At 39.2% G+C, this 63,721-nt stretch overlaps 2 protein-coding genes across 5 annotated transcripts in view; both read left to right on the plus strand.

The window, feature by feature from the left end:
* Positions 1-10,969, plus strand: part of TMF1 (TATA element modulatory factor 1) — a 34,816-nt gene extending 23,847 nt beyond the window's left edge. Inside the window, exons 11-17 of one of the 3 annotated variants that reach the window (XM_006071461.4) lie at positions 3,313-3,505; positions 4,342-4,411; positions 4,639-4,731; positions 5,595-5,696; positions 5,977-6,129; positions 7,476-7,601; positions 8,147-10,969. In XM_006071461.4, coding sequence (XP_006071523.3) covers positions 3,313-3,505; positions 4,342-4,411; positions 4,639-4,731; positions 5,595-5,696; positions 5,977-6,129; positions 7,476-7,601; positions 8,147-8,290 — 881 coding nt within the window. In that variant the 3' untranslated portion in view covers positions 8,291-10,969. Of the gene's footprint in view, positions 1-3,312; positions 3,506-4,341; positions 4,412-4,638; positions 4,732-5,026; positions 5,076-5,594; positions 5,697-5,976; positions 6,130-7,475; positions 7,602-8,146 lie in introns of those variants that run through there. The other 2 variants (XM_044933687.2, XR_003105665.3) reach the window with 2 other exon arrangements.
* A 6,423-nt stretch (positions 10,970-17,392) lies between these two features.
* On the plus strand, positions 17,393-60,423 carry EOGT (EGF domain specific O-linked N-acetylglucosamine transferase). 2 transcript variants are annotated; one of them, XM_006071458.4, is made up of 17 exons: positions 17,393-17,478; positions 19,058-19,113; positions 21,009-21,232; positions 22,661-22,761; positions 23,366-23,474; positions 27,567-27,661; positions 28,006-28,110; positions 33,468-33,574; positions 37,719-37,822; positions 43,749-43,841; positions 44,185-44,256; positions 45,712-45,798; positions 46,358-46,426; positions 49,652-49,713; positions 54,923-55,042; positions 57,216-57,318; positions 58,189-60,423. In XM_006071458.4, the coding sequence occupies exons 3-17, from the start codon at positions 21,023-21,025 to the stop codon at positions 58,333-58,335; spliced, it is 1,584 nt and encodes a 527-aa protein (XP_006071520.1). In that variant the 5' UTR covers positions 17,393-17,478; positions 19,058-19,113; positions 21,009-21,022; the 3' UTR covers positions 58,336-60,423. The 2 variants fall into 2 exon arrangements, with proteins under 2 accessions (XP_006071520.1, XP_025127711.1); XM_025271926.3 differs by lacking the exon at positions 17,393-17,478 and adding an exon at positions 17,567-18,667.
* The last annotated feature ends 3,298 nt before the right edge of the window (positions 60,424-63,721 follow it).

Genomic DNA, 63,721 nt, shown 5'->3' on the forward strand with positions numbered 1-63,721 from the left:
TTGACCTCTTCTCCTCTCTTACATTTATTTTCTAAAATCTTAATTGACTCTTTTCAAACCATACCTTACATAATGTGTCAGGTACTGTCTAAAATACTTTCTTGTCATTCTTTTGCTCATTTTTACAAACTTTTGCACTCTATTGTTTCCTCATCCATTGCTAAATCTGATGTTGTTTTAGCTTGTCGGTGGTAGTGTAGGAGGTAGAGATCGAATATGATTCTAGTCAGTGGTGGAATTCCAAGAGCAGAGATAGGTCAAGTTAAATCAAGTTCAGATTCTGGTAGACAGATGCTATGAAGTCTTAAGATTCCAAATTTTGCTTCTTTACAAAAATACCCTGTGCTGTTAATAAAAAGAATTTTTTTTTCCCCAAGATACTTACTCAAGCACAAACAGGTAGAATATGTATATATTAGATATCCCAGAAGCTAGCAAATGGTGAAAAATTCCTGTTTATTTTCTATGCCTAAAATTAACTGTAATTTGAGAGACATCATTGTGTAGTGATAAAAGCCGATGTGAATGGGTGTCAAAACATTTGGACTCATGGCTTTTATGGTTTGTTTTCAATCATCCAGCCAAACACTCTGGAGCAAGTCATGTCTGGACTATGCCCTATAAAATCATGAGGGGTGAGCTAGATTAATGGGTTTGAAACAGTGTTCAGTAGATCTCTTGTATGTCTTAGTGCTGGCTGTCATGGTGAGAGGGAAGCTCGATAAGTAATGTGCTGGGCTTCCTCCAGGCTGCTTTAATGAAAGTAGTGCCTCCTTTGACTACTCTTTTTTTTTTTTCCTTGTAGCTTCATATAAGATTTTGTCTGAAATAGATTCATCTGCTTAAAAAGAAAAATCCCTAAACAGATGAACCTTCATCTACTGTTTAATTTCTAGATACAAATTTTAGGTTGAAAATTGAAGCTAGAAGCAGTTATTTGTGTGGCTTTTAAACTGGAGCCTACACACTCTCAGGGATGTATGGTGTTGTGCTACAGTGTAGGCAAAGCCATGGGACAAACATACTTTATAATGCTATAAATAAGAGCATAGATACAGTATTGAAAAGAATATATAATGTAAAACAGATATGACTGGGTCTATTTTAGTGGGGAAAATTATGAAAATTCTTGCCTTGGTTAAATCTCAAAATTTTATCCACTATTTTTTTTTTAGTTGAAAATTTCAATTGAGATAACTAGATTCATATGCAGTTATAACATATGCAGAAGTGATATGGAATGGCCCCTTGCACACTTTCCCCAATACTCAAATGTTAATGTTTTGCAAGATTGTAGTAGAATATCACAACCAAGGTATTGACATTGAAACAACCTTCTGATTTTATTCTAATTTGCCCAGTTTTACTGGTACTCACTTGTCTCTATATGTGTGTTTATGTCTTTGTGTGTATTAAGTTTTATACAAGTTGACCACGTGTAGGTTCATGTATCTGTCACTACAGTCAAGATATTGAATAGTTCTAACACCACAAAGACCCCTCATTTTGCCCGTTAAAACTGTACTACCACCCTCTTGGCCTTCCTTTCCAGTCCCAAATCTCTGGCAATCACTAATCCTCTATTTCTGAACTTTTGGAATTTCAAAATGTTATATAAATAGAATTGTATAATATGTGACATTTTTGGGAATGGGCTTTTTTTGCTCAGTATAATTCCCTGAAGATTCATGCAAATTCTTGTGTATATTAGAGATTTAGTCTTTACTGCTGAGTATTTTTTCTGTGTTTATATATAGCGTATCTTATTTGACCATTTACCTAACAAAGGATGTCTGGGCTGTATCTAGATTTTGTCTGTGCAGATCAAGCTGTAATGAACATTTGTGTACAGCTTTTAGTGTGAACTTAAGATTTCATTTCTCTGGATATATGCCCATGTGTGTAATTGCTGGGTTGTATGTCTAGTTGTGTGCCTGGTTCTTTAAGCAAATGCCAACTATTTTCCAAAGTGGCTGTGTCTATGAGAGTAATCTAGTTTCTTTACATCCTTGCCAGCATTTTCTTTTGGTGTTTGGCCCTATTTTTTCTTTTAGTCATTCAGACAGGGGTATAGTAATGTCTTATTATGATTTTAATTTGCATTTTCCTTGTGAAAGATGGTGAATGACATTTTATGTCATTTTATATGCTTATTTTCCATTAGTACATCCTCTTCAGTAAACTGTGTCTGTTGCCCATTTTCTAATTGGACCATTTATACTTTAATTAGTGAGTTTTGAGACTTCTTTATGTAATCCAGATACTAGTCTTAGATAATATGGTTTGTATTTATTTCCTCCAAGTATGTAGCTTGTCTTTTCATTTTTTTCACATTAAGCAAAAGTTTAAAATTTTGAGGAAGTCTGATTTATCAGTTTTTCTCTTTATGGCTCATGGTTTTGTGTTAAACCAAAGTACTCTTTGCCTATCCTTGGATCCTGGAGATTTCTTTGATTTTTTCCTAAAAATTTTATGATTTTTAAAAAAGTTGAAGTATGGTTGACTTACAGTATTCTATTAGTTTCAGGTGTACAGTAGTAATTTGACATTTTTATTTAAAAATTTTTTATTTATTTAGTATTATTATTATTTACTTTACAATATTGTATTGGTTTTGCCATACATCAACATGCATCTGCCATGGGTGTACACGTGTTCCCCATCCTGAACCCCCCTCCCACCTCCCTCCCCATACCATCCCTCTGGGTCATCCCAGTGCACCAGCCCCAAGCTTCCTGTATCCTGCATTGAACCTGGACTGGCGATTCATTTCTTATATGACATTTTTATAGATCATACTTCATATTAAGTTTGATGAAATATTGGCTATATTCCCTGTGCTGTACATTACATCCTTGCAGCTGATCTATTTTATACTTGGTAGTTGGTACCTCTTAATCCCCTTCACCTGTTTTGCCCCTCCCCTCATTATATTTTCTTTTACTTTTAAGTATGTAATCCATTTGAGTTAATTTTCATATATGTTGTGAAGATTAGTTTGAGGTTATTTTTTTTTTGCCTTTGACTATCCAGTTGATCCCAGCACTGGTTGATTCACTACTCTGCTGATACATGACTCCACTTTCAAATTAAAATATATTGGTGAAAAAAATGGTAAAGCACCTATAAATTAAAATTTTTAAAATTTGTCTCTGTAGGCAGGTCTGCCTTACTCAGTGAGTACTTAAACAGTTTTAAGTGTGGCTATCTGCATCATTAGAAGTTTGAAGTCAGAATCTGTTTGGTATTATTATCTTGTCCTCTTGAATATTTGTATATATGATTGAAATTTCTTACTTATCCTACCATCAGGTGAATCCCAGACCTTGTTGGCAGCAGCAGTTGAGAGAGAACGTGCGGCCACAGAAGAACTTCTTGCTAACAAAATTCAAATGTCTTCCATGGAGTCACAGAATTCTCTCTTAAGACAAGAAAATAGTAGATTTCAGGCTCAGCTAGAATCAGAGAAAAATAGGCTAAGAAAACTAGAGGATGAAAATAATAGGTGAGCATGTTTCTTGAGTGTTATTCTTGATAGTTTCTTGACATTTTAAAGCACTTAAAAAATATGCTGTTGGTTTTTTAACTTCATCACACTGAGAACTGGAAATACATACTTGTAGTGTTTAAAGTCAGAGTCATTAGTAATAGGATGTGGAACCAAGTTAGGTGTAGGATTCACTGAACCTTGTATAGTCTCTTGAACATGTGTGGCATGTTCTGAATGTATTTGCATTTTCTAGGGAAAGGATTCATTGCTTTTATCAGATTTTTATGAAGGAGTCCGTGACCACAAAGTAGTTGAAGACCACACACTGGAGTTATTTGTGTATGACAAGGGTTTTAAGCATTGTTCCTCTTTCTAAATAAACGTCTGGGCTCTTTGGAAATCACAAGCTGTAATGTCCATCTGTGTGAAGTTAATTAAGGCTGTGAGGACGGGTTTTATCCTGTGAGTTCTTTGGAAGTTTTACTTTTTAAAAAAAGTAGTCAGGGAAAAATGATTTATAAAGTAAAGAATATGAACTTCTGCAGACATTTTTTTAGAACTCTGTAATGCTTTTGTAGAATCTGAACATACTAATGTTATGAAATGGTGGTATTCAAAATTCTATTTAGGAAGTCTCTTTTTAAATGAAATCTTAACCCAAAGAACCAAAAAATACACAGACATGGTAGTTTAGCTTCTGAATAAAACCCAGGTAATCTGGAAAATACAGTTGGAAAATCAAGCTGATAATAAAAATGACTACTAAGTATGTAACTGGAGGTAATATAGTAGTATGTTTTTAATAGTCTGTACTATCATCTTTTTTTGTTTAATTCCCTTTGGCTTAATAGGTACCAGGTTGAATTAGAAAACCTAAAGGATGAATATGTAAGAACACTTGAAGAGACAAGGAAAGAAAAGGTATTTCTATTAGTGTTCACTTACCTCTTAGAGCTTCCATTAGAGAATGGTTGGGAATGGTAGCAAGTTAATGAAATGACAACATGAAATGGGTGATGTTTCTGCTTTTGGTACTTGGGTCTTTAGTAGTAGAACAAATAAGACTGTATACATTATATTCCTAATTTGGAGATTGACTTATGATGACTTGGTTTCACAGAAATAACCTGACTGTCTCTCTCCATTAGACACTGTTGAATAGTCAGTTAGAAATGGAGAAAATGAAAGTTGAACAAGAGAGGAAGAAAGCAATTTTCACTCAAGAAGCAGTAAAAGAAAAGGTATTAAATTTTGTTATTTTCTTTTTTGATGTAACCAGTTAGTAGTTGTTGGGATTAGTCATTGTTTTGTAATTCAAGCTAAACTTTATAAATACCATTTCTTAACATCTAAAGTCAGTAGAGTGATGAATTCTAGTAGTATAATCAGTGTTCTCCTCAGAGTAGATCCAAAGTGACTTGAGTTTATACAAAGAGATCTGTGATTTCTAGGAGATGAATTATGGAACGTCTTATCCCTTTTTAAATGAATTTTGTGGTCTCTCACTGATACTGATGCACCTCATTTGGCCCATAGGCACCTGGGAGTGAAACTGGTTTGTTCACTTTGTTTCTGGTTAATGAAGGTAATTTTTCTAAAGTGAGTTTCCTGTATTTAAAGGATAGGAGTATACTCAGTAATTAGCATAATATGTTAAAACCACCTATATGTACATTGAGACTGCCTTCTGAATTTATTTGGTCTAAAATACAGTAAAAATAAAATGGATAAGCCAGAAACGTTACAGTTTGTAAATCTTGGTAATCTTATTCTAGAGAAATATGTTTAATTGGTGGTATGTTATATAATATGAAACAGTTCATATAATTTCTCTGTTAAAAACATTCACATTTCATAAAACATAAACCAAATTATACTGTAGAATATAAATGAGTCTTGTAATGATTTGATCAAGTTTTTCTATACTTTTAAATTACTAAATAATTGTGCTTTTGATAAGACTTCAGAAATCATATCTGTAACCATTTTATGAGGAAATTAGAATGAATCTTTGTTGTCATTGATCCTAGGAAAGTTTCTTGCTTTTTTATTTGCCATTTTACCCTTTAATCGGAATTTAATTTTTTTTTCTTTACACCCTAAGGAGCGGAAACCGTTTTCTGTTTCTAGCACTCCTACAATATCACGTTCAAGTTCAATAAGTGGAGTTGATATGGCAGGCCTACAGACATCTTTTCTGTCTCAGGTGATGTTTTATTTTTTGTATGCATTCTTAAGTTGAATAATAATAAAGAGAGTGTGCAGGATAGTAGTTTGGCTCTCACCATGACCTTGGCATTCTGTGAACAATTTATCTGCATTTTTGTAAGGGAGTGCTAATTGTACTGAGGAAATAGAGAAAATTTTCTGCCTTTAAGATAATCGTGGACGATTTAAAGCAAGAACTGTCCTAACTATTTTGTTTGCACCTTGTGCATAGTCTATAGTAGCTGAATACCTGTATGTATTTTCTTTAATTAACATAGGATGAGCCTCATGATCACTCATTTGGACCAATGTCTGTGTCAGCAAATGGAAGCAATCTTTATGATGCTGTAAGGATGGGAGCGGGATCAAGCATTATTGAAAATCTACAGTCTCAGCTGAAGCTAAGGGAAGGAGAAATTTCTCATTTACAGGTATTGTAAAAATGAAATGTGCTATACAAGGAAATGAAATTTTGAGGCCCAGTAAGTTGCATCCTTCATTTCTACCTGCTTTTTGAGCAAATTGAGAAATAAAGTGATAGTGGCCTATGAAGCCCCAAATAAATCATGTATATTAACAATAAAGGCTGGTGGGAGAAATTAGCCAAGGATGAAAGTCAAATGGGTCTGTTGAGTGCCAGAATTTGGGAGACTGTCACAGAAAATGGTAGGCTAGAGTAGGCCTCCCCACATGTGATAGGTAGCCTGCCTCAGTGAGACTTAGAGGCATCTAGAAGCAGAGAGCTCCTTGCAGGCAGCTTTTTCCAGACATGACAAAAGGTAAGTTGCTGCGCTGAGCATAGCCATTTAATTCTTCCCAGATTCACCTCGTATATAAGTTACTCCAGCTCCCCCTCTGAGGAAAGAACAAAGGTGATGAGAGAGATTAGAACTGTAACCTGCTATACAAAAAAGTAAAGAATTTGAGTGGGACATCCTCCTATCTCATCTTGCTTTTCATAAACTTAATGTGGTGAGAAATGTTAAAATGTTTTACTTATCTGTTTTCATTGTTAAACTTGATACACTCAAAAGTAGAACTTTCCTACTCTTATTTTATGATTTTAGTTAGGTGAAAATATAACTCTTATTAAAGAAGATGTCCTTGAATTGGAAGAAAATAGATCAGCATGATCTTAATACCTTTTATGTTTATGTAGCCTTATGTAATGCTTGAGGGTGCAAACAAACTTCTTTGGTAATTGATAAGTTCTTACCAATATGACCTACACAGTTGGCACTACATTAAAGTTAGTTTTTGCTTCCCTGGTGGCTCAGTCGGTAAAGAATATGCCTGCACTACAGGAGACCCGGGTTTGATCTCTGGGTCGGGAAGATCCCCTGGAGAAGGAAATGGCAACCCACTCCAGTAATCTTGCCTGGAGAATCTTATGGACAGAGAAGCCTGGCAGGCTGTGGTCCATAGGGTCACAAGAGTTGGACACATTCTAGGGACTAAACCACAGAATAACTGAAATATATTGCTATTTCCTTAGATTAGAGAAAAATACAGAGTTGCATGTTACAAACAGATTATTAAATTTTCTTTAGTTCTTTCTCTCTCATAGTAAATCTAAATCCTGTGAATGATATACCTCTGAGGAAAGTTGAAACCCTTTTTATGCCACTGTTTCCTTTTATTTAAGAAAGGGCTTGTTCTTGGTTATATATTCACATATCTATTTCTTAAAAATCAGCACATTATATATGTTTATATTAGTGGGATTATTAAACAAGATATATTTTGATTTAAATCACTCTCTGGTAATGTGCCTCAGCTAGAAATTGGCAATCTAGAAAAAACACGCTCCATAATGGCTGAAGAGCTAGTTAAATTAACAAATCAAAATGATGAACTTGAAGAGAAAGTGAAGGAGATACCCAAACTTCGAATGCAGCTAAGGGTAAGTATTCTTCACTCTTATTTTTAGTTTACATGCACAGTGGTTTTTCACAATCATGTTTAGTCCCAGCATAGGAAAATAACTAGATTTCATTTGGCCAAGGCTTTAATAATCCTGAACTTTTGCATGATCTGAGTAATATTTTATTGATTACTGTTAAATGTATCCTCACAATTAGCATATTTGGATTGCCAATTGCTTTTAACCTATATATGAGAATATCTTTTGGGGTAAATGCCAGATAATACTTAAACTACAGGGAACCAGACACTTAAATTGCATCATATGTGCTGAAATTAATGGGAGAAAAGACAGATTAAGCTACATATGGGGAGAATTGTAGATTTAGTGAAGAGATAGGTTAAGATTAATAGCCATCTAGTCTAGTATTTTTTTTTTTTTGTCTTTTATTCTAACAGACTAAAGTGCAAGTTTAATTTTTATGAGAGATGACTATATACTTTTATTTAGATTGTAATGTCTTTACTGGTGGCTTATTTATGATAATATACATATAATATTTAAAGATTCTCTGTATTTTATAGGATTTGGATCAAAGATACAACACTATTCTGCAGATGTATGGAGAAAAAGCAGAAGAGGCAGAAGAACTTCGATTAGATCTTGAAGATGTAAAAAATATGTATAAGACTCAAATAGATGAACTTCTAAGACAAAGGCTCAGTTAACTTCTGCAAATTACATTCCCATCAAACTGAATGTAAACATTTGATATCTACGTGCAGATATCCAATAAATTCTTTGATAGAATTAGAAGGTGGAAATTACTGTAGTGTTAAAAAATTGAAAAAATTCTTTTATAGTGTATAGTAATATTTCCAGTTAAATTATTTTGTGCAATATTTGAACTTTATTTTTAAAACTATTCTTTAAAAGATTTATTTTTTAAAAGGTCTTTTTTTTTTTTGCCTTGAATAGCACAGAGATTTATTACTTTATCCTCATATCAGTATGGTTAGAGAAGGAGAATGGTTCATATGCTGTATTGTAGATATATAACTAATTGTATCTATAATTTGTATGTTTTTGTATATATTGAGAACATTTAAAGAGTTATAGTAATGTTGACACTGAAATCTTTCGCACTTAAATCTTCAATATATCTTAATTGCAATTCATGAAAATGGACATTGTTTTCAAGTAAAAAAATTACTAAATCTGCAGTTATTAAAGTTTTGAAATAATTTTTTTTCTTTAAAAAAAGTCTCTGAAGTTTAAAAGGTAAATAATTAAAACTTACAAATTTTTGTGATCTCAAGTTTTATTTCAGTCAGATTTCACAATTAAGTCTGTACAAACTTTGGTACCTATTTGGAGAAAGTTGTAGCTATTCAAAGTTATCTAGGCATAATTGAATAGTGGAAAAATCTACTTTAAAAGATTTTGTGATAACTTCATTAACATTTTAGTGGTTTTTGAAGAGGTATTGTTTTACTACCCTATAAAACGAATCAAAAGAAATAAAATTACTAATGTAATTTTCTTTTTAATTGTTCACATTTTGTAAAGTCTTATTTTTGGCACATTAAAAGTAAATGTTGACATTCATAATAGTATTCATAACAAAATAGAGAATTATAGGAGTTAAATTTGACATTTTGCAGTTTTCTGTAGTTTATCATTTAATTTTTTTCTTGGACCTTTAAAATCAAAAACTAATAGCTGAAAAAATAGCTATTCCTTCTCAGCTGTGTTTTAGACTTGTGAAATATTTTGATAGATTTTATTACTTAAAGTCATTTAGATGCCTTTACTTGAAAATAAGAACTCTGACTTAGTTTTTAGTTACATTTTAAACACTAGAACTTTAGAGTATAGCTAGAAGTAAGCCATGCTGAAGATTGTGGAATGCTTTTCAGGGCAATTCAAGTGACCTCATTTTTGTTCTTTTTGGATTCAAGACAGTATTTCTGTTATTGGATCTCTGATTTGTAGCATTAATAAATATTCTTTCAGTGTGAGCCAAATTCATGAAATTAATTTTCTATATTTTAGCAGTAAAAAGCAGTAAAATAGCTTTTCTTTTTTTTAAATTATTATCAATATTCAGGGGTTGACAGAATGACAAAATTGATAGCAATAGGAAATTTACAAAATTAGAAAATACGGGAAATACAAGTTGCAAAATTCTATCAAGTTTTTGAAATCAGAAGTTTAGGGATTATGAAATTGTTCTTTTATGGTATCCATTAATGAAGAGGGAAAAAAACCTTCAGTGGAGAAAAGACTGAGATAAAATTGCTTTACTTTTTAATTTATAATATTAAACATTCTCTTTTCTTAATCCTTATTAATAAAATCAATTCAACTTAAAATTTTATGGTGTTTTTAGTTTAATTTAAAAATGAGAGCAGCTATTTAAGTCTTTGACTGTATATTACCATATATTGTTCTTTATCCACCAATTAATAGCTGATTTTCATACTGAGTTTGTTTCATATATGTTTAGATTTTTAAATACATCTATAAATTGAGAATGCGTACCAATTGCTTTCTTGAAAAACTCCACTAAGTGGCAGAATACCTATTGGATATTGGTTGCTGTATTTTGCTGTTTGTCATTAAAAATTATCTATCCATATTCTAGAAAATATTTGTATTTTAATAGATAAGAAAATAGTTTGCAGTCAGATGTTTCCATTCTTGAAAGAAAATAGATAATACAAATCATAACAATGTTAAGAATATTAAAAAAAAGAGTAAAAGGTATGAACATTGTCATTTCCATAAGACAAGTAAGCACAGATTATGGGCATCCTTCTAACTCTTGGGAAGCTAAATTGAGAGTGCCATTTCTTTCTTTTTCTTTCCCTCTTTTTAGAGAACTTCCAATTGTATAGTGTGTAGCATGTGGGGATGCATCAAATCTTTGATTTTTAAGATATTCTAAATATGGGAAATTTCTGACCTAGGGAAACATGTAGTTTAAGTAAGTAAAAAGAAAAGTTCAGGAAAATTTTTCTCTTATAATCCTTCATTTGGCACTTATTAATTGAAAATTTTATTTAAATAATTTAAAAGTATGTGATTTATAATATATAGAAAATAGACACAAGAAAAATAGAAAATGACTATGGATACTTTATCTTGTTTTACTATTCTTTGTCTAGTATGTGTACATGTATGTTCTAATGTATCTTAATTTTTCATTTTCATTTGAGTCTAATTTCCCTAATTTTGTTCAGTTTTAAAATATAACAACTTTAACTTCATATTTTGTAAAGGGCTAAAAGTATGATTTAAAACTACTTGATATTATATTTTAATTGATACTATATTTTAATTCTAAATGAAAGATGTAAATAATAAGCATGATTCTGATTTGAATAAAGATTTTAAAGTAGTAATAATGTATTTCATTTTTAACATGATTTAGAGTGGTCAGTATCAATGAGTGAAGACAGTTCTGTTTTATGAAGACAGATGACTATATAACTTTGAAATTTTTATTTTAAGAAAATGAGGGTAAGTCCAGATTTTTTGTGAGTTATTTTACTCAGAGTTTTATAAGAATTCAGCATAGTTTTCCTAATGAAGATATGTTTTTGGAAAATATAATTGTAAGAATTTACCTTCTTGTATAATTACTGTAAGGATGATTTGTGTCCGTTTAAGGTCTTAAACTGTATCAAGATATTTTTCTAAAAGTCTTAAAATATTTTTGTATTCAAATAACAGATATAACCAGTATCAGTTCAGTCAGTCATGTCCGACTCTTTGCGACCCCCTGAACGCCAGGCCTCCCTGTCCACCACCAACTCCCGGAGTTTACCCAAACTCATGTCCATTGAGTTAGTGATGCCATCCAACCATCTCATCCTCTGTCGTCCCCTTCTCCTCCTGCCCTCAATCTTTCCCAGCCATTAGGGTCTTTTCAAATGAGTCAGCTCTTCACATCAGGTGGCCAAAGTATTGGCGTTTCAGCTTCAACATCGGTCTTTCCAATGAATATTCAGGACTGATCTCCTTTAGGATGAACTGGTTTGATCTCCTTGCAGTCTAAGGGACTCTCAAGAGTTTTCTCCAACACCACAGTTCAAAAGCATCAATTCCTCGGCACTCAGCTTTCTTTATAGTCCAAATCTCACATCCATACATGACTACTGGAAAAACCATAGCCTTGTCTAGACGGATCTTTGTTGGCAAAGTAATGTCTCTGCTTTTGAATATGCTGTCTAGGTTGGTCATAACTTTCCTCCCAAGGAGTGTGTCTTTTAATTTCATGGCTGCAATCACTATCTGCAGTGATTTTGGAGCCCTGAAAAATAAAGTCAGCCACTGTTTCCACATCTTTTTGCCATGAAGTGATGGGACCAGATGCCATGTTCTTAGCTTTCTGAATGTTGAGCTTTAAGCCAACTTTTTCACTCTCCTCTCACTTTCATCAAGAGGCTCTTTAATTCTTCTTCACTTTCTTCCATAAGGGTGGTGTCATCTGCATATCTGAGGTTATTGATATTTCTCCCGGCAATCTTGATTCCAGCTTATGCTTCTTCCAGCCCAGCGTTTCTCATGATGTACTCTGCATAGAAGTTAAATAAACAGGGTGACAATATACAGTCTTGACGTACTCCTTTTCCTATCTGGAACCAGTCTGTTGTTCCATGTCCAGTTCTAACTGTTGCTTCCTGACCTGCATACAAATTTCTCAAGAGGCAGGTCAGGTGGTCTGGTATTCCCATCTCTTTCAGAATTTTCCACAGTTTATTGTGATCCACACAGTCAAAGGCTTTGGCATAGTCAATAAAGCAGAAATAGATGTTTTTCTGGAACTCTCTTGCTTTTTCCATGATCCAGCGGATGTTGGCAATTTGGTCTCTGGTTCCTCTGCCTTTTCTAAAACCAGCTTGAACATCTGGAAGATCACGGTTCATGTATTGCTGAAGCCTGGCTTGGAGAATTTTGAGCATTACTTTACTAGCGTGAGATGAGTGCAATTGTGCGGTAGTTTGAGCATTCTTTGGCATTGCCTTTCTTTGGGATTGGAATGAAAACTGACCTTTTCCAGTCCTGTGGCCACTGCTGAGTTTTCCAAATTTGCTGGCTTATTGAGTGCAGCACTTTCACAGCATCATAATTTAGGATTTGAAATAGCTCAACTGGAATTCCATCACCTCCACTAGCTTGGTTCGTGGTGATGCTTTCTAAGGCTCACTTGACTTCACATTCCAGGATGTCTGGCTTTAGGTGAGTGATCACACCATCGTGATTATCTGGGTCATGAAGATCGTTTTTGTAGTTCTTCTGTGTAAGTATCCTCCATTCACAAGTTATTGTGACTTCATATTGCTGGTACTATTGAACTCTGCAACTTTGATTCTTTAAAGTACTTTTAAGCTATTGCCATTCCCTTCTCCAGGGGATCTTCCTGACCCAGGGATTAAACCTGGGTCTCCCGCATTGCAGGCAGATTCTTTACTGTCTGAGCCACCAGGGAAGCCCTATTGCCTTTACATATACTCAGCTAACTTGTAGCAAATCAAGATCCTTTAACAAGATAGAATGGAAATTAAATGTATATTAATACTTTAAAAAATAAATTTTCCCAAATAAAACCTTACAATGCTGCAGTAATCCACAATTGTGATATAGAGAATTTACTCATAGTGCTGTCCTGAATTTATTCCCCACACTGACCTACTCCCAAGTAAGCTAAATTTCATTTCAGTCCTCAAATAATACTAAGCAAGGGCTAATGGGAGGTTTTTCTGTTAAACTCGCTTCTTTTACAGGTAGTGATTTTCAGAGTATGGTAGGTAGAGGTGTTCCATGCCTATATGTCTTTTTTAAAATGACAATCTTAATTTTTACCAATACACATTATCAAACAAAAATCTGTGGTCATGGGTGATAATAGGGAACACAGTGCTTGCTTTGCTTTTGTTTAAGGAATTCACTTATATGGGATCATAATCACTTATCCACTGTCGCGAAATCTAGAAAGCTCTGAAAACCAATTGCTTTTTAAAAATAAGCTTGTCAAATCTTTTTTGGTAGTAAAGCTTGACCTTCACTAACACAAGGCTTTTACAGGCTTTATCTCAGTGTGAGCATTCATGCATTTTGCAGATCATGGTGTTATAGTGTTTGGATGGTGTGCATACCCTATTTTATTAAAAAAAAATTCAGGAACATATATGGTACCAAAGATTTTGGAAAAGAGATTGTATACCTGCACTATATCTTCAGATCCTTTTAAAGCTGATACCATTACCATCTTCATTTTTAAAATGAAAAAAGGTTAAGCAATTGCTCAAGGTCATATGGCAAATAATTTATGCCATTGGGCTGCAGAGTCCAAGCTCTGAACCATTAACTATCCAATGCTGCTTCTCTTCCTGCTCTTCTGTAAAACTGTAAGTATATAGATGAACTGTAGCATAAGATCAAATTTAGTCAAAATTTGCTTGCTTAAAATTTCAATAGCCTTGATTTATGGTTTAAGTAATTGGATATTTCAGAGAACCAATAAGCTGTATTCTGCGGATAGTTCATATTAACACTCTGTGAGCTATCCAAAATATCAATATATGAGTGGCAAACTTAGAACACATTTAGCAAACTTGTGATGTAATGATTATACAAAATTTCAAAGTTACATAAAATAAATAGCAGATAAATGAGTCCAATAAACTTATTAACATTTGCTTTTTAATAGCATTCAATTTATGATCCATTCTGTTTTTTGTATTTCGCTTGTGCTTCCTATCAATTCATACTATTTTGAAGCAAGTTTCAGAAGTATAACTTACTTAAATCTGAAATGTTTCTGTAAAAAGTAACTTTACCTCATCAACTATTTGGATACTTGCATCATAATTCATATAGGAAAGAAAGGATAAATATGCTCCATTCTTTTCCTTTACCAGATTTCACAATTAAAATTGGTTCCTTTCTGTCATCAAAGATGAAAAATGAGGTTTTTGGCTTGTGTATTTAATCGATTAGTTGAATTAAAAAAAATATTTATTTATTTAGGCTGCATTGGATCTTCATTGATGTGTGGGCTTTCTCTAGTTGCATTGAGCCAGGGCTATTCTTTGTTGCTGCTTGTGGGGTCTGGGCTTCAGTAGTTGTGACACATGTATAGTTGCTCCTAGGCATGTGGAATCTTCCTGAGCCAGGGATTGAACCCATGTACCCTGCATTGGCGGGGTGGATTCTTAACATCTGGACCACCAGGAAAATCTCTAGTTGGATCTTTTTGAATTTAATATTTGAGTACATTTGTGCTTCAATCCATTATAGTTACCCAGTGGATGCTTTTAAATTATTCTAATTTTGACTGGAGGGAGTCTTCTCAAATTGGTTCCTGAGTTCTTATGATATGACCCTCATAGCCTTTGATTGCTTCCTTGCATCCTCCTGTAAGATCTTTCAGATTTTTCTAGTACATTTCCTGCCCCACATCTAAGATGATTTTTCTTTGGGTATACCAATTTATCCATTTTTCTTTGGATACCATGTTCCTTAAATGGGAAAGTGTTTGCCAAGATCACAGTCTGGGCACAAGGAGTGTTTCTTGCTATAATACCAGGTTGGTTGTTTCTAGGCCTTTTCAACAGATGATGGAGAGATTTGTTCTTAAGGATAAAATATATTGTTAGTTCACACTTACTCCATTTCAAATTTGGAACTACAGCTTCCATCAGGCTTATAGCTATACTGCATGTCAAAAATTTTAGCTTCAAAGATACCATCTAGATTACTCCTATATAGTTTATCCCAACCAGCCAACCAACACTGCCACCAGTAATTTGGCTTCTGCAAGCAGTTTGTGATTTATTGTAATTCTCTTAGTCCTGAAGGTACATTTCACCAAAATGTACAGATTCTATTTCAGCGTCACTTGGTTTAGTACCCCTGTTGTGGTAAATGCCACAACTGCATGGCAGTTGGATTTGTTTCATTTTACTGTCAGTTTTCAAGGATTACTTCTTAAAATTTACTTTTGTTTTATAATGTAAAATGTTTACTGATTCTAAAGTCATATCTATACAATGTATATTTGGAGAACTTACCTTCTTTGTTTGCTATACCTATATTCCTTCTTCTTATAGGTAATCATTTTAATGTTGTTATTCTATTTGTTAATAACAATTTATATACATACATATATGTTGCCTTTCCTCAGTGATAGCATATTGCACATTGTTTTTCTACTGTGCTTTTCCCACTTAATATATCCTGCAGTGTACAGTGGTATTTTTCAGTTCTTTTTTACACCTGCCTAGCTCTGCACTGTATGGGTGTATTATAGTTTATTCATCAGTCTACTATTAATAGACATTTGAGTTTATCATTTAAAACTAAACTTTAACATTGATATTTTGGGAGGGAAATTTCTATGTTAAGAATGGTTGTTACTGTATGATAGAACTCAACCTCTTGTTCTTAAAGCCCCCTTACATTTTGTCTTCTCTGAGTCTGAATGACCACAACTTAATTTTTAGCCATTTAAAATAGCACTATGTGCACCTGGCAACAGTTGGATTGGCCTGTCTGCTCTTGTAATAAGACTATTTTTAGAAGCCTTTCTCATATATTGTTCTCATGTGTTCTTATGTATCTATATATCTCTCTATATCGTTATTGCATATCACTTAGAAGCAAACTAGCTTGTGTGTTCTTTTTGAATCAACTAACAGAAAAGTTGTATTTCCTGTATGTGACAAAATAGGTTGGTGGCAAGTAACCTGAGAAAGCACTTTTTATGGCTACTGTCCTTATTAGTAAGGGGTGGGCAAAGTATGAAATTATAATAGAACAGTAGTTCCTTTAGAGGCAAAATCTTACATGAAGAGTAAATGAGTTAGTACTGTAAATTGCTTTAGAATAACACCATGTTTCTGCATTGCGATTATTTGAAAAAAAGAAATCCAGATAATGTGGCTCATTTAGCAGGTTATAATGGAACTTGTAACAGTTCTCCGAGCAGTATCTAAAAAGATTATTTGAAAAGTATGTAAAGATTTAGAAACAATCCGTTGTGTTTTCTGATGATCATAGTACTTAAAACCGGTGACTTTGTGTCTGAGCATAAATACATTCTGATGACATCAGCTTTGATCAGTTCAAGATGAAGCAGTAATCAATGCTCAACTTTACTGTGCTCTACACTACACAGTATACTATATGGACCGAGAATGCCAAGAGTAAAAGTGTGGGGAGATGGGCGTTCAAATAAGTATGGTAAGATAAACCATTGCAATTTAAATAACTACAATAAAAGGATAAAAGTCAAACTCCACAAAGTGACATTTGAGCTGATGAGTTTTCTGATAGTCACTAAGAAAGATAAGAGGACTACTATTTAATGTACAAGGCTTCGAAGAATTCTTACCACCACAAAGTGCGGCCAACTACGAGCAGGTTCGGAGAATGAACGTGAGGGCGACAACGTGTACCCTAAATAAGGATACAGTAACCCTCCACCTCAGTGCAACGGGAAGGAAGAAGGGAAGGAGTCCGGTTTTCTATGCAACCGGTCGCAGTGTCCCTTAAGCGCCTTTTCGCTACCTCTCAAGGAGGACAGTCCAGTATCTTAAAGTCCTGCTCCTCAGCACAGAGGTTCTCGACCTGGCGGGAAACGCAGGAAACCGCGGACCACGCCCCTTGACTCCGCGTGAGGTCGTGCGCGCGTGGTCCCGGCTCTGGCCCCAAGGACCCCATGCGGGGCGGGGACCCGCTCCCGGCGCAGGCCGGCCTAGGTGTCCCGGCAGCTCCCGGGCGCCCCCTGGCCCGGCTCCGGCGCCGGAGGTTTCCGGTGAGCTACAGTCGCCGGTTATGACGACTCCCTCAGTCCGAGCCGCCGCCGCCGCCGCCTCCTCCGCAGCCCCGACTTCCCAGGCTCCAGGTGGGACTCGCCCCGCGGTCCGCGGAATCTTCACCCGCCCCCCGCCCTCTGCCTCGCCCGGGCGCGCGGTGGGCGCTTTTGCCTGCTCCCGGCGCGGGTTCCCGGCGGGCTGGCGCTTCTCCACGGGTCCGCCTGCGCCTTCCATCGCCCGAGGGCCGAGAAGGAGGACGTGGGGAAGCAGACCTGATCCTCCCTTTACCGAGGGCTCGGCCCCCTTCACCGTGCCTGACGCGGCGCGCGGGTCCCCGAGACCGCCGGGCGCGGGGAAGCATGCCGGGTTTCCCAGGCCGGGACGGAGCCTCCTTGATCCAGGCCCCTCCCAGGCGTGTTGAGGTCTGGGGTGGGAGGGTGCAGTGTGCGGCGTTGGGGGGCGGGCGGTCCCCGGGAATCTCTGCGCCCCGAACCCCAGCGCGGCATCATGGCTGCGGAAGGGCGCTCGCCACCGACCCCGCCGCCTTGGCTCAGACGTTGTAGCGGACCGCTGATGGACCTCACCTGGCCATCTCAGGCCCTTTCCAACCTCCTCCCTCGTAAAACTAGTGCTAGTTGGGGCGAGCCGTTTTAGGAGTCCTTGTGGGTCTCACATGCGTTTAACTTTTCACCTGTCCACTGGCTTCTGTAAACTTTCCAACCCCTGTCAGAATGTTGACCCATCTCACCCACTGTGTTCCTTGTCACTGTCGGAGTTTCACCTCTCATTCTCTTTCAAGCTTTCTCCCTTTCCCTTCCCCTTTCTTAGGCCAGTGGAAATCCAGTCATGGTATCCCCATAGAGAGGTGGGGGGAACCAGCAGCTTTGCGCAGAAGGAAAAAGTAGCTCAGCTGCTAAAGCGTCCATCTCCTGAAGTGTGCCCGCCTGTCCTTCAGGGGCTCTCCCTGCAAGAGGACTCAACCCCGAAAGGCTCTGTCAGGCCCTGGGGTTGTGCTTTCATGCAAAACAGCCACTCCTGCTAGTTTGTGCAAGTGGTTACGTGCCCTCAGCAAAAGCCAGGTTTCTGATGTGAACCTTTCGATTTTTCCTTTGGCGGAAAAGTCGTTTACGGATCCCTGCGTTTAGTTATGGCTATAGCTCAGTAGAGGACAATGGACTTGGCTAACCAAAGGTCGACTTGGTCATAAGAATGACCTATTTCTGGGAGAGACTGGCCATTCTGCCTGTTGAATCTGAAAGCAGGGAGCAATTTCATTCGGTGAGTCGGATTACTGTGGTGAGAACCAGTTGGATTGTTTGCTCTTGGGAATGTTTTATCTGCTGAGTGTCCTGTTGGCCTGTACCAGTTGGTGCCTGTATGAAGTGGGTCATCTCCTTCCTGCTCACTCTTAGAATCTCTTCTGTTAAGTTACTGTGTTGAGGATTGTACCTGCTACCTCACTTTTAGTAGCTTTTATTTGTTAAGGCAGAGAAAGGTTTTATAAGCCAGGCCTTCTGGTTATGGCTTATCTCACTAAATGCCAGACAGTCTGCTTACAGGTTATCTTATTATCTTCTCTCTTAATATTTCTTTTAATTCACAATATCACCGGGGATGCAGAAGTCTTCTTTGATATCTTTTTAAGGTAATGTGTTTCATTTCTGACAGATTTTAGATACCTGAAACATCACAGCAACTTCTGGGTGGTTCTGAGGATTAAAGAGGTAAATGCTTCATTATAATTAGAGTCACTGTTAATATTAATGTGTATTTTAAATTTTGTGAAATTGTTACGAACTCACAGTTGGGTAAAAGTCTCAATTAAAAATATTGATTCAGGTGACCTTTATTACAAATAACAAGATACTCTTTAGGGATACCTAAAGCAATTCATACCCACTCCAGTGTTCTTGCCTGGAGAATCCCAGGGACGGGGGAGCCTGGTGGGCTGCCGTCTATGGGGTCGCACAGAGTCGGACATGACTGAAGCGACTTAGCAGCAGCAGCAGCAAAGCAATTCATGGAGTCGCAGAGAGTCGGACACGACTGAGTGACTGAACTAAACTGAACTGAAAAAAACAATTATATTTACTGCAGAGGGGAAAAGGATTTCTTCTTGGCATTCCAACTGTTCAGTTATGATTGCTTACTCTTGGAACTTGAAATGTGATTGAACATAGCAGTCTGTTTCTAAAGGCCCCGTCTCCATCAGCCGTATTCATTGAAAACTGATTTTGAACTTTGGATTTTTCCAGTATGCTTCAGTGACAGCAGACCCTGCTTGGAAGCAACTAATATGTACTAGGGCTTTATCATCTGGTGGGGAGACCACTTTGAAAAACTAGAGCAAATAAATCACTAAAATGAACCCCAAATGGCATGTTTATTATCTGGAAATATACACAAAAAAATCTGATATAAGAGATTTAATCTTTCTGGGATGAGTTAGAAATGCAGGAAGGTTCATGACCATTATCTCTTTTCTCAATGCTAAAGCCAGATGGAGAGAATTTAAGGGTACAGTTCTGAGGCAGACTGTCTGGATTTCACTCCTAGAGTTTTCTTAGTCTTAGTTCTTAATATCATTGTTCTTACACCCAGTGAAAGAAAAGCTTCACAAGGGCTTAGGAGTTTACTATTCAGCTGCCCATTCCCTGCTGCCTCCTTGTACTTAGCAGAGTACCTGGCACGCAGCATATTCTCACATACTTCAGTGATTGTTAGTTTTAATCCAGCAGGTACACACTTGCTTGGACCCATTGTACTTCCTTTCTTCTTTCTTCCTGGTATGTTTTTCTGGATCTGCATCATGTAGATCTCAGCTTAAATGTTACTTAGCAACTCCGCCCCATACCGTGTAATTTTAAACTTTTATTTAAGAAACACTTAACATAGCATTTAACATACCAGGTATATCTAGACATGTTGCCAATATTTACCTCTCGGGAGTCCTATGAGAAAGGGTTATTCTGATTTCCATTTAACAGATGGAAAAACCTAGGCACAGCAAGGTTAAATAACTTGCTGAAGGTCATTCTTCTTAGAAAGCTGCAGCCACATTCAAACCTAGGTGGCCTAGCTTCAAAGTCTGCATGCTTAACTAGCAAACTGTGTTGTCTATCATATTACCTGACTTACTCAGGCATCAGCAAACAGGGTCCTGTCAAGGTCCTCCTCCCATCTTTGTAAATAAAATTTTATTAGAACACAGCCCGCCATTCCTAGCATAACTATGGCTGCTTTCCTGATGGGTACAGACACTATCTGACCTATAAAGCCAAAAATATTTGCTGCCTGGCTTTTTCCAGAAAAAATGTGCTGGCCCTTGGTTTATTTGATTCACAGCCCTTGTCATTATCTGAAGTTGTTTATTTGGTTGTTTATTTTATATCTACTGCACTAGCTTCCAAGTTCCATGAAAGCAGGGGTCTTTGCTGTTTTATTGACCACCCTATACCTAGCTCCTGACCCAGTGCCTGGCCTATAACAATCAGTATTTGTCGAGTAAAAGAACATTATTCAGTAAAGTAGTGAAGTTAGTTATAATTGTACTTAACCCTTAACCCCTTTGACTTTGAAGGCTCTGTCTTAATGAGGGTGTTATCAATTTGACCTTTAGGTTTGGAGGTTGCTATGTTCATGCTGCTTGTCTTTGGAGCATTGCTTCCTGAGGTCCCCCTGAGTGGCCAAGACAAGGCTCCTCCCCAGGCCGATGGCATTTCAGCCACCCCTCTGTTCAACTATGCCAGCCTCCGCCTGCCGGAAGAGCATATTCCCTTCTTTTTGCACAATAACAGGCATATTGCCACAGTCTGCAGGAAAGACTCACATTGTCCTTATAAGGTAAATCTTATTTCTCCTCTTGCATATTTTTAAAAGGTTGCAATTGAGGCTGGTTTACTAGTTCCCCCATCATAACTTGAATCTGCAGGTAGACTCCTGGTTGTAACTGTGGGTCAGTTGATGTTTGTATTTCATCTCATGCTTCTTAATGACTCAGCTTTGCTTAGAAGTATGTCCTACTCACAAAGGTGAGATTACAAATCTAAATCACTAGTAAAAGAAATAGGCAGTCTGTATGGTTTGTCTAGTCTGTAAATGAAATAAATTAGATTTGATACAGAAAAGAATATGTAGTTAAAAGTAACTGAATAATCTCAAACTTCTCCTTTCTTAAATTGCACTTAAGAGGATCCCTCAGCACTTCATTTTGGTAATAACACCTACATCTCTGTCTCTCCATAATTAAGACTGTTACTGTGGCCTTCCTTCTGTTTTCGAGTTGTTGGAAAGGTTTCAAATTGGAGCCCATTCAGACATCTCACGAGGCCTCAGAGATCAAAGCGGGGCATTGTGAGCCATTTCCTTTCCCATGGTGCTGGCACAGGAAGCACGTGGACAGGCCGGGCTGGGAAGCCAGCTGGCACTGCCCCCAGGGGCCTCACAGAACAACCTCCTGAGCTTCCTGGCCCACAGCAGTTGTGTGTCCCCCAAGGGCTACAGAGCTATTCCCAGATATTCCCAGAGTATTCCCAGATCTCTGCTGGTCTTGATCAATCAATAAAGCTGCTGATCCATTCAGTTTAGTTGTGATCCTTTTGGTGATAGAAATTCCATTTTTTATGACTCTCTTGGGATTGATTTTAGAATCAGTTTACTCACTTGACTTCATTAAGCTACTTCAGAAAGTTTCAGTTCAGCCAAGGGGGTCGGGGGAGGGATGAAGTGGGAGCTTGGGGTTAGCAGATATAAACTTTTCTATACAGAATGGATACACAACGAGGTCCTACTGTATAGCACAGGGAACTGTATTTGGTAGCCTATGATAAACCATAATGCAAAAGAAGATTTAAGAAAAGAATGTGTATGTGTGTGTGTGTGTGTGTGTATATATATATATATATAAAACTGAATCAGTTTGCTACAGAACAGTAATTAACACATTGTAAATTTCACCTATACTTCAATAAAAAATGTTAATTAAAAAAATCCCAATTCAAATGATCTGTGGTAGTCTAGCTAAAACCCAGACTTTTGTTTGGAAAACAGACCTGGTAGGGGAGGGATTGGTGACTAAAGATAATTGCTGTTAAGAATCTCAAGACTGTTTTTCTCAGAATTTACTGATTTCTCTTTCATGAGTATGTATTATAAAATGTAAAAGTGAAAGTTCTAGGAAGATATTTTTTTTTCATGGAAAAAAAAAATCTACGAGTCCTCTCTGAATGTCAGAAGGTAGACCAGTCTCAACACACACCTCTTATGTTCCAGAAATACTTAGAAAATTTGAAATACTGCTGGGGTTATGAGAAATCCTGCAGACCAGAGTTCAGATTTGGTTACCCTGTTTGCACCTATGTGGATATGGGATGGTAAGTTACTGGATGGACTCCCTCCTGCCCTATACTTATCTCCTTTCTCTGTAGTGTATGCTGAAACATCAATTCCCAGCTAGACTCTTTTGGTATTAGATAATAATTCCTTTAGATATTAATTTGCTTACACATGCATGAGTAATTTCACTTGTCTTGACTGTCTCCCCCTGGGACAGGAATATCTCTCATTTCCTCTGCCAGAGGGATAAAACAGTATGGTTCACAGAAAATACTTTTCCTCACTATATGCAAAGAAAAGAGATGGATGGCTGACTTTGGTTTTGGAGAAGAGAGTTAAGTATAATCAGTATTTGCAATACAGGCAGGGTTAATGGGGCAAAGAAAATGCAGTAATTAACAGTTCATTGTCTTCAGTTCCAAATGATCCTGACTACATCCATTTCCATTGTGTATGTTTATTATCAGGGAGTAAGTCTATAAATAACTTATTTTGGTAACCTCATGTAGTTAGAGGTAGATTTTTAAAATTATTATAGTTAAGAAAATAATGACTGACTTCTAGCAATGTAACATTTAGAAAATTTAAGGTCCAAAAAAAGTAAAAAGTTGAATATCACAGAATTGTTTTGTTTGCAAACAGGACAGACACTCTTGAATCAGCCCAGGAAATATTCTGGAAGCAAGCCGACTTTGGATACGCCGCAGAGCGTCTGGAGGAGCTCCATGTGCTCTGCCAGCCGAAGGAAAAGGTGGATGTTCAACCCCTTCATAAGTGAAGATGTTTATTTAAAAATACCTGTGGTATCTATTTATTCATTTATTTATTGAGGTATAGTTGATGTATAATATTGTGTAAGTTACAGACATACAATACAGTGATTCAGATTCACACTTTTAAAGGTTATACTCCATTTATGGTTATTGCAAAATATTGGTTATATTCTTGGTGGTATACAATATATCCTTTTAGCTTGTTTTATACATAATACTTTGTACCTTTTAATTCCCTGCAATCGTAATGGTTAGATTGTAATATAAATACCAGATAGAGGGCACTATGAGAGGAAACCCTCACTCTCACTATTATTGGCTTAAAGTTTTATTTGACTTCCAAAACCTAGTTGGAAGCCATGTCCTTGTTTTCACACACATATTATCAGATGGTCATATTTTGAGGTAGGTCAAATATTTAAATAGTTTTAGAATTAATTATTCCCCCCAACATACACTAAAGAAGGTAAGTTGATGAATTACATCTTTATAAATTTCCTTGCTGGTAGTTTGGGACAGGTGATACACTCCCACCATGCTGTTCTATATTTTTTGGCACTTTACATTTTGCAAAAAGCTTTTCAGTATGTTATATGGTTTGATTCTCACAAACAGTATAACAGATAGACAGGGCAGGTATTATTGGTACTATTGGACTAGAGAGGAAAACTGAGTCCTCAGATATGTTAAGCAACCTGTCGAAGACCGCACAGCTACTAAGTGTGGTCTTTTACAATTCTGCTGTTGTTGTTCAGTCGTTAAGTTGCATGCAACTCTTTGTGACCCCAAGGACTGCACCAGGCCACATCAGGCTTCCCTATCTTTCACTATCTCCTAGAGTTGATGTCATCAGTTCATCTCCATTGAGTCAGTGATGTTATTTAATCATTTTCTGTTGCTCCCTTCTCCTTTTGCCTTCAATCTTTCTAGAATTAAAATGCAGATGTTTTTCTTGTGCTTTCACTCATACCCCATTGCACTCAGTGATAAACACATTGTCAGGAGGCAGTTTGGGGTAATAAGGAGAAGAATGGACTACGGGGTTCAAATCTTGATCTGTGCAAAGGGCACCCAAACTTTTCCGTGTTCAGCTTCTTCTGCTTTAAAGCCATGCCTGTGTTACAGCTTGTGGTAAAACTGAAATGAGATTCTGCATTGAAAAATGCTCCATGCAGGGCCAGGCTCACAGCAAAGGGCTCAGTGATAGTTTTTTAAAGCCCCAGAGAATCATAAGCACTTAGGATTAAGGTCCACCCCTCACCTAGAGCCAGACATCCTGGGATGTGAAGTCAAGTGGGCCTTAGAAAGCATCACTACGAACAAAGCTAGTGGAGGTGATGGAATTCCAGTTGAGCTATTTCAAATCCTGAAAGATGATGCTGTGAAAGTGCTACACTCAATATGCCAGCAAATGTGGAAAACTCAGCAGTGGCCACAGGACTGGAAAAGGTCAGTTTTCATTCCAGTCCCAAAGAAAGGCAATGCCAAAGAATGCTCAAACTACTGCACAATTGCACTCTTGACACACGCTAGTAAAGTAATGCTCAAAATTCTCCAAGCCAGGCTTCAGCAATATGTGAACTGTGAACCTCCAGATGTTCAAGCTGGTTTTAGGGAAGGCAGAGGAACCAGAGATCAAATTGCCAACATCCACTGGATCATGGAAAAAGCAAGAGAGTTCCAGAAAAACATCTGGAACTGCTTTATTTCTGCTTTATTGACTATGCCAAAGCCTTTGACGGTGTGGATCACAATAAACTGGAAAATTCTTCACGAGATGGGAATACCAGACCACCTGACCTGCCTCTTGAGAAACCTATATGCAGGTCAGGAAGCAACAGTTAGAACTGGACATGGAACAACAGACTTGTTCCAAATAGGAAAAGGAGTACGTCAAGGCTGTATATTGTCACCCTGCTTATTTAACTTCTATGCAGAGTACATCATGAGAAACGCTGGGCTGGAAGAAGCACAAGCTGGAATCAAGATTGATGGGAGAAATATCAATAACCTCAGATATGCAGATGACACCACCCTTATGGCAGAAAGTGAAGAGGAACTAAAAAGCCTCTCGATGAAAGTGAAAGAGGAGAGTGGAAAAGTTGGCTTAAAGCTCAACATTCAGAAAACGAAGATCATGGCATCTGGTTCCATCGCTTCATGGGAAATAGATGGGGAAACAGTGGAAACAGTGTCAGACTTTATTTTTCTGGGCTCCAAAATCACTGCAGATGGTGATTGCAGCCATGTAATTAAAAGATGCACTCCTTGGAAGGAAAGTTATGACCAACCTAGATAGCATATTCAAAGCAGAGACATTACTTTGCCAACAAAGGTCCATCTAGTCAAGGCTATGGTTTTTCCTGTGGTCACGTATGGATGTGAGAGTTGGACTGTGAAGAAAGCTGAGCACCGAAGAACTGATGCTTTTGAACTGTGGTGCTGGAGAAGACTTGTGAGTCCCTTGGACTATAAGGAGATCCAACCAGTCCATCCTAAAGGAGACCAGTCCTAGGTGTTCTTTGGAAGGACTGATGCTGAAGCTGAAACTCCAATACTCTGGCCACCTCATGCGAAGAGTTGTCCCATTGGAAAAGACCCTGATTGGGATTGGGGGCAGGAGGAGAAGGGGACGACAGAGGATGAGATGGCTGGATGGCATCACCGACTCGATGCACTTGAGTTTGGGTGAACTCCGGGAGTTGATGATGGACAGGGAGGCCTGGCTTGGTGCGATTCATGGGGTCGCAAAGAGTCGGACGTGACTGAGCAACTAAACTGAACTGAATGTTCCTGAACTCTGCCCAAGCCTCTGACATCTCAGGAGTCTCTGTTATCTCCAGGCAATCTAAGAAACCAAAAAATATTTAAATCACTTGCATTCCAAAAGTGAATATATGCTCTGTAGTGCTTTGGAATGGTGTCACATGATAGAACTTCAAGTGATTCTAGCAAGGTGCCTGAACCAGAAGATTCAGGCAAGGCATTAACCTGCACTACTACAAGGTGTCTTTAACAGTCAGTACTTTATACTTTTGCTCAGGTCTAGCTGTTCATGCACAAAAGGGCAGGAGATGGCCTCAACCCCATGTTGCACACATTTTCCAAGGTGATTTGCAAAATGCTTTCCTCACGAAGATCTGCTTTGATGGGTTTTTTGCTATCAGGGTGTGACCCCTTACCAACTCTAGATTCTAAAACACCATGACGGTCAAGGTTAATTGCCATTAAGGGTCAATTGGGAGTTATGGGAAAAGCAACAAAGTGGTGTTTAAATCTCGCACTACAACCCAGAGCAGATAAAAATTTTTGAAGCTATCCCTCTGTCAACACAGTTGGTAGAAGTAGAAACAGGCTCTATGGTTGACTTTTAAACTCCTTTGCCTGCATGCATACTCAGGCACTTCATTTGTGTCTGACTCTTTGCAACCCCATGGACTGTAGACTGCCAGGCTCCTCTGTCCATGGGATCTTCCTGGGAAGAATACTGGAGTAGGTTGCCATGCCTTCCTCCAAAGGACCTTCCCGACCCAGGGATCGAACTCACATCTCCTGCATCTCTTACATTGCAGGCAGATTCTTTACTGCTAAACTACTGGGGAAAGGCTTGCTGAAAGTAACTCATATTTGACAAACTACCCTTCCTGCCTTGCATTTTAAGGTCTGTGGCATGTGCCTTCTTCCTTGTTTCCTTTGGCTCGTCTTTGAAAATGCTTTTTCACACAGCTGTGAGGGTTGTGAGTGCCCTATTTTTTTTTTTTTTTTTTTTCTCATGAAGATAAACTGAACCATAAATACAACTCTGGGCTCTTTAAAATTTGAAGATTATAGAAATAGTGGAGTTCTTTGTAGTAACCTAAAAGTGTGCAAGTTGGCAAAAGTATGCTTGGGCAATGCCTCCCAGGGAGGAAAATTCTTAAACAGAAGCGTCATTGGGAAGTGTTCATCACAGTGTGTGGCTGGAGCCTGAAGGCTACATGCTGTTAGACTGATGTCTAGCAAGTTTGGGTGTGTCCTTGAAGTGTTAATGCTCACAGTTATCTTTCTCTTGTTTCTCCACCTTATTTCAGAATGACTCAAGTCTGGTGTGTTCCCGTTACCTTCAGTACTGCAGAGCCACCAATATCTACCTTGATTTAAGAAACATCAAGAGAAACCATGACAGGTACTTCAGTGGTGGATGTTAATATCTAAGGAAAATCTTGAAATATTTGCAGGTCCAGGAATATGCCTTGGATTTGCTTCCTAATAATATGGTGATGAGGTTCAAGAATGAGAGAGGGAAATGAATGACCCACACCTGTCATAATGAGTTGATCATTATGCACCTATGTGATGGCTACATTAGATACGATTTTGCTACTTTTTGTAGAAACTTGAAATGTTCTATTACAAGAGTTAACTTCTAATGAAAAACTGATTTTAGAAATTGGTAGACCACTTTAGTTATAACCTGCGTGCCTGAGTCATGAAAAAAAATTCCAAATTCAATTTTTTGTTATCCACTAGATTCAAGGAAGATTTTGTCCAGAGTGGGGAAATTGGAGGACACTGTAAACTTGACATTCGTTCGTTGATGTCTCAAGGTCAGCGCAAAAGCCCTCTGCAGTCTTGGTAAGATTTTGGTTGGGGGGGGGGGGCGGGGGGCGGGGAATATGTTTCTGAAGTATTTGTCTTTATTTTTGATGCTTACAAATTTTGGTAGGGACTATAAATGGAAAATGTTATTCCATTTGTGGATAATTTGGTCTGAGCTGCTGGGGAGTGGTGGCTCCAGAGTGAATCATCAGTTGTATTTGACTTAAGTTCATAAAATATTAGGAAGTGATACAGTATTTACTGTTAGCTAACGTAAAAGTTCAAAAATGAATTTTTTTAGCTCCTCATAATTGCTACATGTGTTTAGAGAAATACATTTTTAAAAATACACACTTATTAAAGCAGATACCAAGCATATAGAGAAATGTACAGTTTGGATTTTGAAAAAGTAAGCCCACTTGAGTAACTCTTACCTGGGTCAGAATTAGACCATCATCTACCCAGGCTCTCTCCCAAAAGCAAACCCCATCCTCCTTTCCAAAGATAAACACTACCCTGATTTTAAGCACCTTTCATAAGCTTTTTGAACTTTAGATAGATTGAAGAACACATTTTGATTTCAAATTTTTTGAATATTAAACTAGGTCTATCAAGACACTTACTATCTCTGGAAATTAGAGAGGTGGGGCACTTTAAAAGCTTTTTAGTTTAAGATAACTTTAGAGTCATTGACATTTAAGAATAATTCAAAAGTAGCATAAAAAGTTTAAAAATAGTACAAGGCATTTCCATTGTACCCTTACCTCAGCTTCCTCTAATGATAACATCTTAAATAAGCATAGCACAGTAATCCAAAGCAGGAAATTGACATTGGTACAATGTTATTTTTTTATTTTTCTAAATTTTAAAATTTATTGTAATTGGAGGCTAATTAATTTACAATATTGTAGTGGTTTTGCCATACATTGACATGAATCCGCCATGGGTGTACATGTGTCCCCCATCCTGAACCCCCCCTCCCACCTCCCTCCCCATCCCATCCTTCAGGGTCATCCCAGTGCGCCAGCCCTGAGCACCCTGTCTCATGCATTGAACCTGGACTGGCGATCTGTTTCACATATGATAATATACATGTTTCAGTGCTATTCTCTCAAATCATCCCACCCTTGCCTTCTCCCACAGAGTCCAAAAGTCTGTTCTTTATCTCTGTGTCTCTTTTGCTGTCTCACATATAGGGTCGTCATTACCATCTTTCTAAATTCCATATATATGCGTTCATATACTGTATTGGTGTTTTTCTTTCTGACTTACTTCACTCTGTATAATAGGCTCCAATTTCATCCACCTCATTAAACTGATTGAAATGCATTTTTTTAAATAGCTAAGTAATATTGCATTGTGTATATGTGGTACAATGTTATTAAATAAACACATTTGAATATTATTAGTACTTCCATGCATTCTTTATTTTTTTGGATGTAGAACTCAGTAAAATTTATATCATATGTTTAGATAAATGTAAGCACTATCACAATCACTAAAGAAACTGTTCCATTGTACTAGAAACTGTCATGCTTCCCTTTATAGTCATACAGCACACTCATAATGTTCATTTTCTTTCTTTTTGGTGAGATATAGTTGATATACAATATTATAGAAGTTTCCAGTATATAACATAGGGATTCACATTTTTTAAAGGTTATACTCAATACTTAGTTATTATAAAATATTGGCTATATTCCCTGGGTTGTACAATAATATTTCCTTATAACTTTTTTGTATCTGTTTGTACCTCTTCATCCCCTGCTTCTGTCTTGTGCCTCCCCACTTCCCTCTCCCAGTTGTAACCATTAATTTATTTTTTGTATCTGTGAGTCTTTTTTGTTGTATTCACTACTTTGTTTTATTTTTTAGATCCTACGTATAAGTGATATCATACAGTATTTGTCTTTCTCTGAGTTATTTTACTAATCATAGTACCCTCCAAGTCCATCCATGTTGTTAAATGTTTTTTTATGGCTGAGCCTGGAAAACCCCATGGACGGAGGAGCCTGGTAGACTGCAGTCCATGGGGTCGCTAAGAGTCGGACACAACTGAGCGACTTCACTTTCACTTTTCACTTTCATGCGTTGGAGAAGGAAATGGCAACCCACTCCAGTGTTCTTGCCTGGAGAATCCCAGGGACGGGGGAGCCTGGTGGGCTGCCGTCTATGGGGTCGCACAGAGTTGGACACGACTGAAGCGACTTAGCAGCAGCAGCAGCAGCAGTATTCCATTATTTGCTGTTGCTGTTGTTCAGTTGCTAAGTCATGTCTGACTCTGCAACCCTGTGGACTGTGGCACGCCCAGCTCCCCTGTTCTCTGTTATCTCCCAGAGTTTGCTCAGATTCATGTCCATTGAGTCAGTGATGCTGTCTAACCATCTTATCCTCTGCCACTCCCTTCTCCTTTTGTCTCTTGTCTTTCTCAGCATCAGGGTCTTTTCCAATGAGTCAGCTCTTCGCGTCAGGTGGCCAGAATATTGGAGTTTCAGCTTCAGCAGCAATCCTTCCAATGAGTAGTCAGTGTTGATTTCCTTTAGGATTGACTGGTTGGATCTCCTTGCTGTCCAAGGGAGTCTCAAGAGTCTTCTCCAGCACCACAATTTGAAAGCATCTTTTCTTCAGTGCTTCCCTGATAGCTCAGTTGGTATACAATTTTCCTGCAATGCAGGAGACCCCAGTTCATTTCCCAGACTGGGAAGATCCTCTGGAGAAGGGATAGGTTATCCACTCCAGTATTCTCGGGCTTCCCTGGTGGCTCAGCTGGTAAAGAATCCGCCTGCAATGTAGGAGACCTGGATTCAATCCCTGGGTTGGGAAGATCCCCTGGAGAAGGGAAAGGCTACCCACTCCAGTATTCTGGCCTGGAGAATCCCATGGACTATATAGTCTATGGGGTTACAAAGAGTTGGATGCGACTGTGACTGAGCGACTTTCACTTTTCAGTGCTCAGCCTTCTTTATGGATCAACTGTCACATCTAGTATTCCATTCCATATGTATATAATCTTCATTATCCATTCATCCTTTTTTTTTTTTTTTCTCTAAACAAGTTTTCATTTAAATTTTATTGAAAAACAGTTGATTTACAATATTATATTAGTTTCAGTTGTACAGCAAAGTGATTCAGTTATATACACATATGTATAAATTATTAATATATCTATTATTTTTACATTCTTTTCCATTATAGGTTATAATAAGATATTAAGTATAGTTCCACATGCAATACAGTAGGTCCTCATTAGTTATTTATTTTATATAGTACTGTATATATTTTAAGTCCATTCATCCTTTGATGGACACATAGGTTGCTTCCATATCCTGGCAATTGTGAATAACATTGCTGTGAACATTGGGGTGCAGGTATCTTTTCAAATTAGTGTTTTCATTTTTTTCAGATATATACCCAGGAGTGGAATTCATGGGTCATATGGTAGCTCTATTTTTATTTTTTTGAGAAAGCTCCATATTGTTTTACACAGTGGCTGCGCCAGTTTACATTCCCACCAACAGTGAATGAAGTTTCCCTTTTCTCCACATCCTTACCAGTATTTGCTATTTGTGTTCTTTTTGGTGATAACCATTCTGACAGATGCGATTTTGATTTGCATTTCCTGGATGATTAGTGATGTTGATCATCTTTTCATGTTGGCTTATTGGTATGTTGTCTTTAGAAGAAATTTCTGTTCAGGTCTTCTGCCCATTTTTTAATTGAGTTGTTTGGTTTTTTGATGTTGAGTTGTATGAACTGTTGATGTATTTTAGATATTAACCTCTTATTGGTCATATCATTTGTAAATATGTTCTCCCGTTCTTTAGGTTGTGTTTCCATGTCATTGAGGGTTTCCTTTGCTGTGCAATAGCATTTGAGTTTACTTAGGTCCTATTTATTTATTTTTGCTTTTATTTCCTTTGCTTTAAAAAGAGACAGATCCAAAAAAAATATTGTTAAGATTTATCTCAAAGAGTGTTCTTTTTTTTTTTTTTTGAGTGTTTGTTTTTAATGTCAAATGTTCATGCTAAGCAAACTGTTCAGGAAAACTGTCTTTCACAGATTTATGTGGCATATTAGAGTTTGCAGTGCAAGATCTTACTTCACATAAGAGACTTTTGGAGTAGGCGTTCCTATTTTCTAGTGGGCGTTTCTATTCCTAGTACACTTTGATATCTAATGTCCAAAATCAAATATTTGATATTTGTTTCCTAGTATCTTTTGATATCATGATAGTTCCCTAGGGTATATTTATGTTAATTATTTATTGCTGTATCATAAATTACTCAAACATTTAGCAGCTTAAAATAGTGAACATTTTTTATCACACACAGTTTCTGACAGCCAGGATTTGGGGGCAGCTTAGCTGTGTGGGTTCAGGCATAGCTGGGCCTGTAGAATCTGTTTCCTAAACTCACTCATGTAGCTGTTATCTTGAGGTTTTCTTCTCTGCTTGTTGGCTAGAGGTGTCATTTCTTTACCATATGGGCCTCTCCCTGAGGCTGCCGACAGCCTGGCAGCCGACTTCCCCAAGATCATGTTGTCTGAGAGAGAGCACGTATCAGCATGGCCCAAAATGGAGGCCTCAGTCTTTATATTTATACCCTAATGGTCACACCGAAAGTGACCACCATCACTTCTGCCATATTCTGTCCATTACAAGTGAATCACGAAGTCAGCTCACCCTCCAAGGCAGGGAATTCATCTCCACCTCTGGAAGGGAGAAGTATTGAAGAATTTGTGGACATATTTTTGAAACCACCGGAATAAATATTTTAGTATTATGTGTGTTTTAAAAGGATCTCTTTGGTACTTGTCTTACGTCACATATAGTCTCAAAGATAAAAAGTTTACAAATGATCTGTAGGTTAACTTGTGATTGTCTTCTTTTGTATGGAAGAAAATTGTACCAAGTGGTTTCAGAAGTGGTTTTCCGAGAAACAGAGTTTTCTTTTTTCTGGGAAATGTAGTTGTCTGCAGTTTTTCCCAAGGTACTTGGTAAGTCTTGGAACGCCATCTTTCTCAGAATCCAAAAAGGTTCTCTGGGTCAGTGTTCCTTCTGAGCCTTGCCAGACTGCAAGAAACCTTTCTGAATCTTTCCACTTTAATGGTAGATTTTTTTTGCCAACTCTCTGTGGAAATTTCTTCTTTGTCAGAAATGTTCCCGGTTGCTCTTGCACATTAGGCTGAAATTTAAAATCATTTTTTTTTTCTTGTCTCAACATTAAAATTGATATCAAGCTGCATAAGTATTAGTAAGTTTGAGAAGTTTCACATGTGTTTATGAGTATTTTCTGGAAATAAAACTCACCTAATGAACAGATCCTGAATTACAGTATTGCAACAAGAGATCCAGGAGGAGCCCTTTGAAAGCATCTCCTGATTCTTAATTCCAGGTTTGCGGAGCTGCAGAGCTACACTGAGCTCAACTTCAGACCTGTAGAAGATGCTCAGTGTGACATTGTTATTGAAAAACCAACCTACTTCATGAAACTAGATGCAGGTGAGAAGTTAGTTTGTCTATTTTATTTATTGGTTAATGTGGCTTTGTTCCTTTTTATTGATATATGTGTTCCTATAACTTTGGGAAGCACTTCATGGCAAATACATGGGAAAAAGTGGAAACAGTTGTAGATTTTATTTTCTTGGGTTCCAAAATCACTGCAGATGGTGACTGCAGCCAAAAATTTAAAAAACACTTGCTCCTTGGAAGACGAGGTATGACAAACGTAGACAGTGGTTTAAAAAGCAGAGACATCACTTTGCTGACAAAGGTCCATAGAGTGAAAGCTGTGCTTTTTCCTGTAGTCATTTACGGATGTGAGAGTTGGGCCATAAGGAAGGCTGAGTGCCGAAGAATTTATGCTTTCGAATTGCAGTAGCTGGAGAAGACTCTTGAGAGGCCCTTGGACAGTAAAGAAATCAGTCAATCCTAAGGGAAATCAACCTTGAATATTCATTGGAAGGACTGATGCTAAAGTTGAAGCTCCAATACTTTGCGAAGAACTGACTCACTGGAAAAGACCCTGAGGCTGGGAAAGATTGAGGGCAAGAGAAGAAGGGGATGACAGAGGATGAGGTGGTTGGATGGCATCACCAACTCAATGGACATGAGTTTGAGCAAACTCCAGGAGATAGTGAAGAACGAGGAAGCCTGGCATGCTGCAGTCCATGGGGTTGCAAAGTGTCACACATGACTTAGCGACTGAACAACGGTAGCAACGTGACATTGAACAGTAGATTTACTTTTTGCTTTCTTCTCTTGAAAAAGTGAACTAATTTGAATTTCCAACTGTTTTACGTTCTGGTGTGCTAGAAGAAACTTTCACATCATGGTCAAATAACTCAGTGAAAATTGAAAGATGAGTGGAGAAAGCCTGGGTACCCCTTTTGCAACTAAATTTACCCCATGTGGCTTCTCTAATCCCTTGATTTAGCTGGTGCTTCAATAGAACTTTTTAAAAATTAAGAGCCCTGTATGCAGTGTAGGTGGGAAAGGAAGGCCCGTGGCCTCTTCAGGTGGACTTTCTGATACTGTCTCCATGACTGAAGCTAACTTGAAATTCTTTTGGAAGTTAGCCCTGGCATATATTCTTGGAAAAAAAAAGTTAAAATTATTGTCCTATTTGCAGTTAAAACTTCTAATTCTCTACATGCAAGCACAGCTTTTGCTTTGTGAACTTGCTGCCCTGGAGAGAAGAAACACAAATTGTACCTGATTATCCTTCTCATTACAAGAAATGGAGATTTCTGTGCCACACCATATCCAAATTCATGAGAGGCTGGGCTTAGGATGAAATATAGAGAGCCCCCTGTCACGAATATTTCAGAATTCCTCTAATTTATTGATCATATTTTTAATGTGCTCCACTTCCTGAAGTCGTAATTCTTATATGACAAAGCCTGAGGTTCAGAAATGAGACAGATTTTAGAAATGTGAGCAGGTAAAAATGTTGTGTTCAAGGTCCCAACACATTTTTAAAATACGCAGATTAAAATGGAGCAAAGAAAACACTGATCTGTCTGAGGAAGGGTTCAGATCAGATCAGATCAAATCAGTCGCTCAGTCGTGTCCGACTCTTTGCAACCCCATGAATCGCAGCACACCAGGCCTCCCTGTCCATCACCAACTCCCGGAGTTCACTGAGACTCACATCCATCGAGTCAGTGATGCCATCCAGCCATCTCATCCTCTGTCGTCCCCTTCTCCTCCTGCCCCCAGTCCCTCCCAGTATCAGAGTCTTTTCCAATGAGTCAACTCTTCTCATGAGGTGGCCAAAGTACTGGAGTTTCATTCAGCTTTAGCATCATTCCTTCCAAAGAAATCCCAGGGAGAGGAAGGGTTGAACATGTGCAAATGGTTGAATTTATGTAGCTTCTTATGCAGTAAAGGATATAAAGTTGGAATAATAGGCTAGGTTAGATCTGCATCCTTTCTTTCCTGTGTTTATAAGTCTGCCTTTTTCTTCGAACTTAATGCCATCAGCCCATGTTCCTTCTCATATTAACTCTTCTTTTAAAAAAAAAAAAACAGGTGAGCAAATCTCATAAACATACATCAAACAGTTTTTGCTCTTTTTTTAAAAAATAATTTATATTATTTTATTTGTTTATTTTTGACTGTGCTGGCTCTTTGTTGCTGCATGGGCTTTTCTCTACTTGTGGCAAGTGGGGACTACTGTTTAGTGGCCGTGCCCAGGCTTCTCACTGGTGGTGATTTCTTTTGCTGTGGAGCACAGACTCTAGGGTAGTGCAGTGGGCAGAGGGGGAACGAGGACGAGGGGTGAAATGCTTTAGGAGTTGTGGCTTATGGTCTCTAGAGCCCAGGCTTAGTTGCTCCGCCGCGTGTGGGATCTTCCCGGATCAGGGATTGAACCCATGACTCCTGGATTGGCAGGTAGATTCTTTTTACCACTGAGCCACCAGGGATGCCCCCATATTAACCCTTACCTTGAGAAATGAGCATTCCACAGAATAATACTCAAATGGGGCTTGTTTCTTGAGGACAGAGCCTACGTTTTCTCCCTCTTGTATAAATCCTCCTGGCACCAATTGCTGTTTTGTGCATTCGGCCTCCCTCAGTAAGTGCTATGAAGTTGCTGAACAGTTCATGAGAAGCTAATGCAGGCTGTGTGCTAATCTGGGAAAAGGAGACGGCTTGTCATAAGACATCATTTGCCTTGTTTATTCAACAATGTGCTCTTTGGCAGGATTTTTCTGGGTGAAAATAAAAAAGTCCTTCCAAACATTCGTCTAAGATACTGGTCTAAAAAGAAGGGAGTAATTTTTTTTCTTTTCCTTTTCCTTTGTTGAGATATAATTGACATCCAGCACTGTTTATGTTGAAGGTGTACAGTGTAATGACCTGACTTTTATAAATGGAGTCCTTTTTCCTCTAAGTTTCTGGCACACAGTGTTATTATTTGCTAGGAAGGAAGTCAGAATACTTTATGATTTCTGCTTTTGAAAGTCACTATTTATGTTTTAACTGACATTTCCTTTAAGGTGTCAGTTCTTGGAATATCACCCCATTTAGATTTATACACTTGTTTCTTATGAATGGCCGAATTAGGAACTTACAAAGAGCAGCACCGCCCTCCCCTTTCCTCTTTGACCCAGCACACTCCAGCTGGTCGAAGTTTTCCCTTGTGCCAGGCACTGGGCTGTCTCTTTTAGGTATGTTACCTAAAAGCTGACATCTAAGTATATTGACTTCCTATTTCCAGTAGAGAAGCTGAAGCTTTGGAATTTACAGACTTACCTGAGAATGTTGCTCATAATTCAACCTCTTCTTCTGAATCCAGAGTTCTTATACTTTTAATTAGGACATGAGATTTCAGCTCTTTAAATGATAACTGGTTACTGTTTTCCCAAGAAGCAATAATATAAGTAGTGATTAAAAGGAGAAAAAGAGACAGGAATGAAAAATACCAAAATGGTAATAGTTGCCATCATTGCCAGTACCATCATGAGCAGGTGTCGATTGATTTAAAACATTTTTTTTAAATAAAAGACCATAAAAATAGTGATTAGTCTTAATGGCTCTATAGTTCTCATGTTGATTTAAATAAGCTTCTGTTACTTTTTCTGGGAACTTAATGATCATTTGTTTCTTAGTGTGTAAGGAAAAGGCCGGAGAAGGCGATGGCACCCCACTCTAGTACTCTTGCCTGGAAAATCCCATGGACGGAGAGGTGCCTGGTGGGCTGCAGTCCATGGGGTCGCTAGGAGTCGGACACAACTGAGCGACTTCACTTTCACTTTTCACTTTCATGCATTGGAGAAGGAAATGGCAACCCACTCCAGTGTTCTTGCCTGGAGAATCCCAGGGACGGGGGAGCCTGGTGGGCTGCCGTCTATGGGGTCGCACAGAGTCGGACACGACTGAAGCGACTTAGCAGCAGCAGCAAGGAAAAGGCATTCCTAATTTTCACATGATTGATTTGAAAATGAATGTTTGAGCATAATCAGTCAATTGAGGACAACTTGTGTATGATCATTTTATGTTTAGAAAATTGTTAATTTTCTCCTGATTCATTTGAGCTAAAAGTCTACCATACTGTAAGTAGATTGGGTAGAATAAAAATTGTGTAATCGTTTCTTTTGGGGTTAATGGACGTGAATTTCTTTTTTTCTTTCAATCTTAGGTGTTAACATGTATCACCACTTCTGTGATTTCATCAATCTTTACATTACCCAGCACGTTAACAATTCCTTTAGCACAGACGTGTACGTTGTGATGTGGGACACGGTAAGTAAGAACTGGCTTTCTGCTTCAGTGCTGTCTTTACCTTGCTCAGTACCAGTTTGACTCTGATCTTATGTAATAGAATTTTCTCAGATGCACACACTTACATTTACACATGTACACACACATATTCATGCATGTGCAGATGGTGTGAATGCATCTGTGTGGATGAATTTATGTGTAGGTATACATATGGCTGGGCTTCCCTGGTGGCTCAGTGATAAAGAATCCGCCTGCTAATGCAGGAGATGTGGGTTTGATCCCTGGGTCAGGAAGATCCCCTGGAGGAGGGAATGACAGCCCACTCCAGTATTCTTGCCTGGAGAATCCCATGGACAGAGGATCCTGGCGGGCTACAGTCCTTGGGGTTGCAAAAGAGTCAGACATGACTGAGTGACTGAATCACAATCTTGATACATATGGGAAGATGCACATGTTTTTGAAATTTAGAATGAGGTTGTAGAAGCTTGCTTGCCATGCTTTGAGGAGGTCGAGCTCAGAGTGCCTCTGAGATGAGCATAAAAGATCATCATTCATTACACTGTGGTCCCTGGGTGGGGAGAGCCTGCCTCTGTTCACAGTCTGGCCTCTGGTGATCGCCATCCATTTCCACTGTGGTCCCTGGGTGGGGAGAGCCTGCCTCTGTTCACAGTCTGGCCTCTGGTGATCGCCATCCGTTTTGCTTCCCTGCACCTTCCCTGTTGCTTCCTGCTTCACACCAGGTTGTGCCACGTGTATCTGAGTGTTAGGACTGCACGTAGCTACACATGTTGAATCACAGCTGCTATGGGCTTATTTGTTTTTAGTGCATCTTTTCTTCCCTCTTCTCTTTCTTTGCCTGCCTTTCACTTGTTTTTTTCCTATAGCTGGCCCTTCCACTGGCCAAGGTCATCCCAAAGTTGCCTGGTACTCTCACCTGTAAAATGGGAGGATTACAGTATCTACCTCAGTGTCATTTTGAGGATAAAGCATATCATGTGCAAACAGCTCCAGTGCCTGATCCACAGCACATGTGCTCTGAATGGTAACCGTGACAGTGGGCTGGAGAACACATGGTATATAGTGTGCGTGCGAGAGGCTGCCTAACCTGGGAAGTGGGAACACCCACCGAGAAGTCACCTCAGGTTCACCCAGACGCTCCAATGCTCAGGATGCTCACAGGCCCCCCTCTTACCCCCAGTCTGTTGAGAAGGATGGTTCAGGGGAAATACAGCTTGCTGGCAGGGCAGCATTAGGCACTGCTTCTCAGGACTCCTCACAGCCTGTACAGCACAGGTCAGGTGCAGGGAGATGTGATTCCGCCTGGCACAGGTACAGGTCCCCCAGGGCCAGGATCTTCTGAAACAACTGCATTGGCCACGCCACCAGGATCCTGAGAGGCAAGCCAGTTACAGAAGTCTTTGAGCTCTGTCCCCTCCACACTCAGTGTACCCGTCAGGTGTCTTAGAATCACAAGCCATGGCCCCTAGCACACGGTGGAGGCATGCTGTCCAGTTCCAGAGGGCAGAGCTGCACCGTGAACTGAGGTCAGGTTGTCTTGCAGAAGGGGAACTGTTTTGGGGCTGGTAGCAGAGCTGTGACGAGAGGTTTCATCATCATGGCTCCCTAGCCCTATAGTTTGATTTCAAGCCTGATGAGAACTGTTTCTAACATTTTCAGCAACTTAATGCTCACTTTTTGCTTTCCTTTTTTGCATGTGTTTTCACTTCCCTCTTGTGTTTCAGTTTTGCTGCCACACAGTTCTATTTCTTAGAAATGTTTTTCTGAGCAAAAGGATCTGCTGTCCCTTTGTTTCCTCTTTTTGTATATGATTGTGGTTTCTAGGTCCCATGCACAGGCTCCCTGTAGCTCTGAATGATTAACTCAGGGTTGTTGTGGTTTTTTTATTTTTCATTTACATCTGATGTTCTCATAATACTCACAACTCTCGTGGGCCAGGGTTTCTATTTGTTTATTTTAGAGTTGAGGAAGCTGAGGTGGTAGTATTTCTAAGACAACGCAGTCGGTGAGGGGTGGAGTCAGGGTTCCCATCTAAGCAGTCTGTCCCCAGACCTGTGCCTTGCAACCACAGTGCTTCCTCATCTCCCTGTACTTCCCTGAAGATCTTGTTAAATTGACGGAAAGTTTTCCAGAAGCTTCCTTGTATCTCGTTGCACGCTTTTCCGTGTCTTCCTCTAGTGGAGTAAACTAAACTCAGCCAGCGTCTACAGCCTCTCCCCTTCTCTACGCCTGCTGGGGTGGAGTGAATAAGGTGCATGGGCACCTTGGGGCTCCCCAGTTACTCAGTTAATGGGACACATGGTGTTCGTGCAGCCTGACCTCGACTGCCCTGTACTCGCAGGGTGCATTTAGTCGAGCAAGTTGGCCGCCCTGATGTGACCTCCCTCCTCTGCTCCTCTCTGTGATCCATTTAGAACCTGTTTTCTTGGTCAGAGAGGCCTTTGCTCGTGGCTCAGTCAGGGTCTCAGGACAGGCAAGTACCAGGTTGTGTCAGAATCGAGACCCCCAGAAGCCTGTAGGGAGGATGTGGGTGGGTGAGGTGTCCCGTGGCTGCCACCTGGTTCTCTTTTGCTGGAGGCCCCCAGAGACCTGTAGGGAGGTTGGGAGTGGTAGTGAGGTGTCCTGTGGCTGCCACCTGGTTCTCTTTTGCTGGAGGCCCCCAGAGACCTGTAGGGAGGTTGGGAGTGGTAGTGAGGTGTCCTGTGGCTGCCACCTGGTTCTCTCTTGCTGGGAAGGCCTTGAGGGAAGCAGGTCTGCCACCCTAGGCTGACATGAGTTGAACCCCGCTGCGGTGGATGGTGTTGTTTTGGAACCAGTCTTTGTGGCCCTGGATGAGCTGTGTGCCCCGAGGAGGAGTTGGGAGCTGGTGGTGATCTACACTTCAGATCAGTTTACAGACTCTCCCCGCAAGGAAGCATCTGAGGCCGCCCCTCTCACCTGCACAGAACTCGGCAGTGTAACTGCTGACTTGGAGCCGCGCACCCGGGGACACTCCTGCAGATGCATTTCTGGCAGGATTGCTCTTACACAAGGAGCACCAGGGGGCTTACTGCAGGCTTTCCGCCTTCCCTTGTGCTAAGAAGTGTACTATAGCTTTATTATTACTATTTTTAATTATACAACTAAGACCAAGTTATAATGAGTTCAGTCAACCCAGAAGTATATAAAGTTTTTTTTTTTTTAAAGTCTCCTTTATCTCCTCGAATTCCATTTCCTTTGAAGGTTAATTGTGGTTAGCATATGTGAGAATCCATTGCAAGACTTTATTTTAATAAATGTAAACACATCTTTATACAACACTTATACAAGGACTTACATTAGGATGTGTATGTGTATGTGTGTATATATATAATGGAGAAGGCAATGGCACCCCACTCCAGTCCTCTTGCTTGGAAAATCCCATGGACGGAGGAGCCTGGTAGGCTGCAGTCCATGGGGTCGCTAAGAGCTGGACTCAACTGAGCGACTTCACTTTCACTTTTCACTTTCATGCATTGGAGAAGGAAATGGCAACCTACTCCAGTGTTCTTGCCTGGAGAATCCCAGGGACAGGGGAGCCTGGTAAGAGGCTGTCTATGGGGTCACACAGAGTCGGACATGACTGAAGCGACTTAGCAGGAGCAGCAGCAGCAGCATATATATATAATGTGAAATCGCTCAGTCGAGTCTGACTCTTCGACCCCATGGATTGTAGCCCACCAGGCTCCTCTGTCCATGGGATTCTCCAGGCAAGAATACTGAAGTGGGTTGCCATGCCCTCCTCCAGGGGAGATCTTCCCAACCCAGGAATCGAACCTGGATCTCCCGCATTGCAGGTGGATTCTTTACTGCCTGAGCCACCAGGAATGCCTTAGTGCATGTATTTCCCTTTGCCCCTACATTGAACACATTTAATTTGTTTCCAGTTCTTTGCACTTTACAGAAATTCTGTCCTGAACATCTTTTTCATATACATGTATCTTTACACAGTCATCCTAGAATTTCTGAAGGGCAGATTCTTAAAAGGGGAATTTCTAAGTCATAGATTGTCTTACATTTGAGATATACACAGGAGGAAATTTTATGTCATCTTAAGACTGTACAAATATTCTTCAACATAAGACTGGAAAAGTCCCTCCTTCCTGTGTGGCAAATCATTTGAATTTGAGGGATGTGGAAAAAGAAGCTTCTCGAGGTGGTTACTGCTGAATAACACATGCCATCTCTGAAAAGGGATCAGTCAGGATCACTGTATTTTATTATTAAATTTTCCTTATTTCATCTTATTTCATCACAAGTATTTTATCTCAGGAAACTGCCTAGAATCACTTCTTTAATTACCCTTTATTTATTATTGAACCAAAACAGGAACATGTAATTTTTGATGGTGTTGAGAAGGACCTTTATTAGAACAGCACCAGAGACCCACTAAAGCAAAGAATTTTTATTTTTTATCTTCGCATCTAACAGTTCTCAATACCTTTGAAATGACTCTAATATGTGCAACATAAACTTTTCAAAATCTGAAAAAAAAAGAATGCTGTAAAGATAAAAAGACATGGACATAATGAACATCATGTGTAGCCAGCTGGAGACCTTGAATGTAACCCTACAGTGTGTATTTCCTATTTCTTTTGGCTGAGTTTTTCCATCTAAATTCTACCATTTTTATATAAATTGATCTACTTCTTTCAACTGATGGAGTAGTAATTAATTTCTACTTTTCAAAAATGAAATGCATTTGGTAAGTGTCCAGAAAGAATTAGTTCTGCCATATACAGGTTACACGTATGGAGTCTGGAACCAAATAGACTGGATTTAATCCTAGCTCTGTAAACCCAGCAGCTCTACAGTTGAGGTAGATTACTTTAACTTTGTCTCAGTTTCCTCATCTGTAAAATAGGGATAATGGTATTCCCTCACTCATGAAGTTAGTGCAGTGGTTTAATGTGTTAATAATGTCAAGTTCTTAAAACAGTGCCTGGGATGTAGGAAGTATGCAAGATACTATTGCCATTACTCTGATTAATGTCAAAGGGAATTATCAAATATTACTCATTAATCAATAGGGAGATCATTTCCTAGAGTTACTAACATTATATTTTTAATGTTAAAACTTTCAAAGCATTTTCTTACTCTCAGATTTTTTTTTCCTTGGAGGATAATTGCTTTACAATGTTGTGGTGGTCTCTGCCATACGTTAACATGAATCAGTCATAACTGTGTGTGTGTGTGTGTGTGTGTGTGTGTGTATGTGTGTGTCCTCTCCCTCTTGAGCCTCCGTCTCCCTGACATCCCACCCTTCTCGGTCATCACAGAGTGCCAGGCTAGGCTCCCTGTGTTGTATAGCGGCTTCCCACTAGGTAATGTTTTACATATGATAGTGCATAATATATGTCAGTGCTCCTTCTTCAATTTGTCCTACCCTCTCCTTCCCCCGCTGTGCCTACCAGTCCTGCCTGTACATCTGCATCTCCTTTTCTTCTCTGTAAATAGGATCATCAGTACCATGTTTCTAGATTCCATAAGCGCTCAGATTTCTTTCCAAAAGTGCATTCTGTCTGCTCTGATGAGTTTTGCTCCCTGTGCATGTTCTGGTGTGTACAAAAGGTAATGTGTCTATGTGTTGTGTGGTTTGGATAGAAAATTCACAGAAAAAAAACCGCACAATAGTTCCAGTTTTAAGGACATGAGAATAAAAAGGGCTGGGGTAGGAAAACAAAACATTTGTAGCAGACCGAGATTATAATTGTGATGATTATTTCTGATGCTATTACATCAAATTAGGGACTTGCTCAGGCCCAAGATGAAAATTCATTTTTCTTCTATGGATTTTATGAACTGTGTTTCAGGTTGTTGGTTCACTAACAAGCTAATTCAAGTGTTTTCTGATGTTTTTGAAAATCCAGGTTTAGCCACATTCCCTAACTTACTTTGTTTCCACTTTCAGAGCTCCTATGGATATGGTGACCTGTTCTCCGACACGTGGAAAGCATTTACTGATTATGATGTTATACATTTGAAAACTTATGACTCCAAAAGGGTACTGGAAGCTTTACTGAAATGCCTGTAAATAACTGTCATTATCAATGGCTCACTCATCAAATAAATATTTAATCTGGGTTTCTATGAGCTATTATTGATTTCTAACTCCTTAGTTTCTTTGTAATAACTAGAATCGTCATGATTATTTTAACCACGTAGCTTTTAAAAACTTTTCCCTATAACTTTTCTGAAAATATGAATGCCATTTGATTGAAATAATTAGCTAATCAAAATATTTTAATGCAAAATAGAGATTAATTTTTTCTATAAAAAAATTGCGGTTTTGGTGTGAAGGATGCAGATTGTAATTCTCTCACCTTTTAAAATATCTCCATTCTTAGGTATGTTTTAAAGAAGCTATTTTTTCCTTACTTCCCCGGATGAGATACGGGCTGTTCTATAACACCCCTCTGGTAAGCATGTCATGTGTGGTTGACAGTCATATCCAGAGAATTGATTCTTGGTGGATTTTAAGATAACATTTAAAAGAAAAAATTAAATTTTTTTTAATTGGTGGAAATTTGCTTTACAATGTTGTATTGGTTTTTGCCACACAACAATGTGAATCAGTCATAATTATATATATATATATGCACATACACACACATACATAGTTATATGTGTATATATATATATATATACATATACACATCCCCTCCCTTTTGAGCCTCCCTGCTCTCCCCTTATCCCACCCTTCTAGGTCATCACAGAGTGCCAGACTGGGCTCCCTGTGTTATATAGCAACTTCCCACTAACTGTCTGTTTTACATGTGATAGTGAATGTATGTTATTGCTGCTTTCCCAATTCATACCACTCTCACCTTCCCCTGGTATGTCTACAAGTCCATTCTCTACTAGGTTCATCAGTACCATTTTTCTAGATTCCATATATCCGTTAATATATGATACTTGTTTTTCTGACTGACTTCATTCTGTATAAGAGGCTCTAGATTCATCTACCTTACTACAGCTGACTCAAATGCGTTCCTTTTCATTCCATTGTATGTATGTACCACATCTTTATCCATTCATTTGTTGATGTACATCTAGATTGCTTCCGTGCTTTGGCTATTATAAATATTGCCACCGTGAACATTGGGGTATATATGTGTCTTTTAGAATTGTGGTTTTCTCGGGTTATATGCCCAGTAGTGGGATTGCTAGGTCATATGGTAGATGACCTAGACCCAGACTGGTGATGGAAGTAAATTCCGATGCTGTAAAGAGCAATATTGCATAGGAACCTGGAATGTTAGGTCCATGAATCGATGGTAAATTAGAAGTGGTCAAAAAGGAGATGGCAAGAGTGAACATTAACATTTTAGAAATCAGTGAACTAAAATGGACTGGAATGGGTGAATATTCTTTGAAAGAATTGATGCTGAAGCTCCAATACTTTGGCTACCTGATGCAAAGAACTGATTTATTTGAAAAGACCTGATGCTGGGAAAGATTGAAGGCAGTAGGAGAAGGGGATGATGGAGGATGAGATTGTTGGATGGCATTACTGACTTGATGGACATGAGTTTGAGCAAGCTCTGGGAGTTGCTGATGGACAGGGAAGCCTGGCATGCTGCAGTCCATGGGGTGGCAAAGAGTTGGACTGAGCAACTGAACTGAACTGATGATAGATTTATTGCTAGTTTTTCAAGGAATCTTCATACCGTTTTCCATAATGACTGTATCAGTTTACATTCTCACCAACAGTGTAGGAGGGCCTCGTTTTCTCCATATCCTCTCCAGCATTTATTGTTTATAGATTTTTTGATGATGGCCATTAAGATAGTACTTATGTATAACTTGAGAACATCTTAAATAGCAATGCAGAAATTACTCATTGTAATAGGAAATATTGTTTTTTATTGTAGATCTCTGGGTGTCAAAATACCGGGTTATTCAGGGCATTTTCCCAGCATGTACTGCACAGACTGAACATCACACAAGAGGGTCCCAAGGTAATGGCTGCGTTATGGTTTCTGAGGTAGGCTCGACTTTTCACCCCCTGATAAAAGTCAATATCATCTTTACAGAAAAAGGAGATCTTCAGCAGACAGTGTTTTCTGGGTTAACCAGAAATTCTGACCTGGAGTAATTTGAAATCAGATGTCAACAACCTAGGAAATTTTGATAAACTAAGAGATAGTGGAAGAATGTACTTTTTTTTTTCCTTTTCCTTTCCCTATCTCTCCCCTTCCTCTCCCAAGCTCCCACCCAGCCCACACATCCTCTGCCCCCAAATATACCCAAACAAACAGAAGTAGTGTAATGAATGCATTTTGCCTTCTGTGGCTAAAGTGAGTACATTTTTATCCCCTGGGAGAACTGTGAAGAAATCAGGCTAAAAGGAAAACAAAAAGTCCCATAAAGATGTCCTTATTGAGTTTTATCTCTTGGTGAAAATCCCATTTTAAGTTTTATTTATTTATTTTTTTATTTTAAATTTTATTTTATTTTTAAATTTTACATAATTATATTAGTCCAGGCATACACAACAATATTTTGCCTTTTTCACAGGGTGGAAAAATTCGAGTGACCATTCTCGCACGGAGCACAGAGTATCGGAAAATACTGAACCAAAATGAGGTCAGTTTTTTGTATGCATTTTTAATAGCGACATATTGAATTTAACTTCCTATGAGTAATGTGCTTTGTTTTTTTTTTTTTTCATATCCTACTAAATGCTTTGGTTTGGAATTATTAGCTTTTAGAATATTTTGATGGCTGCACCCAGTTCATTTATGAGATTTCTACTGGAAATCATCAAACCAGACATTACTAAATGAGCCCTGCCTTACTATAGACGTTCCTCTGCACTAACTGAGAGTGGAAACAGAGACAAAACTGCCCGAGTCCTGCCTTTGCTGCCATGGATTGCCAGGCGTTTTGTCTCTGGACAAACTAGCAGCTGAGCGAATATCTTTGGGCAGATGGTAGATGAAGTGTAGCAAGACTGTGGCCTCCAGCAGCAGATGAAGTTGGAAAAGTCCTTATCCTTTTCATGGGTATCTTAGAAATTGTTCCCCTTTTATGCTTCCCGACTCATGTCAACAATGTCAATTCATTACTTATACTTAATTTCAACAAGATTGCAATGGAAGGCTCCCTGCAACAGCAGGCCAGGGCAGTGTGCTTGCAATAGTAAGGTTTCTAGATGTCTGGAAAAGACAAGGATTGTCCCCTAGAGATTCCACAAGGAGTGCAGCACTGCGTACACCCTGATTTCATCCCACTGAGACTTCTGTCTCTGTGTGTCAAATTTCTGTGCTACAGAACTGTAAGAGGATAAATTGTGTTGTTTTAAGATGATAAGTGTGTAGTAATTTGTCATAGTAGCAAATAGAGAGGCATGAAACTGATTTCTTTATTTATTTGTAAATCACTCTGGCTGCAAGAATAGGATCAGGGAGATTGATTAAGAGCTGTTGCCCCGATAAGAGCTTAGATGAAGGGGAGGACAGGAGGGATGACAAGATAAATGGTTTCGGGATATATCTTAGAGATAGAGCCTATGACACTGCTTGTGGGAGTGTAAAGTTATAGCCTCGGTGAGGCCAGGAGAGGTAGTGAGGATCAGGCATGAACTCCTGGACAGTTAGCCTAAGCACTTCAGTGGACTTGAGATGGGAGGGAATTTGGGGGCATCTTTTGATGGGTAAAATGTTTGGCACAAGTTAATTTGGATGCCTAAGAGGCTGATCCAAATTGTGTAATTAGCATCTCTTTTCGAGACACATATGGATTATGGAGGACATGAACATATGGTGTAATGAGGCATCGATTGTAAGCTCTGTGGATGGAAGAAATGAACAGCGTGTGTATGTATGTTTTAAAGACCTGGAAATAAAAATGTATCAAGTCAATGCACTGAGGGGTAGACAGATGAGATGCGTCATTAGTAGGCAGATGAGTAGTACCTATTGGTAAGGTAGCACGTTTTGGATGCAAGTATGTGCCAAGCATGTGTTCCCTCTGCCTGTCCTTCAACTCTCCCAGCAGACCAATAATATCAGTATTTTATTATTGTTTCCATTCTAAATGAGAACACTGAACCTTGGAGGTTAAAAAAAACATGCCCAAGTTCACCCAGCTGGTGAGCAGACTAACGGGGCGGGGTGGGGGAGGGAAGGGAGCCTACTTCATAGGCAGAGAACATTCCATAGCTGTAACCCAGCTTCACCTGGGTGGAGGCTAACCACTTTCCTTCCCTGTCCGTCGGTCAACTGCTGGAGCAAAGTCCAGTGGAAAGGTGCCACCAGTGGGTGCTGCTCTGCTGCCGTCCATGCTCTCACATCCAGCCCCGCAGGTCGCCTGGATGCTCTTGCCCTAAGGCAGGATTTGGTCATTTAGCTCCAACCCCAAGCCATTGTGTGCCCAACTGGTTGCTTTGCTCCCAGAATTGGTATCCCTGAACTCCCAGGCAGAGAAGAAAGCACTTTTCCCTTTTCCTTGACTTGTGAATAGATAACAAAACCTAGATACCCTCTTTAAATGATGGTTCATGCAGTCTTGCCCAGACTCAAGGTTAGAGCAGTCATTCCGGAAGGGATATGGCCATGTCTCTGGTCTGACTAGAAATCATGGAAAAGAGCACACTTCCTTCGGGATCCTTGGAGACATGTGACTCCTTTTAGGTAGGCCCATCTCATTATAAGACAGGGGCTCATGCCCTCTGATTAATTCTCCCCTGGAAAGTGGAATTCTAATCTCTCCTCACTCCTTCAATTACTTGCTATAAACAGTGTATCTGTGGGCGTCCAGGGACTGGCCAGTGAGAGAAACTTCCACTTTATAACTCTGTGAGTGTGTGATGGGGGATGGGATTGGATTTGGGCCACTGCTGGTTGCTTTTTATAAATGATAGACTGGAAGTGCACTAGCCAAGAACACAGGTTCTGGGGTCAGATGACCTAGATTTAGTTTTGGCCCTGCCATTTGCTATACGGGAGATCCTGGGAAAGTTGTTTACCTTCTCTAAGACTTCAGTACACCATTTATGAAATGTGTATAATATAATACTTCCTTGGTATGGTATTTGTGAGCAGGAAGTGACATATACCTAAAGCACTTGGAAATGCCAGCATGATTTCAGTGCAGAGTCAGTGATGCTTCTGCACCTGTTGTTGCTGCAATCAGAGTGTAACATGAGAGAGCAGGATACAAATACAAAATGCTTCTGAAAAGCAGTGATCGAGGTGTTGGGTTAAGGTGGCTTATTTGTGAGGGACCTAGAGAACCATGGCGATGCTTTTGATGTGATGATGAATTAATCGAGCTTAGTTGTTTTCTCTTTGCTAAAAGTATAGTTGTTTTTCTATGTAGAGATGTTGAAATTTTTTTCTGCCAGGCGTTTGGTATTTTTGGTGGATGAGGTTCCAAAGCACTAGGTGTTTGTCTGAAATGATATAATGGGTAGGAAGAAAATTCTGAAACAAAGTCGGTGCCCAGGGAATATACATCGAAAGTTGAGGGACTAACTATTAGAATAACAGTAGCTAAAAGGTAACATTTCATGTGTGTCTATGACAAGCCCTTTGCTTTTATGAATTTTCTCCTTTCATCCTCATAGCAGCCCAGTGCAGAGCAATTTTAGGAAGGTGGTGTGTTCCTCCCTAAAATGCAGAGGTGGAGCCTGCACTTGAACTCAGTTAAGGTTTAAAACTGAAACATATTTGTATGAAAATATAAAGGGGATTTAATACTTGAAACATAACTTTACATGAAAAATAAGAAATTTGAGGACTTCAAGGTAAATAAAACTGAAGAGAAGGAAGGAAAAGAAATTCTAAATATATTTCTTTTTTCCCCCAGCTTGTAAATGCACTGAAAACAGTATCTACATTTGAGGTCCAGATTGTTGATTATAAGTATAAGTAAGTAATAATCCAGTCTTGGGCAGATCCTGTCCTCTTTGGCTTGGATGAGGGAGGAGCCTCCTCATCCTTTGGCGGGGAGAGGAGGGAGGACTTTGTGAATGGGAGGTGTTGGCACTCGTGGATCTGGAAGGGACAAGCAGATACCATCAGTGAATGAAGTGGGCAGGTGAGGATGCCAAGTCTAGTGGCAGAAGTTCTTCCTCTGTGACAGGCCTGATGTTGCCACACTATCCCTTTTTAAAGAGAAGTGATGAATCCTATTTTCATTTGAAATTTCTGAATTTCTAAAGTCAGCAACTGGGGGACTTCCCTGGCGGTCCAGTGATTAAGACTTCACCTTTTAATGTAGGGGCTGCTGGTTCAATCCCTGGTTGGGGAACTAAATCCTACATGCCTTGTGGCCCCCAAAAATCAAAACATAAAGCAGAAGCAATATTGCAACAAATTCAATAAAGACTTTAAAAATGGTCCACATCAAAAAAAAAAAAAATCTTAAAACTAGCAAGTACTTCCAAATTTTAAAAAATGGCATAAACCTGAATTGCCCTGTTAGCAGCTGGGTTTCATCTTCTGGCCTAAGATTAGTCATATGGGAATAATTTGAGGTTCATTGAACAGTATGAGGTTTAAAAAAAATCTTATAAAATATTTACATTTTGGGGACTTCCCCAGTGGTTCCGCCTTCTAATGCTGGAGGTATGGGTTAGATCCCTGGCTGGGGACCCAAGGTCTCACATGCTGTGGGGTGAGGCTAAAAAGAAAAAGAAAAAACAATTTTTTTTTTACATTTCCTTTAAAATTCTAACATAAGTAAAAAATTAGAAAGATAGAATTTGCCTACCATTTATGTAGCCCCTGTTGATCTCGATACTATATCATATGTTATATGTTATGTAACCCCTGTCTACATAACCCCTGTTGATGTAGAAACTATAGGGCTATAAAAGTAATACATGTTCTTGATTGAAAAAGTCAAGCAGTATAGAAAAGTTCCAAAGGAAAATGAAAACTTTTCTCTCTCCGTTTCACCCACCCATAGTCATAGTGTTGTTTTCCAAATTTAACAGCTTTTTTCTGTGTTAAAAAGTACACATTTACCAACATACAGTGCCTGACATGGTTCGGTTTAAACTTATTAGTAAGCCTGGGCATTTAGCACCTCATTTGTTACACGTTTGTTCATTTACACAACAAGTCTTTGTCAGGTACCTGCCATGAACTGGTCACCAGGCTTCGAAGTAGGAAGACAGTTATGGAGGAAGCATGGCCATGTCCCAGCAGCAGACACTAAGTACAAATAAATAGCAGTTGCAAGAACAGCAACTGTTTATTGAGACTTAGTCTTTTTTCCCCCCAACCTTTAAACTTTTTATTTTGTATTGGGGTAGAACCGATTAACAATATTGTGGTAGTTTCAGGTGGACAGCAAAGGGACTCAGCCATACATATACGTATATCCTTCTCCCCCAAACTCCCCTCCTATCCATGCTGCCACATAACGTTGAGCAGAGTTCCATGTGCTGTATGGTAGGTCCTTGTTGGTTATCCATTTTAGTATAACCGTCCATACATGATCTTCCCAACTGTCCCTTCTCACCAACAGCCATAAGTTCGTTAATCTAAGTCTGTGAGCACTGACACGTATTCTTAATGCTTTCCTTGCTCTGGCTCATCTTCCTCTTTCAAGAGTCTTGTGAAGTTTCTGAAGCTCTTTCTGTCTGACAGGTGACACTAACCCGATGGTGGCAATCCTCACTGCCACCGGAGGAAGTGCAGAGGCAAGAAGAGAGCCCAGGGTTAGTGACAGTAAATTCAGACCTTGCCAACCTGAGGAACGTGATAGAAACATAATAGTTGAGCTTTGTGAGTTTTGATCTATAGGCATTTCCCAGAAATGACCACTCACAGATGTGTTCCCTGGACAAATGCCCCTTGTTCCCCTCAGTATCAGTGGGCATCCCGGGGAAACTGAGGCACGTGTACCTCGTGTGAGACGCACTTGGCGCCTTTGTCTTCCTTCCCTTGTGCAGGTGCGGGATTTCTGTTCTGTCCTGAGAGGAAGCTCTTCAAAGAGGAGTAGCTGATTAAGAGGAAAGTTGCTTCCCCTTCTTCGATGCAAACAGATCTTGTTCATTTATTTTTCTTCACTTTGGGTGGGTGGGACTCAGAGATTGGATTCTATTTTATTTATCAGAATATTAGACTCTGTCCAGCATTTCTTCCCAGCCTCACTTCAGTGAACTTTTTTGGCTGTTGTTCTTGTTGTTCAGTCACTCAGTAGTGTCAGACTCTTTGTGACCCCATGGACTGCAGCACGCCGGACCTCCCTGTCCTTTACCATCTCCCGGAGCCTGCTCAGACTCATGTCCATTGAGTCAGTGATGCATTCCAACCATCTCGTCCTCCTTTTCCTCCTGCCTTCTGTCTTTCCCAGCAGCGGGGTCTTTTCCAATGAGGCAACTCTTTGTATCAGGTGGCCAAATCAAGAGGCTATTTAGTTCCTCTTTGCTTTCTGCCATAAGGGTCGTGTTGTCTACATATCTGAGATTATTGATATTTCTCCCAGAGATCTTGATTCTAGCTTGTGCTTCATCCATCCTGACATTTCACATGAGGTACTCTGCATATAAGTTAAATAAGCAAGGTGACAATATATGGCCTTGACCTACTCCTTTCCTAGTTTTGAGCCCGTCTGTTGTTCCATGTCCAATTCTAACCATTGCCTTTTGACCTGCATACAGATTTTGCAGGAGGAAAAAGGTGGTTTGGTATCCCCATCTCTTTAAGAATTTCTCACAGTTTGTTGTGATCCATACGGTCAAAGACTTCAGTGTAATCAATAAAGCAGAGGTAGATGTTTTTCTGGAATTCTCTTGCTTTTTCTATGATCCAACAGATGTTGGCAATTTGTTCTCTGGTTCTTCTGCCTTTCTAAATCCAGCTTGAACATCTGGGAGTTCTCGGTTCATGTATTGTTGAAGAGAATTTAGAGCATTACTTTGCTAGTGTGTGAGATGAGTGCAATTGTGTGGTAGTTTGAACGTTCTTTGGCATTGCCCTTCTTTGCGATTGGAATGAAAACTGACCTTTTCCAGTCCTGTGGCCACTGCTGAGTTTTCCAAATTTGCTGGCATATTGAGTACATACTTTCACAGCATCATCTTTTAGGATTTGAAATAGCTCAGCTGGAATTCCATCACCTCCACTAGCTTTGTAGTGATGCTTCCTAAAGCCCACTTGACTGCACATTCCGGATGTTTGGTTCTAGGTGAGTGGTCACACCATCGTGGTTATCTGGGTCATGAAGATCTTTTTTGTACAGTTCTTCTGTGTATTCTTGCCACCTCTTCTCAATATCTTCTGCTTCTGTTAGATCCATACCACTTCTGTCCTTAATTGTGCCCATCTTTGCATGAAATATTCCCTTGGTATCTCTCATTGTTTTGAAGAGGTCTCTAGTCTTTCCTATTCTGTTGTTTTCCTCTATTTCTTTGGACTGTTCACTTAGGAAGGCTTTCTTATCTCTCCCTGCTGTTCTTTAGAACTCTGCATTCAGATGGGTGTTTCTTTCCTTTTCTCCTTAGCCTTTTGCCTCTCTTTTCTCAGCTATTTGTAAGGCCTCCTCAGGCAACCATTTTGCCTTTTTGCATTTCTTTTTCTTGGGGATGGTTTTCATCACTGCCTCCTGTACAATGTCACGAACCTCTGTCCATAGTTCTTCAGGGACTCTGTCTATCAGATCTAATCCCTTGAATCTATTTGTCACTTCCAGTGTATAATCGTAAGGGATTTGATTTAGGTCATACCTGAATGGTCTAGTGGTTTTCCCTACTTTGTTCAATTTAAGTCTGAATTTTGCAATAAGAAGTTCATGATCTGAGCCATAGTCAGCTCCCAGTCTTGTTCTTGCTGACTCTATAGAGCTTCTCCATCTTCAGTTGCAAGGAATATAATCAATCTGATTTCAGTATTGCCCATCTGGTGATGTCCATGTGTAGAGTCGTCTCTTGTGTTATTGGAAGAGAGTGTTCGCTATGACCACTGCTTTCTCTTGGCAAAAGTCTGTTAGCCTTTGCCCTGCTTCATTTTGTACTCCAAGGCGAAACTTGCCTGTTACTCCAGGTATCTCTTTACTTCCTATTTTTGCATTCCAGTCCCCTCTGATAAAAAGGACATCTTTTTTGGGTGTTAGTTCTAAAAGGTCTTGTAGGTCTAGATAGAACCATTCAATTTCAACTTTTTTGGCATTAGTGGTTGGGGCATAAACTTGGATTACTGTGATACTGAAGGGTTTGCCTTGGAAATGAACTGAGATCACTTTGTCATTTTTGAGATTACACCCAAGTACTGCATTTCGGACCCTTTTGTTGACTCTGAGGGCTTCTCGATTTCTTCTAAGGGATTCTTGCCCACAGTAGTAGATATAATAGTCATCTGAATTAAATTCTCCCACTCCTGTCCATTTTAGTTCACTGATTCCTAAACTGTTAATATTCACTCTTACCATCTCCTGTTTAACCACTTGCAATTTACCTTGATTTGTGGACCTTTTGCCTCTTACTTTCGTTTCAAAGTTTGCACATCTTTCAGTGTCTTGAATTCAAAGACCAGCACGCATAAAATTGTGGATTCATCTGTTGCACAGGCAGGAAAATGCCCTCATGGTATCTGAGATAATTTTAGCGGTACACAGATGTCAATTGAATAACTCAAATCATGCAAGCAAGAATTTGTTTTATTTTTGAAAAGTTCTTGTATGATCTTAAGGAAATAGTTTTCAGTTGGTTGCTAAATATATCATAACATCACTGTAATGCTTGCTAATTCCACTTTTTAAAAAGAGAGTGAGCCTTGGGATCAGAGCTTTGCCTTGTAGTGTTACCTACCTACCTTGGAATAATGCCTTTTAGCTTTATTATACCCATTTTTACAGTTTTATGTCATGTGTTATTAGTTTTCCATTTAAGACAGGTATAAAAGTTTCCTTCTAAAATAAGAACATGCAAGTTTTAAAGAAGGCAAGCTTAGAAAAAATATTTATTAAGTAAGCTGTTATGGAAGTAGGCTTGAAATTGGCAAATATCATGAGGAAATGTACTTTCAACTGGGAAAGACACTTGTATAAATGTTACCATGAATCGTGAGCTTACTCAACTCAGTACTTTCCCTCTCCTCCCCTTTCTTTTGTTGTTCTTTATGTTCACAGGGAACTTGGGTTTTTAGATCAGCTGAGAATCACGCATAACACAGACATATTTATTGGAATGCATGGAGCTGGTCTTACCCATTTGCTTTTCCTTCCAGACTGGGCTGCCGTGTTTGAACTGTAAGTATTTGGGGACACTTTAATATTGAGGCAGCTGATAATGCTTTTTCTGCTTGCTGAGACTTTCATTCAGAGCCTCAAAAGGCTTAATATTTAATTATTACAAAGAAGTCACATCATACATACATCTAAAAAGAAAAGGAAAAAAGACCTAAAAGTTTGAAGATTGCGATCAGCATCCTTAGCAAGCAAATAACCCTTTCCTCCCCCATCTCAGCAGGATTCAGGAGATGTGAATCTGTGGTTTCCTTCCTCTGAGTGCATTCCTGTGAAAGCCTCTCCCTGCCATCAGTGTAGTTATTGTGTGAAAAGAGAACCTGTGTGTTGCATACCCATGTTCATAGCAGTGTTATCTCATTAGGCAAGTGGTAGAAGAAACTCAATTGTCCATTGACTATGGAACGGGTAAATGAAATGTGATGCAGACACAGACATACCCAGTGGAATACTATTCAGCCTTACAAAAGAAAGAAATCCTGTCTCGTGCAGTGACAGGGATGAACCTTGAGGACATTATGTTAAGTGAAATGTTACTCTGAAAAGCACGAATACTGTATGATTTCACTTTCATGAGGTACGTAGAGAAGTCAGATTCATAGAGACAGAAAGTAGAAGGGCCGGTGTCACGAACTGGTGGGAGAGGTGAAGGGGAACTTAGTGTTTAATGAGGACAGAGTTTCACTTTTGCATGATGAAAGTGTTCTGGTGATTGGTTATAACAGTGAGCTATATGTACTACTGAATTGTACACTTAAAAATGGTTAAGATGGCAAATTTTATGTCATGTGTTTTCTCTTAAAATGAGAGAGAGAGGGTTTGAGTATCTGTACTTCTAGTGAAGAACACAGCTCCAAAACATAAGCCACCCTCTTTGCCTGGTGCTCACAGGCACCATACAATTCCATGGGCCTGTTCGATTCCATATACACACACAGGAGACTGGGGCCTCAGGTGAAAGTAATTTTCCCACAGCGTTGCTCTAACTCGGTGGGTGGTTGTGGAGACATGGACCTCTCTCCTTTAGTAATTCTACTCTGGATACCAACCGTGATTACTGTTACCGGATTCTTCCCCTTGCATCTAAATATCTTGATTTTGTGGTCGTATTTCAAAAATAACTTGGCATTTAAATGAGAGACTATTTAGAAAAAAAGTTGCCATGAACTTTCAACACCCTGAAAAACCTTTAAAAATATATATATATATATATGTTAGAGAAATAGCTAGATCATTGTGGGTTCTATTTTAGTTCTTCCTTTCTCCTTGAGAGAGGAGGGGGAAGAGGAAAAGGAAGGAAGAAAAGAAATGTCACTGAGACATTTCAGTCCTTGGAGGTCAACAGTCCTGGGATCAGTTTCTTTTGGAGAATGTGTTACCCACCCACCCCAAGGCCATGTTCATATGCACAAGCTGGGGTTATTAGGAGTTCATATCAAGTTCACAGGCCTGTTGATAAAAATCCTCTCCATTCTTTAATCCTGTTCTGGTTTTTGAAAGTTAAGGTGATTTAGTTATGGAAATATTTAAAAAATAATCTGTTTCACTCTTGTGTGTGTGTGTTTCTATAAACCAGTTCTATTTATCTACCATACTACAGTTCACTCATGTAAATCATATAATTCAGTGCTTTTAATATATTGACAGAGTTGTGTAACCACCACCACAATTTTACAATATTTTCATTGCCTCCCAGAGAAAATCAGTCCTCTTCAGCAGTTACTATGGTTCCATCTTTCTCCCAGCCCCTGGAAACCACTAATCTCCTTTCTCCCTCTGTAGATTTACCATTATGGACATTTCACAGAAGTGGAATCATGCAATACGTGGGCTTTTTCTTACTGGCTGCTTTCACTTAGTGTCATGTTTTCAAGGTTCATCCATGTTGGGGCGTGGATCAGTGCTCATTCCTTTTTATTAGCATAATTCCTTGTATGGTTATGTACCATGTTTTATTTATCCATTCGTCAGTTGGTACACATTCAGATTCTTTTCACCTTTTGGCTATTCTGAATGCTGCTGCTATGAACATGAATCTCTCTCTCTTTCTTGTTTACTGTTTATACAATATTTTGCAAGAACATATTTTGGAGGTGAATTTTTTTCCCCAAAGAACTGTGGATTGGTCAAAAATCCCAGGCCAAAGCCCCATGTACAGATGCCCTTGTGTCCTTAGGTACAACTGTGGAGATGAACGTTGTTACCTGGACCTGGCTAGGCTGAGAGGTGTCCACTACCTCACTTGGCAAAGGCAGAACAAAGTCTTTCCTCAAGATAAGGTAAAGTTCAATGACAGAAGTCATCTTGTTTTATTTTTTAATTGGCTTAAACTGTCTAATTAAATTGCAAACTGTCTTTAAACTTCAATCCAAAGATAAAACTGTTCTCTGGAATTGTGAGTTGTTATTTTTTATATTTGCAAACTTGTGGGAGAGGGGAAATTAATTATTCTCTGTCTTTATGTGGAAAAGTGACCTTCATGAAATTTGGGACTAGAGAGATCTGTTAAATTATTTAGAGACGAGATCTGCAAACTGTAGACCAGTGGGCTGTATCTGGCCCTCCACTCGTTTTTATAAATAAAGCTTTATTGGGACACAGTCCTTCTCTTTTGTTCACATGTTTTTTGTGGCTCCTTGAGCACTCCAGTGGCTGCTGCTGCTGCTGCTAAGTCACTTCAGTCGTGTCCAACTCTGTGCGACCCCAGAGATGGCAGCCCGCCAGGCTCCGCCATCCCTGGGATTCTCCAGGCAAGAACACCGGAGTGGGTTGCCATTTCCTTCTCCAGTGCATGAAAGTGAAAGGTGAAAGTGAAGTCGCTCAGTCGTGTCCAACTCTTAGCGACCCCATGGACTGCAGCCTACCAGGCTCCTCCGTCCATGGGATTTTCCAAGCAAGAGTACTGGAGTGGGGTGCCATTGCCTTCTCCGACTCCAGTGGCAGGGTTGAATAATTGTGGTGGAGACTCTGTGGTCCACAGAGCTGAAGAAAGTACATGCTATCTGGCCTATTACTGAAAAAAATTGCCAGCCTCTGATGTAGAGCATAAATTAAAATAGTTGCTTTTGGCCAAAGTGAAATAATTTTCTTCTTGTTCAGAAAATCACATCCTTAACAGCTTACAAATTTGTCTTTTGCTATTTTTGCAGGGCCACCACCCAACTCTTGGGGAGCATCCAAAGTTTACCAACTATTCTTTTGATGTAGAAGAATTTATGTACCTTGTCCTTCAGGCTGCAGATCATGTATTGCAACACCCAAAGTGGCCATTTAAGAAAAAACATGATGAGTTGTAAATCTGTTCAGTCTTTTTGCCAAAAGGGAGTTTTTGAGCAGTCCTGCACCCAGACTCACCTCACAGTTAAATAGGTAAAACAGCCTGTTATCTCCTAGCCCCAAATCATCTTTTTTTTAAAAAAAATACCAATACAATGCCTTCAGGATATTACTTACGTCTTTTATAGCTTTTAAGTGTTTTGTTTGATTTTTGTGTCATTGCTATTTATCAAGATACTATTTTTGCACTGAAAACTTTACTTTTTATAGTTCAAAAATTGGGCCTGGGCTCACTGGTATCATTGAGCTTTTTTCTTAGGGATGCCAAAGTTTGCAACTTTCTTAGTTTTAGAATTTGTAAGTGTTTTTGTAGAATACCATGAGATCATCATTTTAGAGGCTTCCAACTTGATAATGATATGTTTGAGTAAAATCACAACTCATTTATTTGCCATAGTTTGTTCATAGCACTGTTCATAGTTGGACAGGAAAACATGCAATGCACACACACACACTACTGTTCATAATTGGAAAGGAAAACATGCAACACACCCATGCATACATGTGCACACACACACACACACACACACACACACACAGACAGTTGTGGTTTTCAGTACCAAGCTATAGGACTGTGTTATAGATCAAACAGTATTATAAATAGATCTGTTTTATTCTTATCAGAGTCCAAATGAGTTCTCTGTTATATCCTTATAGTCAACGCCAGGTTATATTCATCCAGAACCTGAATAAATCATGCTGTTTCCTTAATTCATATTCATATATTTCATATGCAAATCATGTTTTCCCCACGTGTAACAACCACATATGATAAAAGCAAATGAGAACGTTCTTTAGAACGGTTTTATGTATCTTCTAGCTGGTTCCCACCGGCTCTTTCTTAGCTGTGGAGAGCATTTATGTATGAAACAGTGGTTTCATTGTGCACATATTTGTAAGTGCATATACCTGTGTGTATCCGTCTACCTCTTTCAGCATGAAACTATTCCAGTGTTTGATTTTGCAAACTTCAAGTTAGCCACAAGTAGAGATTTTTTTTCCCCTATAAAAAAGTAAAGGCAAAAAAGGGTAAAGACACACATGAATTAGCCAGTTCAAAATGAGTAAGAAGCCATAAGAGAGTGTCATAGATTAAAAAGTATCTGACAGCCACCCCTACTCCCTCAGTGAGATTCATTTCTTACTATTTATGAACCTTCAATTTAGTGGTTGGAAACCACGGATTTATTTTATTGTAAAATGTGAAGTTTACATTTTATTAACACTGAGTAATCTCATTTAGAGACTAGCAGCTTCTATTTTTTTAAGTAAGGGATTAACAAAGTACAGCAGAGCTAAAATTTTTTTTATGTTTTAGAGTAGTTAAAAGAAAAAAAGAACATACAGAAGACAAGTGACTTGAGAATCCTAAAATATTTATTATCTGGACCTTTACAGAACACATTTGCTGACTCCTGCTTTAAAGGATTATCAACAGTCTTCTAGAGTTTAGGAATATTTATTAAAATATCTATAAATGAATTAATGAATCACTGTAGCAGTAGCTTTGATTTGAGACCTTTACAATATTTAAAAAGACTTACAATATGACTTTTGAAATGATTGGTGTTGCTGCTGTTCTTTGTCCAAAATACTGAGTAACTGCTGAGAAGATCATTCACGTGAAAGGAATTGTCAAGGCTATGTTGCATGTTTAGTCAGAGAGGCAGAAACATCTAAAAAAAATGGCCTGAAAAAGGTTTCAGCATTTATCTTCTTACCTCATTTTAAGAAGTGTTTGGCAATGTGCTTCTGTAGATGAGCAAGAATTTTAGGGATTGAAAACAATTTCATAATAAAATGTTACATTTGCATATTTCACAAAGAAAGAGTACGTTTTATAGAAATGAGAAAATACACTAGGTACTTTATGTAATTCACTTTTATCAGACTTTCTTTTTGATGGGAGCAAAAGAAGGTCTTCAAATTGTTATAAAATTTTAAATGTAAAGACTGCTCTTTTTATTAAGTCTTTGAAAGAGATGCATGTCATTGTTTGTACATTTGGGATATGGCTTTAGAATAAATCTTTTTATATTTTATTTGAACACCAGACTATTTTCAGGATTTTCTGTGTCTGAATGTCAGATGTTTACCTTTTTTTGTGTGTGTGTGCAATCTGGTCGCTCTAGATTGTAGGTCACTGACAATTCAATTTAAGGAAAAGTTGTACCTTAACAATTATTTAGCAGTTTATTATGTGATGCTTTCATGGTATATTGCATAATCTGTATAAACTCAACTTAGTTGTTCCCATTTTTTAATGTGACAAAAGTCAGATGCTATTTAGGGGACCTCCCTAAAGATCCCATGTCTTCTGATTCCACATCTATAGTCCTACATTTGTACACCAGATTATGCGGTAAATATTAATGGAGCAAGTACTCTGTACATTTCTACTCTAGGTTCTGGGGATACAGAAGTGAGACGAACAGAAAAAAGTCATTGCCTTCATGGCCCTTGCGTTCTGATGGAGGAGACAGATATTAACCTAAATAAGGAAAATATACTGTGTGTTGGATGTTGATACAAGCATGGTATGGACAAAACTAAAACAGGAATGAGGGCTCTGGAGCTCTGGGGGGAGGTAGATTCCGGCACGCTTAGGTAGAGGGTCAGGGAAGTCCTTGTTGAGGTCACCTTTGAGTCAGGACTTAAAGTATTTAAAGGAGGAAGCAATGTAGACAGCGGGCAAAGAGTATTCCAGGATGATGGAATAGTACGTGCAAAGGTCCTGAGGCAGGAGGGTACCCAGTATGTTTGAGGAACAGCCAGGAAGCCAGTGTGGGGGCAGAGGAGTAGTAGATGAGGTCAAAGAGGTAATGGGCCTGGTGTGCAAATGGCAAGAAGGCTCTTGTCCTTTGATAGTGATTGAGATGGGAGTCATTGAAGGGATCTCAACAGGAGGAATGGCCTGACTTTGAAGAGGAGAACTGTAGCTATTATGCTGGAAAGAGACTCTGGAGAAATGTTTCAGGTCGTGTACCCTGGGGAACAGACTATGGGGTGTAAATTTGTATGCAGCTGGTTTGTTGGGGAAGATGCTGCTTGATGGACACCTGGAAGGAAGTAAAGGGACCAGACTGGCGTGGAGGGAGCCCTCTAGCTGCAGCACAATTGCAAGTGAGGCCACAGGGGGGCACTGTAGAGCTGATTGTAAACGCTGGAGATCCTCATAGCAATGAATCCCTGAATATGGACATTTCTCCAGAGGGGTGTATTCTGGAGCAGGAGCTCTCTTCAGCTGAAGGCAGTTCCTGGAGAGGATCTTGGTGTGATCCATCAGTGGTCAATATTCCCATTGCAGTGGTGGTGGGTGGATCTCCCAGGCCCTCTCCATAGTGTGATGTTACCATTCAGCGTGTTCTACTCTCTCTTCTACTGCCTGCCAATAGAAAGTTATAGCTAAGGGTTCATTTGATTCAGATTTTATTTGTTTTAAAGACTCCTTGAAGACAGTATATGGTAGAAGGTGAGAGTGGCTTTGTGGGCCATATGAGTTCTCTGTCCCATTTTATTATTTGTTGGTCCCCACCTCTAATCTTTTAACAAACGTAAAAAACATTCTTTGGGATATTTAAACAGGTTAAGGAACTTGCCCAAAGCCACGCAGCTAATAAGTAATAGGTGGATTGGATATAGGGCTTTCTTTGTGAAGGATTTTAAACAGAGGTAATGAAGGAAGTAAAGGATGAAAGAAGGAAAGGAAAGAGGGACGGAGGGAGGGAAAGAAGGAAAGAGAAGAGAGAAGCTGGGTGGAAAAGAAAGTAGAAAAAGTAGTCCTGGTGTTAGGCTATTCCTTGCAATTACAATATAGTTTTCTCTGATACACATTCAATGGAGAGAGAATTTGAAAAACACTTGCTTTTTGAAACTAAGAGCAATAATCAGATCAGGTATGGCTGCTTTGGAGAAACCAGTCTTTCAGAATACTATATTTACAACCAAGGGCTATTGCCAGACACTTTAATATCGTCTTCCTCTGTTAGCTTATTGGGGCATGGCATAAGATGTCATAAGCACGCCTGTCATGGAGGAAGTGGCTTAGAGCTTGGCTGTAGTTATGTGGGCCCTCTCTTTGGACGGTAATGCACATTTTAACCATGAGGTGGCAGTCAAGCCCTTCCAAATGGCCTCTCTGCACTTTGAAAGCCTGGGTATAGTAATCTCATTGTAGATTCCAGACACCTGAGTGCCAGGAGTAAGGCCTTGTTTCTGTGTGTGATGTATTTTTTTCATCCCTGATTTGAGGTAAAGTGGAAAAATTATCCTGGACAGTTTTCAGATTTAAGTGTGGAATTTCTTAGCTGCAGCCAATTCCTGAACCCTTTGTACCATCTCCTGATCGTCCCCTGGAAAGAGCATTTGGTCTTGGGAAGATGATTTCTAGTGACAGAAGCTGTTCAGTGGAATGCAGTCTCATTGACGCGAAGGAATTTTCTTGGGTAGAGAGCTCTATTGTAGGATCTCTAGGTAGCCCATTAGTTCCTCAGTCCTTGTTAGGACCTAAATTCTTTGTTATGTTGGGCTTGATAGGTTACTGTGTATGTAAGTGCTGTTATCATTGAGCAGAACCAGACTGTAAGTGGGAGAGTTCTTGTGCTTGTGTTTCGTTGCCCAGTCATGTCTGACTGTTTGCGACCCTTTGGGCTGTAACCCACCAGGCTCCTCTGTCCATGGGATTTTTCAGGCAAGAATCCTGGAGTGGGTGGCCATTTCCTTCTCCAGGGGATATTCCCACCCCAGTGTCTCTTACATCTCCTGCATTGGCAGGCAGCTGCTTTACCCACCCAGGAAGCCCAGTCTAAAGGAAGGCATTCATTGAGGTCTAAATGTCAAGAGTGGTACCATGTTAATTAAAGAGGAATTTTTAGCACAAACAAAAGGGTATTAATATCGAGTCTTTACGTGAATCTGACCCATGCAGTTCTCCAGGTATTTCTTTTGTTTTTTACAACCGTGAATTGCATTATTTGGGGATGTTTTTGCTGAAAAGGACCTTGGGATCCTTTGTGGCTTTTGTTCATTTCACTATGGTTTGTTGACTGCCCACCAGTAACAGGAACTTTCAGACCAAGAGAGTAAGTTCCTGGGAGAAGCATGTTTTGTAGACCCAGGAATTCAGCTCTAGGAATCAGAGGGCTCTGACTCCTCAGCCTTGCACATCCCTTGCACCTGTGTGACCAGGGGTTTGTTGCTTAGCCTTATGAAGCTTCAATTTTCTCATAAATTGATGGCAGTATCTATTAGGCAGGGTAGATTCAAGGGTAAAAAAAAAATAAAGTCACACTCGTTTAGGGCTTGGTGTATACTATCTGTTCAGTAAATGCTATTATACTATGGAAC

The sequence above is a fragment of the Bubalus bubalis genome, chromosome 21 (assembly GCF_019923935.1).
Source record: "Bubalus bubalis isolate 160015118507 breed Murrah chromosome 21, NDDB_SH_1, whole genome shotgun sequence".
Classification (NCBI taxonomy): domain Eukaryota; kingdom Metazoa; phylum Chordata; class Mammalia; order Artiodactyla; family Bovidae; genus Bubalus; species Bubalus bubalis.

What these genes read in the sequence shown, in the direction of transcription:
- EOGT (XM_006071458.4), top strand. Translation starts at nt 21,023, where the DNA reads ATGTTCATGCTGCTTGTCTTTGGAGCATTGCTTCCTGAGGTCCCCCTG. An exon ending in AAAAGCCCTCTGCAGTCTTG is followed by an intron (nt 28,111 to 33,467) that starts GTAAGATTTTGG and finishes TCTTAATTCCAG; the next exon opens with GTTTGCGGAGCTGCAGAGCT. An exon ending in TGTTCTATAACACCCCTCTG is followed by an intron (nt 44,257 to 45,711) that starts GTAAGCATGTCA and finishes TTTTTATTGTAG; the next exon opens with ATCTCTGGGTGTCAAAATAC.